Genomic DNA, 72089 nt, shown 5'->3' with positions numbered 1-72089 from the left:
AAATTGATGATTTTGCAGCAAAACTTTCTGGAATTGCCACAAAATCAGCTGCACTTGGAACCGTCATTGAGGAAACCACGTTGTTGAGAAAAATATTAACTGCCATACCAGAAAAATTCTTAAATATGGCAGCCACTATCGAACAACTGGTTGATCTCAAAACGGTGAAATTTCAGGAAGTTGTGGGTAGGCTAAAAGCTTACGAAGAACGAACCAGTCTAAAGACTACAAATAACAGCCATGACCAACTTCTGTTGTCCTATGAAGGATGGGACTCAAGAAAGAAAAGGGAAAACAGCTTTGGTCGAGGTCGAGGGAATGGCCAAGACACCCGGGGTAGGGGCCGAGGTCGTGGACAGTTTGGTGGTCGAGGAAGGGGTTCAGGCCGCGGACAAAACTTTTTTGCTGGTAGACAAACAACTGAAAACTTAACTAAAGATCGATCCAAGCTGCAGTGTTTTCGATGTGATGCATTTGGACACTTCTCATCGGATTGTCCAACACGAAAGAAAAGAGAACAAGCAAATTTGACTCAAGCTAGATCAACCGAACTACCAGTGGCTAATGATGACAGACCTGCACTATTGATGTCCGTAGCCAATCAAAGAAGCGAGAAGGAAGTAATTCATCTAAGTGAAAAGAAGGTTTTTCCAGCAAAGTATGAGTCACATGATGGTGGAGAAAACATGTGGTACTTAGATACTGGAGCAACAAACCACATGACAGGAAACAAAGGACTGTTTTCAAAACTTGATACGGATATTGGTGGTACAGTGAGGTTTGGGGACAACTCGTATGTAGATATAGAAGGAAGAGGATCTATTCTTTTAACATATGGATCGCTGCTAATGAAGGTTCAAAGGTCTCCTAATCGGCTGTATAAAATTAATCTCGAGGTTGAGACACCAATTTGTTTACATGCCAAGATTGATGATCCAGCATGGTTGTGGCATGCCCGTCTCGGTCATGTGAATTTTGATACAATAAAGCGACTAGGGACCAACAAGCTAGTGGATGGAGTGCCGGTTATTGACCACCCTACACAGATGTGTGAAGCATGTTTAGCAGAGAAACATTCACGACAAAGTTTTTCTGTCCAGACGACTTTTAGAGCCCAAAATCCACTGGAACAGGTTTATGCAGATCTGTGCGGACCTATTCCCCCTGCCACCCAAGCTGAAAACAGGTACGTTCTGCTGATTGTTGATGATCACAGCAGGTTTATGTGGTCCTTCATGTTAAAAACCAAAGGAGAGGCATTTGAGCAATTCAAGAAATTCAAGGCGATTGCTGAAAATCAATATGGAAGGAAAATAAAGGTCCTTAGAACTGATCGGGGAGGAGAATTTACATCTAACGAATTCAATCAGTATTGTGATTATGCTGGAATCACAAGACAATTGACTGCACCTTACACACCACAACAGAATGGTATCGTTGAAAGGCGAAATCGAACAGTGATGAGCACAACAATGAGTATTCTTAAAGCAATGGATATGCTACAAAGTTTCTGGGCTGAAGCAGCACGTCACTCGGTTTATGTTCTAAACAGGTTGCCCACAAAGATTCTGAAAAATCAAACACAATATGAGGTTTTAAAAGGAAGAAGACCAAATCTTGATCATTTACGTGTGTTTGGATGTGTTGGATATGTGAAAGTACCTTCAGATCAAGTAAAAAAACTTGATGACAGAAGTATTCCTATGGTTTATTTAGGAACTGAACCAGGAATTAAGGCACATCGTATGTATGATCCCGAGAAGATGAAAATCGTAATCAGTCAAGATGTGGAATTTGATGAAGCACGCAAATGGGATTGGCATTCCGGAGTAGAATACAATCAAGAACCTAATCAAAAAGGAGAATTCGTGATACATATAAACCCCGGTAAAGTTGTCTCAGCTGATCAAAATTCCGAAAATGGGCCTACTGAACCAGGCAGCCCAAGTAGCTCATATAGCCCACAAAGCAGCAACTCCTCAAGTCAAGGAAGATCGACCAATGAGGAAAGCATAACCCATTCTGATGTTAGCAGTCGTGAAACAACAGTAAAACAGCGAGGACCTATGATGTCTCGTCTCCCGACAGATACAGTCAATGAGTCAGATCCATCTATGGCAGAAGAGGAGACATATGATGATACACCACCACGAGGTTGGAAAAATCAAAGTGATATATATGATCTTCTTCTTACCGAAGGAGAACCAACAAATTTCAAGGAAGCTACAAGACATAAAGAATGGAAGCAAGCTATGGAAGGTGAAATAGCTTCCATTGAAAGGAATAATACTTGGGAGTTAATGGATCTACCCCAAGGACACCGACCTATTGGACTAAAATGGGTATACAAAATTAAAAGGGATGCAAAAGGAAATGTCACACGACATAAAGCACGGCTAGTTGCCAAAGGCTACATCCAGACACATGGTGTAGACTTTGACGAGGTATTCGCACCTGTAGCTAGACTTGAGACTGTTAGACTTATTCTAGCTTTGGCAGCCCAAAGAGGGTGGGATGTTCATCACCTAGATGTTAAAACAACATTTCTACACGGTGACCTCAAGGAAGAAGTCTTTGTATCTCAACCAGAAGGTTTTGTGATAAAGGGGAAGGAACAAAAGGTGTACAGACTGTCAAAGGCTCTCTATGGCTTGAAGCAAGCTCCACGTGCTTGGAATACAAAATTAGATGGAGTTCTAAAGGAATATGGATTTCAAAGGTGTAAGCTTGAACAAGCTGTATACACAAAAAGAACACAAGAAGGATCACTTTTGGTAGGAATTTATGTTGATGATTTGATTGTAACGGGTAATAACCTGGAGAAAATCAAACAATTCAAAAGGCAAATGGAAGATAAATTCGAGATGAGTGATCTGGGCTTACTTTCTTATTATCTCGGACTCGAAGTAATACAAGGCATAGATGGAATAAAAATTCATCAATCAAGATATGCTAAAAGAATCCTAGAGGAAGCAGGAATGTGGGAGTGCAATTCCACCAAATATCCAATGGGACCAGGTCTGAAGTTGATGAAAGATGATGGCAGCAAATGTGTTGATGCAACTGAATACCGGAAAACAATTGGATGCCTTCGGTATTTAACTCATACACGGCCGGATCTTGCATACTCGGTGGGATATGCAAGTAGGTATATGCAAGTAGGTATATGCAAACTCCTAAAATTACTCATCTTCAAGCTGTTAAGCAAATTCTCAGGTACTTGAAAGGTACAGTAGACCTGGGTATTCACTATCGAAGGAATGGTAGCAATAACCTACTTGGATTTAGTGACAGCAGCTTCTCGGTGGACCCAGATGATGGAAAGGGTACTACTGGATTAGTGTTCTACTTTGATGATGGACCTATTGCTTGGAATTCACAAAAACAACAAACAGTGGCCTTATCATCCTGCGAAACAGAATTTATGGCTGCTACTGCAGCAGCTTGTCAAGCAATATGGTTAAGGGGACTCTTAGCTGAAATAACTGGAAGAAAAGAAGAACAAGTCGTGATCAAAGTTGATAATAAGTCAGCAATATCATTGATGAAAAATCCGGTATTTCATGGAAGAAGTAAGCATATCGACACACGGTATCATTTCATACGAGAATGTGTTGAAATGGAGAAGATTAAAGTTGAACACATCAGTGGGGATCAGCAACGGGCTGATATTCTTACAAAAGCATTGCCGAAGTTAAAGTTTGCTGAAATGAGAGAGATTCTTGGGGTTCAAAGGATTGAAGACTCAAAGAAATAAATGATTACTCAAGGTCAAGATTGGGGGGGTGATTGTTGGACCAATCTTGACATAAAGTAATAGTTATTTTGTGAAATTATATCTCAAATGGATTTGAGGAGGTGGAACATGTGAACGGATAACAAGTGGGCTAGTCGTCATTATTTTCAATTTTGCTTCTTCCTTGACTTTTCTAATTTATTCTAAACTTGACTATTCTAGATTATTCTAAACTTGATTATCCTAGATTATTCTAGACTTGCTTAATGGACAAGTTTAATCAACTATAAATAGGGATAGTTGCTTTATGTAATAACATGATTGTAATAAGAGTTTTTCTATAATTGGAGAAGGATTTCCAATAAGTTCTTGTTCTTAAATTTTACTATTCTGTCTTATAATCTGGTACCAAATTTCTTCACCAGGGTGCTTTTTCTCTTGTGCAAAATGTTGGCCTTTTTTTCTTTCAAGAAAACCGTTGACTTATGGTTGAATTATCTAAGACCCAATATAAAGCATGGAGGATTTTCTGAAGAAGATAACATCATTTGCAGCCTATATATTAGCATTGGCAGCAAGTATATGACTTTTCGCCTACAGATTGAAATCATTTTTCATCATCTGAACTGTTTGTTTTCCTTCAACCTGAAGGTAGACATCTATTTTTTCTGCTGCATATATGCGTGGATATTGTGTTTGTGGTTTTAGGTTTACACTGCCCTATGCAAAACTACCAGATCCTAACAATATGATCCTTTGATCCTTGCGGTTATAGGGTTGACTCAAAGATGACGATGATGATGATGATGATGCACGGGCCACGTGGTATCGCATGTCCGGAATCATTTTCAAGATCAGGTAACGAAAGCATAGGTATACAGGGTGCTCACGAACGATAGGATATTTTCGGTACTTGGTAACCAGCCTACAAAAACCAGTTCTCCTTTTAGAAACCAGCTTAAAGATTTCGTTTTCGATTGGGTATTTGAAAAAGTACCCAAAACACCATTTTGAAAAAAGCATAATCATCTGAAGAAATTAGCACCTCCTATCACATCTTGCAGCAAACACAAGTGAACAACTGCATGCCACAATAAGCAAAAGATATCACCATATGTTACCAGGTATACACAGCAACAACTGTCAACTGCTATATAATAATAATTTAGTACCTAAACTCATTGATGTACGAAGTTGTAACATGTATGCATGTATGTACACTTTAGGCAGTTATCGAATCGTTCGTCCCATCTAACGCATTAGCGCGTTTAGACACATGTTTTTAATTGGCACTATGAGGGTGTTATTCATAACTCAAATTGACACTTTCATAAGTTATTGGGTGAAAATTGCAACCTCTTCAGGTTCTCTTTGTAAACATATATCCGCCATTTTCTCATGATTATGTATAAATTTTGTTCTTATATTTTACTATGTATTTATTGCACTAATATTATTGTATTGTTGCTAATTGTTCTGTTTTTCTTCATTGATTTTGCTTGAAACAACTTTAAGTATCGTATAATGTTCATTTCTAAGCTACTTCTCTCTCTCTCTCTCTCTCTATATATATATATATATATATATATATATATATATATATATATATATATATATATATATATATATATATATATATATATATATATATATATATATATAGGGGCATGATCAATGGGGAAGTAACCAATCGGGGAGAAGCGGGGGGAAGCAAAATTTTTTATTTTTTTCTTTTTTTGGAATTTTTTTTTCCAGGCATCAAGATCACACGAAAATATGAACATTTAAAAAAGACACTTCGTGATGAATGTTATTATTTATGCGGGAAAACGATCGACAAAAATAACATTCAAGATAATATTGATCGTGAAGAATGTTAACGTTTTTTTTTATTTCATGTTTTGTGAAGTAAAATTTAGCCCGATTTAGAGTTTAGGGTTTAGGGTTTAGGGTTTGGTGTTTTGGGTTTAGTCCCTAAACTCAAAACCCTAAGCCCTAAACTCTAAACCGTTCGTTTTAAAAACTCAATCTAAATTCTAAATCTAAACCATAAATCTAAACCCTAAACCCTAAATTTCTAAACCCTAATATCTAAACCCTATAAACCATAATATCTAAACCCTGATATCTAAACCCTAATATCTAAAACCTCAACATACGCTCGGAAAATACGATAATTGTTATATATTACTTCTTCGAGCGTTTTTCCGCCAAAATAAAAACATTTTATCACAAAGTGTCTTTATTACATGTTCATATTTTCATCCGATCTATAATGTTCGTGAACAAAGTTTTTTCAAAAAACAAAAAAAAAATTTGCTTCCCCCGCTTCCCCCCGATTGGTTACTTCACCTTGATTCTACCACTATACATATGTGTGTGTGTGTGTGTGTGTGTGTGTGTGTATATATATACACATCTTATGAGAGAATATGTTTTATGTTGGATAACAGGGTTTGAATGCCCGGATAAACCTTTGAATCGTGTAGTCACTTTCGTGATAAAGTATTTCGACCCTATACATGATTGTCTTATGGTTACACGAAATCTTTATTCGAGATAAGACAAAGGCACAACTCTAATATAGACAATTAAAATTGGAAGTCAGAACATAGATAATTTGTATATTGTGAATGATCAATCTTTTATCATCTTGAAATGTGAGACAAATACTCTTATTTATAGAGTATGAAAGGTCACAATGAAAAGTTGCATCTTTTGGTGTAAAACTTTCCATGAAATGTCACACCTCTTGGTTTAAAGGTACCATGGTTACACCATTTCATGAAGTTACACCATTTCATTAAAAGTGTCACCAATTCATGAAGAGTTATGTCTTTTGGCCAAAAAGACACCAACTAACAAACACAACCTTTCAATTAGATGACTTACTTAGCTTAAATAAGCGTGTACTCCACACTCTCCTAACTTGTTATAAAGCTTAACTAGAAATCCATTTGTCTCAAGTAAATCACCCTATCACACAAAATGACTGAAGACACTAAAATCACCAACAATCCCCCCCATTTTAGTGTAATCCTTAGATTTACTTAATAACTTGAACAAACACACAAACCAATGCATAAATGAAAATGTTCGTGAAGAATTGAATTTCCACTTAGTATATTATTTACGAGAATTCGAAAATCAGGGTGTTCGTGAAGAATTGAACCCTTCAATTCATTTGAAAATTATAAAATAATATACACATCAGTTTCTTACATTTCTCTAATGTTCGTCTTGACGATTTTATAAGTCATGCGTCCATATCCTTTCATGAGTATATAGGAAGCCAAGTCCAAGCTTCTTTGAAGCGGCAAAACTTCATACTCACATAGGTAACTCTTTTCCATCTTGCACCCGCATATGCAATTTTTCAAAAGAGGCATTAAGAAGTTTAACTTCAACCTACTCCACTTACGGGTCTAAACACATACTTTGGGATCAGTATATTTATGTGTTTCAATCTTCAGAAAGTAAAGCTTACCTCATTGAATTCAGCTTCTAGCGTTGTACTAGAAGGGAATTGGGCGTCTCACTTTGGAAGATTTAATGGACTTCAATCCCACATCATTAGCCAACTTGCGCGCTTCTGGCTAATGCTTTTGTCAAGTGATTTTATTAAATTATGTTGTGACCCAACAAAATTCACATATATCACTACATTCGTGATCAACCCACGAAATACAATTTGTCTAAGGCATAAGTGTCTAGACTTTTCTTTTTACATTAACAACATGCCTTAGTCAAAGAACGTCCCATAAATAGGGATCACCATAAACTTTAAACTCATTCATTATGACTTCAATCAATTTCCCTTTACAATCCTTTTATCCAAGGATTTATCAAATTCTTATTTTCAAAGTTAATTGATTGATCAGTCATTTACATGTCCACTTCTACAATCAAGAAATAATGACAATAAATTTATAGTATCAATAATCTCAACATTCATCTTTTGATCCAAGACACCTCATACATACCAAGTGTAAAATCCAACAACTTGTAGATGTATAACCATCTTGATCAATAGTAAACTCAACATATTTTAATATATTTTAAGGATTCACATTGTGAATTAAACCATAATCCATGGTTGAATTTTACAAGTACTTGAGCCCTATCACAATGTGTACTCTAGAATTATACTAGACATGCATAATCTCTTCGGCACATATGTTATATTAGTGATTTAATAGTCAAAACATAAATCATACTTCCAATTTCATAACATATTTTCGGTTCAATGTCATACTGATATTAGTAGATAATTAAGTAACATGGAGGCCTATCCACATATTAAAGCTTGTAGTTGTTTCACTTGCATTAAATACCAAGAATCTTTCACTAGTTGCTATCATGGAATGCTCAACACAATTTGGATCACTACCAAAATTGTTGAACATGAGTGCAAAAACAGGGGGTGTAGTTAATATAAAAGAACATATTAAACACCTTCTTTTTTTTTTTTTTTGATACAACCCATACTAGCCAATCAGACATGGATGCACCATGTAAAAGATGGCCTCTCTAAATTCTCCCTGGGTTGTGCCAATATCCTTCACATCCCAATGCATTAAGCACAACTAGAAAACAACTACTCCGTATATGACAAAATTTCAGCGAGGAATTTGTATCCCACGGATCAGGGGATTCCGTGGCCTATTAATTAGTAAATACATATCATGGTAGTATTTTAAAACCTTTTAGGATACCATAATTAATTAAAGACACCGAAGCATATGTGCTATGTGTCTTCATTAACCGCAATAACCGTTTTAACTGCCATAAACCGTTTTCTTATCTTTTGAAAACAGAAATATCAATCCCTTTTCTTTTGAAAACACGATTAATTGACATGAAGATTTAAAGAACGTAATGAAACATAAGTAAAATATTTTCACGATCATCAAATACCCATTTGGTATCCTTTTATCCTTTTCTTTTAGTTTAAAACCATAAGTTATATGTTGGACCAAAGTTATAGTGCATGAGTGGATAATTTCACCTATGTCAATTAAATTAAGTAATTCATCAGTTCTATATAATCATTATCCACTCAAATCCATCCATTACCTTGATTTAATAAAAAGGTTGTTGTACTTGCACATGGATGATAGAAACTTTCAAACAATAAAATTTTGTTATTTGATTTCTTCCTTTATTGTGAATACGAAAAGGAATTTAGCGTCAATTTAATATAGTTATTTAATGTTATTAATCCTAACATCCAATATCGTGCGCACAACCAATTCTTTTAAAAAAAGACTTGTGGTACGAATCAACAATAGAATTTAATGAAGTTGGTCACGAAAATGGACTAACCAGAATAACCGCCGACTTTATGGATGATAATGTAAATAATAAAAAAATAACTTACAGACTTGAGTCCAGTTGATCCCTTTCGATGACAAGACTACGGGATATATTTTTGTGTGTCCCACTGATTATGCCAAATATTCAAACCAATGATATTAACACCAGATACCATGCCATGAACGTCTTCCATAACTTTAGTTTGGGATGATCGAACTGTTGCATGTGCTTGATCCACCGTTATTATATTCATTCATCAACTTAACAACAATTCTCCATTAAATGCTTATATCCCTTACCGATTACATCAAAGGTTTATCACTCCAAAAATTACTTTATCGCTTTGTTGGATAACAGGGTTTGAATGGTCGGATAAACCTTTGAATCGTGTAGTCACTTTCGCGATAAAGTATTTCGACCCTATACATGATTGCCTTATGGTTACACGAAATCTTTATTCGGGATAAGACAAATGCACAACTCCAATATAGGCAATTAAAATTGGAAGTCAGAACATAGATAATTTGTATATTGTGAATGATCAATCTTTCATCATCTTGAAATGTGAGACAAATACTCTTATTTATAGAGTATGAAAGGTCACCATGAAAAGTTGCATCTTTTGGTGTAAAACTTTCCATGAAATGTCACACCTCTTGGTTTAAAGGTACCATGGTTACACCATTTCATGAAGTTACACCATTTCATTAAAAGTGTCACCAATTCATGAAGAGTTATGTCTTTTGGCCAAAAAGACACCAGCTAACAAACACAACCTTTCAATTAGATGACTTACTTAGCTTAAACAAGCGTGTACTCCACACTCTCCTAATTTGTTATAAAACTTAACTAGAAATCCATTTGTCTCAAGTAAATCACCTTATCACACAAAATGACTGATGACACTAAAATCACCAACAATCCCCCCCATTTTAGTGTAATCCTTAGATTTACTTAATAACTTGAGCAAACACACAAACCAATGCATAAATGGAAATGTTCGTGAAGAATTGAATTTCCACTTTGTATATTATTTACTAGAATTCGAAAATCAGGGTGTTCATGAAAAATTGAACCCTTCAATTCATTTGAAAACTATAAAATAATATACACATCAGTTTCTTACATTTCTCTAATGTTCGTCTTGACGATTTTATAAGTCATGCGTCCATATCCTTTCAAGAGTATATAGGAAGCCAAGTCCAAGCTTCTTTGAAGCGGCAAAACTTCATACTCACATAGGTAACTCTTTTCCATCTTGCACCCGCATATGCAATTTTTCAAAAGAGGCATTAAGAAGTTTAACTTCAACCTACTCCACTTACGGGTCTAAACACATACTTTGGGATCAGTATATTTATGTGTTTCAATCTTCAGAAAGTAAAGCTTACCTCATTGAATTCAGCTTCTAGCGTTGTACTAGAAGGGAATTGGGCGTCTCACTTTGGAAGATTTAATGGACTTTAATCCCACATCATTAGCCAACTTGCGCGCTTCTGGCTAATGCTTTTGTCAAGTGATTTTATTAAATTATGTTGTGACCCAACAAAATTCACATATATCACTACATTCGTGATCAACCCACGAAATACAATTTGTCTAAGGCATAAGTGTCTAGACTTTTCTTTTTACATTAACAACATGCCTTAGTCAAAGAACGTCCCATAAATAGGGATCACCATAAACTTTAAACTCATTCATTATGACTTCAATCAATTTCCCTTTACAATCCTTTTATCCAAGGATTTATCAAATTCTTATTTTCAAAGTTAATTGATTGATCAGTCATTTACATGTCCACTTCTAGAATCAAGAAATAATGACAATAAATTTATAGTATCAATAATCTCAACATTCATCTTTTGATCCAAGACACCTCATACATACCAAGTGTAAAATCCAACAACTTGTAGATGTATAACCATCTTGATCAATAGTAAACTCAACATATTTTAATATATTTTAAGGATTCACATTGTGAATTAAACCATAATCCATGGTTGACTTTTACAAGTACTTGAGCCCTATCACAATGTGTACTCTAGAATTATACTAGACATGCATAATCTCTTCGGCACATATGTTATATTAGTGATTTAATAGTCAAAACATAAATCATACTTCCAATTTCATAACATATTTTCGGTTCAATGTCATACTGATATTAGTAGACAATTAAGTAACATGGAGGCCTATCCACATATTAAAGCTTGTAGTTGTTTCACTTGCATTAAATACCAAGAATCTTTCACTAGTTGCTATCATGGAATGCTCAACACAATTTGGATCACTACCAAAATTGTTGAACATGAGTGCAAAAACAGGGGGTGTAGTTAATATAAAAGAACATATTAAACACCTTTTTTTTTTTTTTTTTTTTTTTTTGATACAACCCATTCTAGCCAATCAGACATGGATGCACCATGTAAAAGATGGCCTCTCTAAATTCTCCATGGGTTGTGCCAATATCCTTCACATCCCAATGCATTAAGCACAACTAGAAAACAACTACTCTGTATATGACAAAATTTCAGCGAGGAATTTGTATCCCACGGATCAGGGGATTCCGTGGCCTATTAATTAGTAAATACATATCATGGTAGTATTTTAAAACCTTTTAGGATACCATAATTAATTAAAGACACTGACGCATATGTGCTATGTGTCTTCATTAACCGCAATAACCGTTTTAACTGCCATAAACCGTTTTCTTATCTTTTGAAAACAGAAATATCAATCCCTTTTCTTTTGAAAACACGATTAATTGACATGAAGATTTAAAGAACGTAATGAAACATAAGTAAAATATTTTCACGATCATCAAATACCCATTTGGTATCCTTTTATCCTTTTCTTTTAGTTTAAAACCATAAGTTATATGTTGGACCAAAGTTATAGTGCATGAGTGGATAATTTCACCGATGTTAATTAAATTAAGTAATTCATCAGTTCTATATAATCATTATCCACTCAAATCCATCCATTACCTTGATTTAATAAAAAGGTTGTTGTACTTGCACATGGATGATAGAAACTTTCAAACAATAAAATTTTGTTATTTGATTTCTTCCTTTATTGTGAATACGAAAAGGAATTTAGCGTCAATTTAATATAGTTATTTAATGTTATTAATCCTAACATCCAATATCGTGCGCACAACCAATTCTTTTAAAAAAAGACTTGTGGTACGAATCAACAATAGAATTTAATGAAGTTGGTCACGAAAATGGACTAACCAGAATAACCGCCTACTTTATGGATGATAATGTAAATAAAATAAAAAAAAAACTTACAGACTTGAGTCCAGTTGATCCCTTTCGATGACAAGACTACGGGATATATTTTTGTGTCCCACTGATTATGCCTAATATTCAAACCAATGATATTAACACCAGATACCATGCCATGAACGTCTTCCATAACTTTGGTTTGGGATGATTGAACTGTTGCATGTGCTTGATCCACCGTTATTATATTCATTCATCAACTTAACAACAATTCTCCATTAAATGCTTATATCCCTTACCGATTACATCAAAGGTTTATCACTCCAAAAATTACTTCTTTGCTTTGTTGGATAACAGGGTTTGAATGGCCGGATAAACCTTTAAATCGTGTAGTCACTTTCGCAATAAAGTATTTCGACCCTATACATGATTGCCTTATGGTTACACGAAATCTTTATTCGGGATAAGACAAAGGCACAACTCCAATATAGGCAATTAAAATTGGAAGTCAGAACATAGATAATTTGTATATTGTGAATGATCAATCTTTCATCATCTTGAAATGTGAGACAAATACTTTCATTTATAGAGTATGAAAGGTCACCATGAGAAGTTGCATCTTTTGGTGTAAAACTTTCCATGAAATGTCACACCTCTTGGTTTAAAGGTACCATGGTTACACCATTTCATGAAGTTACACCATTTCATTAAAAGTGTCACCAATTCATGAAGAGTTATGCCTTTTGGCCAAAAAGACACCAGCTAACAAACACAACCTTTCAATTAGATGACTTACTTAGCTTAAATAAGCGTGTACTTCACACTCTCCTAACTTGTTATAAAGCTTAACTAAAAATCCATTTGTCTCAAGTAAATCACCTTATCATACAAAATAACTGATGACACTAAAATCACCAACATTTTACAGAGAATGTTTTTGTAGATTTAACAGGTTCTGCAATTGGTATTGTTGGTGTTGCTCAATGATCTTCCGATTATGTGACCCCAAACCCCATGAACATCAATCGAATATCAGTCACCACCTTATGTTCCAAAAATCTATACACCAACTGGCGGCACTATGGAATTGCAGCTATGAAAATTTCACGAATGCGACCTCTTTAAATAATATCACCATGTTCCCGTCATCAACAACCTTCAGCTATTTTAGTTGATTTTGTTTCTAAAAAATTCGTGAATCGTCCAGTCGGTCTTAAAGGTTTTTCACGACCGTCACTTCAATTGGTCTTTTTTTCTTTCTTTTATCGTGAACTTTCACTTTATGTTGTGTGTTTAGGTGTGATGTTTACACTGTTGGTGATTTTAGTGTTATCAACAATCATTTTAGTTAATTGGGATTTACTAGAAAGCAAAGGCTTATCGAATTAAGCTTAATGACGAGTTTGGAGAGTGCGGAGTGCACGCTCGTTCGAGTTAATTCAATAAGGTCTTGGAAATTACATCTTTTGATGAAAGGTAACCATGAATGGTTACATCATTTCATGAAGAGTGATGTCATTTCCTAAATGATGTGAACGAAAGGTTGCGTCATTTCGTTGAAGGGTTACATCATTTGGTTGAAAAGTTGCGTACTTTCACTCGCACCTTTTCGCTTCCTATAAATATAGGAATATGTTTTTGCTTTCATTTTAACAAACATAAAACACACACATATTCTCTAACAATTTGATCAGTGATTTCATTGCCAAAAACACTGATTGCATTCTTGTCTTATCCCTGTAAAAATTTCGTGCAACCGAGGCAATCGTAGGGTCGAAATACTTTATAGAGAAAGTGAATACACGATTCAAGAACGAATCCGGCAGTCAATTTACAACCCTATTTTCTAACAAATCTATAAAGTATTTTCGGATGGATAAATCTTTGATGAATGTTGGTAAGACATGGGCAACAACGGTGGAAATCATATATCATGGAACTTTTTGTGGAAGATCTTGGATGATAGTCGAAGACAAGGGGGGTGATCCTCACCATGTTGATTAAGTGGGACGAAATGGTTCATTTATACTGTATGCATGAGAAAGATAAAATAAATGAATGCATCGAAATTAAGGCAAACAGCGGATTCTTAATTAATTGATGCAAGCGGTCATGTGCAGTAACATGGATAACGGTCATGTGTAATAACATGATGAATATATATTATATTATACTACCTCCGTCTCATTCTAATAGGCTAGTATTCCATTTTGGGTTGTCCCATTCTGATAGTCCACTTCCATAAATAGAAAGGAAAGATGATATTTCATTGGTGGATTTGGAGAGAGAAGATATTTCATTGGTGGAGAAATGAAGTTAGTGGGATTTCCTAAAACTGCGTGTTTTTTGTCTGTGGACTATTGGAATGAGACGGAGGTAGTATATGTTATATATTCAAGAGTTTCATCAATTAATTCAGAAAATGAGATTGCTTGCGAACGATTTAATTTCTGTATTTCGGTTACCACACGGGATATTCTTGTTTCGCTCCTTTAATACTTCCCGAAAAGCAGTTGTAAATATAACATCTTTAAACCATGAATAGAAACAAAGTCAAAGAAAGAGACATGGGTGGATCGTTGTGGTTGAAAAGATGTCAGGCGGTGGTAAGGGATTAGAATTTTAAGAATCATAATTTCAAGGACTTTACAACCATTTGCTTTTGAAAGGCGTTCAAGATTCATGGGTACTTGTAAGTCTTCTTTCGATTCATCTTATATACATGAATTAAATATTTAATCCATGATCATAGATATATTAATGTGATCGTTCAACAAGTTAATTATGATTGGGACGATGAATCGTTGATATATTGGTCATATTACCACTTCGTATGATAACTACCATATAATATGCCTTGTACAATTAACTTTGTATGAATTATAATATTTTGTTTTGGTGCTTGTGGGTCATAAATTTTAATATTGATCCAACAATTAACGTTGGTCACACACAGTGTTGTAACATCTTTTGATCCAAAATTTGACTTTGGTTTACCAAAAGGATACCGACATTAATCCAGTTTTTCAAATTAAAATCCATTATTTTAATGGATTAGTTTCATTTCATGGGATGGTTCCATTAAATGGAAGTAATTATTTTGAATGATGATTTTATAATCCAAAGATCTATTCATTAATCGAGAGGTTTCACCATGATTGTTACAACTGGTTACTGTGGGAATTAAATTTAAAGACAAGCATTCACAAGATGGTTGCTATTATATGGGTAGTGTTTGTTGTTGATGGTTAATGGTGGTTATGGATAGAATTGTGATGTCAATTAAAGAAGGTGTTAAAGATATTATTTGGTGATTGACATGGACACCCCTATATGTTACTAAAATTGTGATTGTTAAGTAAGATAATTTATTTTATTGGTAACAATTGTTAGCTTATTTAACGAGTGGTAATAATTCATTGAAAAAAGTCACAAAATTATTTACATTATCGTAAAGTGACTGTTTTGTTACTAAATAAAATCATGAAGTCTTTATTCATTGGTGAGTTATGTCCACAAATTATTTGATGATTTATCAATATGGTACAAGTTAGTGAAACTAATATGTTTTAATATGGAATAAGGATTAGATGTTGCTTATTTGTTTCAAAACACCAGTTTGCTTTGGAATTGGTGGTGTGATGTATGTGATTACATCAAGTGCTCAATATAACATGGTGTTGAAAAGATTAAGCAAGGTCAAAGATAATTTATTGTGATGTGATTTAAGTATTTTAATACTTATAAAAGCCAACCATGGACTATGGTTTGGTTCACAATGTGAAATCCTTAAGGCATATTAATTTATATTGAGTTTACTATTGATCAAGAGGTGTAACGACCCGGATTTTTCCAATCATTTTATACTTATGAGATTAATATTTACATAAATTAAACCTTACCAACATGATAAGCAATCTAAATTGTTGAGACTTATGTTTTTGAAAAGAGTTTTACACAACGTTTGACCGTCCAATTTGACCGATGATATCACGAACTATATAACATACGATAATTATACGTTTATGTATATATATGTATTTATATATATTTAACATGATCTAAGGATGGTTTAACATCTCATTGTGTACTAATAACAATGAGTTATAAATATACTTTGAAACTACTAACTTAAGTTTTCAAAACGATAACTATACGTAATGTTCTTTAACATAAATACTTAAAACTTATAATGCTTATACATGTATCGTATAGATATGTATTTAATCACTTTTAAAGGGCTTTTATACATAAAACAATATAAGTATATTTACAAAAGATAGCTATATTTGAATCCTCGTTCCATTTTCTCAAGATTTCTATACGTATATCAAGGGTATATGTACCCGTATCATACCCAGCTTCTATACGTATTTACTATTAGTATATACACATCAAATCAACATTCTAATCAACCATGTTACTGCCCTAAAGGAAAGGTAACTACTTTTGTAATATAGTATGACAATTTCACAAGATTACAAGTTAGGAAATTTGTCCATGTCTCCTCCATTTTCACGTTTTTAAGGGGTCTTCCCCATTCCATTTTTGATTCAATTTCTATCTTCATTTCTTAGCTAAACACACACACTTTCATAACCCTTAAACACCTACTTCAATTCAGCAAGTTACCATGAAGATCTAGCCATAAAAACAAGCCTTAATCTTCATAAGAAAAACCTTCCAAGAACACTTCAATAATCCTTCCAAGTAAACAAGTTTACTTCCAACCTTTTGATCTAACTCCACCACTCTTTGATTCCAAGATTTTTTCTTATCTCTTACAGTAACTTTGTACAAGTAACTTGAGGTAGTAACCTTGCTCATAATCTTGTTCGATTCATAATTATATAGCTATCTTATTTTATGTTGTAAAATTTTAACAACAAGAACATAGTTTGAATGATTTCAAACTTGTTTGCAAACTAAATAGATCCTTCTAACTTAACTTTTAAAACACTTCAACACCTGTAATATATCATAATAATATGCTAACTTAACAAGATATAACTTGGTTTTACAAAGAACACCTTAAAAACTGAATCTACGTCGTCGGAGTGCAACCGGGGGCTGTTTAGGGTTGGATAATTAAAAACCATCTTGAACTTTGAATTGGAAGTTCATTTTATGAAAAAATGATATTTCTTATTAATATGTTAACACATAAAAATTTCATGGTTTAACTCAAAGTGTAAGTATTTTTAGAAAAATGATCATTAAATGTTGTTTTTATGATGGAAAATGATCACTTTCATAAGTTTCACCAAAGTTTGACCTATAACCTGTGATTTCGAATACAAACTAAGGTATTTTCAGTTCATATTCTTAAAATTTTACTCGATCCAAGGAAGTGGCAAGTTGAACCAACAAAAACGAAGTTGTAATGAAGAAACTACGACTAAAACAAGATTGGGTATCCGAAGCTAGTTTAGCTACGAAAATATTTGGAGAAAAAGTAAATTAATCATATCTTTGCTAATTAATATGATATTTTATATATATTTACTTATGATTTGATTTTATATATTTCAGGACCACCCGTAAACAACACGATAAGATTAATCATAAGACCTCATGATTGTACGCAACACGTCATTTGACAACACGGTACTTTATGTACGCAACACGTCATTTGACAACATGGTACCATGGGTCGAGATTAATTCTGATCAATACGATTATGATGGGGTCTTTATTTATTTTATTGAGCAACTAATTGTGGACCACTAACATCGGACTGCTAACTACGGACTAAGAAAATATTAAAAGTATTATAAGTATATATATATATATATATATATATATATATATATATATATATATGTAACGATTACTTGAAAAGAAAATATGTTGATATATTATATATATGGTTAGATTCGTGATATCTATCGGAGACCAAGTCGAGTTAAATACCTTCAAAGCAAAAGTGAGTATATAGTCCCACTTTTAAACTCTAAATATTTCGGGATGAGAATACATACATTTTATGATTTACGTTATGGACACAACTGATTAAAAATATATATTCTACGTTGAGTTGTACCACTGGCATACTTCCCTGTAACTTGATAACTACTATTTACATGAGGTATTGTAAACGCGAATCCTGTTGATAGATCTATCGGGCCTGACAACCCCAACCGGACTGGACGACCAGTATTCAACGGTTGCACAGTACTTCGTTTCGGTGACTACACTTGGTACGGTGTAGTAAGATTTCATAATAAAGGGAATATGCGACGTTGATTAAATGTTAAGTATGGTTATCAAGTGCTCAACAACTTAGAATATTTTTATTAAAACGTTTATATATGAGATCTTGTGGTCTATATTTATAACGCTGCCGGCATTAAACCTATATCTCACCAACTTTATGTTGACGTTTTAAGCATGTTTATTCTCAGGTGATAACTAAAAGCTTCCGCTGCAACATGTTGAATTTAAGCAAGATCTTGAGTATGCATATTTGTGTCAAAAATAAAACTGCATATCGGAGGATTTGTAATGTAAAATATGTTGGAAGTCGTATTGTTATTATCACATGTAAAGTTTGTAAGTCTAAGATTATCGCTAAACGATAATCATTATTAAGTTGTTTAAACCTTGTATTTGTAAAAAAGCTATGGTTTGTATTGTAAAAACGAATGCAGTTTTTGAAAAATGTCGCATATAGAGGTCAATGCCTCGCGATGAAATCATATGTTATTATATTTGTCCTTATGGTTTAGGACGGGTTTTGACATGTGGTATCCGAGCCAGGTTTTAGAGAACCAGAAAATTTGCATTATTGTGTATTATCGAGTTTGTTAGGATGCATTAGTGAGTCTGGACTTTGACCGTGTTTGATTTCGAAAACTATTGCTTATCCTTGTTGGTTAAAAATTAATATGTAAATATTATGTGGTACTAATTTGCTAGTTGTTATGTGATAGATGTCTGGCTTAGAACTTGTTATCACATTCAGCGACTCCGAACCAGAATCTTCAGATGGTGTTCCAGTCATTAACCTATCCGATGATGAAAACGACACCTTTGGGGAAGACTCACAATTTTCGGATGAATCAATTGAAGAGGATCCGGAAAGTGATCCTGAGGAGGAAGAAATACAGGAAATTACGAAAGACAAGTTTGAAAGAGGAAAGAAACGAAAGGCTACTGAATTGGAAAATCCAAATCCCAAGTTTAGTGAGGATGTTGTGGCACCAACTCCACCAGACACTTCCACCCCTATTCCCGCTATTCCTATTAGTTCTATCCCGGCATCCAGTTCTTCAGCCCCTCAGCCAAAACGCAGGGAGACAGTCAAGATAACCTTTAAGCGATTTCTTTGAACACAAACGTTTCGGGTTAAATGATGCGCTGTTATTTTAAACCATGGGATCATATAATGTTTTGTATAATATTACTAGTGTGGTTTGCTTAATGTTTGATGTAAGATAAGCATATGTAAAATAGTGAAGTGTGAAATGCAATAATTTTCCATGGTTGAGTATTATTTGGATGGTAGTAATTAATTTCTGTACTAAGCTATTAAGTATGAACTTTAACGGGTAGATACTACCCTAGATATAATTATAAAACGCTAATAAGAAGAAAAGGATTTTATAATAATAACTGGTTCATATTATTAATAAGCTACGATGTACTATAAATACATACTACATCTATAATATTCCATGTGAATAATTATTTTTCTCATTCTTATTGAAGATTATGGCGCGATTGAACCGAATGACGGAACAAGAAATCGAGGAACTTATCAATCAGCGAGTGGATGACAGAATGTTATGGGTCGAGGCTGCGAGAGGTGCTGCAGTTAACCCAAATCCTCGTGTGGGATGTACTTACAAAACTTTTCAAGGTTGCAAGCCCTCATCATTCAGTGGAACAGAAGGACCGGTCGGTTTAACCTGGTGGATCGAAAAGATTGAGTCTGTGTTTAAAATCAGTGGTTGTATTGAGAAGGACATGACCAAGTATGCATCGTGCACCTTACAAGATAGTGCACTCACGTGGTGAAAAAACTATGTGAAGGCCGTAGGAGGAGATGTAGCTTATGATACTCCCTGGGAAGAATTCAAAACAATGCTAATCAACGAGTATTGTCCAAGGAACGAGGTTAGGAAGTTGGAAGCTGAATTACGAAGCCTGAAAGTTGTTGGTGCTGAACTCACCAACTACAATCAGCGATTCATGGAATTAGCTTTGCTATGTCCCGAATTGGTACCAACCGAAGAATGGAAGATAGAACTGTACAAAGATGGTTTGCCTAAAAATGTCAAAGCAAATGTTACAGCATCGAAACCCAAGACTATTCATGAAGCCATCACCATGGAAAACGAGTTGAAGGACCAGATTATTCTGGATAAGAACACCGATGTCAAGACATCAGAAAACAAAAGAAAGTGGGAAGGTAATCAACCATTCAACAAGAAACAAGAAACCACGCAAGGTGCGGGTAGTGGTTCAAGCTCTGGTTACAAAGGAAGAAATCCTTTATGTAACAGATGCCACAAACATCACTCTGGTTATTGTAATGTGGTGTGCAAAAATTGTAATCGAAGGGGTCATCTTGCTGAAGATTGTCGGATTCCTGTTACAAATACAAATGGCACCAAGACTCCTGCCACCAATGCAAATAGAACTGCCTTGGCCACTGTTACATGTTATGGGTGTGGGAAACAGGGTCATTATAAGAGTCAGTGCCTGAATCCAGAGAAGAATAACGGATCTGCACGTGGAAGATCATTTATTATTAATGCTAGAGAGGCGTATGAAGACCAGGAGCTGGTTACGGGTACGTTTATCATTAATAACTTATCAGCATCTATTATATTTGATACTGGTGCCGATAGAAGTTACGTGTATAGAGACTTTTACGCTAAATTGAATTGTTCATCATTACCTCTAGATGCTAAGTACATGATTGAGTTAGCTAATGGTAAACTAATTAAAGCCGATAAAATTTGCCGTGATTGTAAAATAAATTTAGCCGGAGAAACATTTAAGATTGATTTGATACCCATAGAATTAGAAAGTTTTGACGTAATTATCGGCATGGACTGGATGTCCAAAGTAGGAGTCGAAGTGGTGTGTGCTGAAAAGGCAATTCGTATTCCTCGAAAGGATAAATCAATGATAATGATTTACGGAGGTAAAGGTAACCCAAACCTAAATCTCATTAGCTGTTTGAAAGCTCGAAAGTGTTTAGAAAAGGGATGTTATGCCATCCTAGCACATGTAAAGAAAGTTGAAGAAAAAGAGAAGAATATTAGTGATGTAAATGTAGTAAGAGACTTTCCCGATATATTTCCGGAAGAATTACCGGGACTACCTCCTTTCAGGTCTGTAGAATTTCAAATAGATCTTGTACCAGGAGCTGCACCGGTTGCTCGTGCTCCATATAGACTTGCACCGTCCGAGTTAAAAGAACTTCAGAGTCAGTTAAAAGAATTACTGGACCGAGGATTCATACGACCAAGTACTTCACCGTGGGGAGCTCCAATTTTATTTGTTAAAAAGAAAGATGGATCTTTTAGGATGTGTATAGATTATCGTGAATTAAATAAGTTAACTATCAAGAATCGGTATCCACTACCGAGAATTGACGACTTATTTGATCAACTGCAAGGATCATGTGTTTACTCGAAAATCGACCTAAGATCGGGCTATCATCAACTACGTGTCAAAGAAGAAGATATTCCGAAAACTGCTTTCCGGACACGCTACGATCATTACGAATTTTTAGTCATGCCGTTTGGATTGACGAATGCGCCAGTTGTATTCATGGACCTCATGAATCGAGTTTGTAGTCCGTATCTAGATAAGTTTGTTATCGTTTTCATTGACGATATTCTTATCTATTCCAAAAATGAGCAAGAGCATGAACAGCATTTAAGGTTGGTATTAGAATTGTTAAGAAAAGAACAGTTATACGCCAAATTTTCTAAGTGTGTGTTTTGGTTGAAAGAAGTGCAATTTCTTGGCCATGTTGTTAGTAGCAAAGGAATTCAGGTTGACCCAGCTAAAATTGAGGCCATTGAAAAATGGGAGACTCCTAAGACACCAACGCAGATACGCTAATTTTTGAGTTTAGCCGGTTATTATAGAAGGTTTATTCAAGATTTTTCCCGAATAGCTAAACCATTAACAGCGTTAACACAAAAAGGGAAGAAGTACGAATGGACTTCTGAGCAGGAGAGTGCATTTCAATTACTGAAGAAGAAGTTGACTACAACGCCTATTTTATCGTTACCTGAAGGGAACGATGATTTTGAGATATATTGTGACGCTTCACGACAAGGTTTTGGTTGCGTTCTTATGCAACGAAAGAAATTTATTACGTACGCATCCCGACAATTGAAGATTCACGAGTGAAATTATACGACGCATGATCTAGAATTGGGAGCAGTCGTGTTTACATTGAAGATATGGAGACACTACTTATATGGGGTTAAATGCACTGTGTTTACCGATCATAAAAGCCTTCAACATATCTTCGATCAGAAACAGCTGAACATGAGGCAACGTAGGTGGGTCGAGCTGATAAACGACTATGATTGTGATATTCGCTATCATCCCGGGAAAGCGAATGTAGTGGCCGACGCTCTAAGCAGAAAGGAACGGGAACCAATTCGAGTACGAGCAATGAACATAAAAATTCGCATGAATCTCAACTCACAAATCAAAGAGGCTCGACGAGAAGCTCTTACTAAAGAAAACATAGGAAATGAAATAATGAAGATGTATGGGAAACAACTCGTTATACGGGAAGACGGAATTCGATATTTTGCAAACCGTATTTGGGTACCAAAGTTGGGTGGATTAAGGAAGTTGATATTGAACGAGGCACATAAGACAAGTTACTCGATACATCCTGGAGTTGGAAAGACGTATCAAGATCTTAAGATGCTTTATTGGTGGCCTAATTTAAAGACAGGCGTTGCAACATATGTTGGGGAATGTTTAACTTGTTCCAAAGTCAAAGCAGAACATCAGAAGCCATCAGGGTTACTTCAACAACCAGAAATCCCAGAATGGAAATGGGATGGTATTACCATGGATTTCATCACAAAGTTACCTAAGACTGCCTGGGGTTATGACACCATTTGGGTAATAGTTGATCGTCTCACTAAATCTGCACATTTCTTGCCTATAAAATAAACGGATAGAATAGAGAAACTATTACGATTATACATAAAATAAATTGTTTCAAGGCATGGAATACCTATTTCCATTATATCCGATCGTGATAGTAGATTTACATCAAAGTTTTGGCAATCCCTACAGGAGGCCCTGGGAACTCGTTTGGATATGAGCACCGCATATCATCCGCAAACCGACGGGCAGAGTGAAAGAACGATTCAGACTCTTGAAGACATGCTCAGGGCATGTGTGATCGATTTTGGAAACGGATGGGATAAATATCTACCATTAGCAGAATTCTCGTATAATAATAGTTATCATGCGAGCATTAAAGCTGCACCATTCTATGCACTGTATGGAAGGAAGTGTAGATCCCCTATCTGTTGGAATGAAGTAGGAGATCGACAATTAACTGGTCCCGAGATCATACATGAAACTACTGAGAAGATAGTACAAATCAAGGAGAGATTGAAAACAGCCCGTAGTCACCAAAAGAGCTACGCCGATGTCCGAAGGAAACCATTAGAGTTTCAGATCGGTGACATGGTTATGCTAAAGGTGTCACCTTGGAAAGGTGTAATACGTTTTGGAAAAAGAGGTAAACTGAACCCAAGGTATGTAGGCCCGTTTAAGATCATCGAACGCATCGGACCGGTAGCTTATCGACTCAAGTTACCACAACAACTCGCCGGAGTACATAATTCATTTCACGTCTCAAACCTCAAGAAATGTCTTGCAAAGGAAGATCTAATCATTCCTCTTGAAGAAGTCCAAGTCGACGCGAAACTACAATTCATAGAAGAACCAGTCGAAATCATGGACCGTGAAGTTAAACAACTCAAGCAGAGCAACATACCAATCGTTAAGGTTCATTGGAATGCTCGAAGGGGTCTCGAGTTTACTTGGGAACGAGAGGATCAAATGAAACAAAAGTACCCACATTTGTTTCCCGAAAACGCAAAATAGGTACAACTTTAAAATTTCGGGACGAAATTAATTTAACGGGTAGGTACTGTAACGACCCGGATTTTTCCAATCATTTTATACTTATGAGATTAATATTTACATAAATTAAACCTTACCAACATGATAAGCAATCTAAATTGTTGAGACTTATGTTTTTGAAAAGAGTTTTACACAACGTTTGACTGTCCAATTTGACCGATGATATCACGAACTATATAACATACGATAATTATACGTTTGTGTATATATATGTATTTATATATATTTAACATGATCTAAGGATGGTTTAACATCTCATTGTGTACTAATAACAATGAGTTATAAATATACTTTGAAACTACTAACTTAAATTTTCAAAACGATAACTATACGTAACGTTCTTTAACATAAATACTTAAAACTTATAATGCTTATACATGTATCGTATAGATATGTATTTAATCACTTTTAAAGGGCTTTTATACATAAAACAATATAAGTATATTTACAAAAGATAGCTATATTTGAATCCTCGTTCCGTTTTCTCAAGATTTCTATACGTATATCAAGGGTATATGTACCCGTATCATACCCAGCTTCTATACGTATTTACAATTAGTATATAAACATCAAATCAACATTCTAATCAACCATGTTACTGCCCTAAAGGAGAGGTAACTACTTTTGTAAGATAGTATGACAATTTCACAAGATTACAAGTTAGGAAATTTGTCCATGTCTCATCCATTTTCACATTTTTAAGGGGTCTTCCCCATTCCATTTTTGATTCAATTTCTATCTTCATTTCTTAGCTAAACACACACACTTTCATAACCCTTAAACACCTACTTCAATTCAGCAAGTTACCATGAAGATCTAGCCATAAAAACAAGCCTTAATCTTCATAAGAAAAACCTTCCAAGAACACTTCAATAATCCTTCCAAGTAAACAAGTTTACTTCCAACCTTTTGATCTAACTCCACCACTCTTTGATTCCAAGATTTTTTCTTATCTCTTACAGTAACTTTGTCCAAGTAACTTGAGGTAGTAACCTTGTTCATAATCTTGTTCGATTCATAATTATATAGCTATCTTATTTTATGTTGTAAAATTTTAACAACAAGAACATAGTTTGAATGATTTCAAACTTGTTTGCAAACTAAATAGATCCTTCTAACTTAACTTTTAAAACACTTCAAGACCTGTAATATATCATAATAATATGCTAACTTAACAAGATATAACTTGGTTTTACAAAGAACACCTTAAAACTGAATCTACGTCGTCGGAGTGCAACCGGGGGCTGTTTAGGTTTGGATAATTAAAAACCATCTTGAACTTTGAATTGGAAGTTCATGTTCTGGAAAAATGATATTTCTTATTAATATGTTTACACATAAAAATTTCATGGTTTAACTCAAAGTGTAAGTATTTTTAGAAAAATGATCATTAAATGTTGTTTTTATGATGGAAAATGATCACTTTCATAAGTTTCTCCAAAGTTTGACCTATAACCTATGATTTCGAATACAAACTAAGGTATTTTCAGTTCATATTCTTAAAATTTTACTCGATCCAAGGAAGTGGCAAGTTGAACCAACAAAAACGGAGTTGTAATGAAGAAACTACGACTAAAACAAGATTGGGTATCCGAAGCTAGTTTAGCTACGAAAATATTTGGAGAAAAAGTAAATTAATCATATCTTTGCTAATTAATATGATATTTTATATATATTTACTTATGATTTGATTTTATATATTTCAGGACCACCCGTAAACAACACGAGAAGATTAATCATAAGACCTCATGATTGTACGCAACACGTCATTTGACAATACGGTACTTTATGTACGCAACACGTCATTTGACAACATGGTACCATGGGTTGAGATTAATTCTGATCAATACGAATACGATGGGGTCTTTATTTATTTTATTGAGCAACTAATTGTGGACCACTAACATCGGACTGCTAACTACGGACTAAGAAAATATTAAAAGTATTATAAGTATATATATATATATATATATATATAACGATTACTTGAAAAGAAAATATGTTGATATATTATATATATGGTTAGGTTCGTGATATCTATCGGAGACCAAGTCGAGTTAAATACCTTCAAAGCAAAAGTGAGTATATAGTCCCACTTTTAAACTCTAAATATTTCGGGATGAGAATACATGCATTTTATGATTTACGTTATGGACACAAGTGATTAAAAATATATATTCTACGTTGAGTTGTACCACTGGCATACTTCCCTGTAACTTGGTAACTACTATTTACATGAGGTATTGTAAACGCGAATCCTGTTGATAGATCTATCGGGCCTGACAACCCCAACCGGACTGGACGACCAGTATTCAACGGTTGCACAGTACTTCATTTCGGTGACTACACTTGGTACGGTGTAGTAAGATTTCATAATAAAGGGAATATGCGACGTTGATTAAATGTTAAGTATGGTTATCAAGTGCTCAACAACTTAGAATATTTTTATTAAAACGTTTATATATGAGATCTTGTGGTCTATATTTATAACGCTGCCGGCATTAAACCTATATCTCACCAACTTTATGTTGACGTTTTAAGCATGTTTATTCTCAGGTGATAACTAAAAGCTTCCGCTGCAACATGTTGAATTTAAGCAAGATCTTGAGTATGCATATTTGTGTCAAAAATAAAACTGCATATCGGAGGATTTGTAATGTAAAATATGTTGGAAGTCGTATTGTTATTATCACATGTAAAGTTTGTAAGTCTAAGATTATCGCTAAACGATAATCATTATTAAGTTGTTTAAACCTTGTATTTGTAAAAAAGCTATGGTTTGTATTGTAAAAACGAATGCAGTTTTTGAAAAATGTCGCATATAGAGGTCAATGCCTCGCGATGAAATCATATGTTATTATATTTGTCCTTATGGTTTAGGACGGGTTTTGACAAGAGGATTATACATCTACTACAAGCTGTTGGTTTTTACACTTGGCATAGATGATGTATCTTGGATCAAAAAGTTGATGTTGAGACTATTGACATTATAGACTAATTGTCATTGTTTCTTGGTTATAGAAGTTGATTGACTAAGGTATGTTTATAATAATAATCTCACTATCCAATGTAATGATAATAATTATGTACAAAAGGATAATGGGGATACATTATTGAGGGTGTATAAATTATAGATTTACATTGATTACTTGTGAAAGGTGGACATATGCAAGGACTAATCAATCAATCGATTTCAGTACTCACGAGTTTCTTATGATATAATAAGAATTTGGTAAGTCCTTGGATCAAAGGATTACTAAAGAAAATTGATTGAAGTCGAAGTGAATGATAGTAAAGTCCAATTAGATCCCTAGGTATGGGATATCCTATGACTAAGGCATATAGTTAAATGTATAAGGAAAAGTCTAGACACTTATGCCTTAGACAGATTATGTTTCGTGGGTATATCACGGATGAAGTGATATATGTGAATTTGTTGGGTCACAACAAAGTTTGACTAAATCACTTGACAAAAGCATTAGCCGGAAGCGCACAAAAGTCGGCTAATGATGTGGGATTGAAGTCCATTAAATCTTCAAAAGTGAGACGCCCAATTCCCTTCTAGTACAACGCTAGGAGCTGAATTCAATGAGGTAAGCTTACTTTCTGAAGATTGAAACACATAAATATACTGATCCCAAAGTATGTGTTTATACCCGTAAGTGGAGTTAGGTTGAAGTTTAACTTCTTAATAGTTCTTTTGAAAAATTGCATATGCGGGTGTAAGACTAAAAGAGCTACCTATGTGAACATGAAGTTTTGCCGCTTCAATGGAGCTTTGGACTTAGCTGCCAATATGTTCACGGAAGGATTGGGACACATGGCTTATAATAGTGTCAAGATTGTCTTAGGGATATGTAAGAAACTGATGTGTATAATATTTTATAGTCTTCATATGAGTGGAAGGGTTCAATTTCTGAAACACCCTGATACTCGAATTCTCGTAAATATTATACTAAGTGAAAATTCAATTTCTGAAACATTTTCATTTATGTATTAGTTTGTTCTGTTTGTTTACTTATTTTAGTAAATCAAGGATTATGTAACAACCCAACCCGTACTCCGTATGATAATTTTTTTTTTTAATATAATACACATTTACGCGCTAATTAAATATGTAACCCATTCCACACGATTCGTCAAAACACACTACGAGTTTAATGTCTACAAAAAGGCACAAAGGCCATTAACGAATGTGATACTAGTTTGACCAACAACAAATGATAGTTTATAATCCAAACGACACTCGAGCATGGTTTGGGGCTAAACTACCCAAAACGTTCGGCCACTTCCAAAAGCTATCCCCAAAAGCATCCCCTGTCAACACTAACAGGAGACAACTAATCCAACCGTATGCCCTTACCCTTGTCCAAGCCGGAACATATAAAATGGTAAACAAAGAGAGGGTAAGCAATGCTTAGTGAGTGCAACAATTATACATACATATATATAACCTATCCATTCGCAATCACCATACCAAATACCTTATACGAACTTGTAACTCAAATAGCATGTCAACATACCCGTAACTCTAACAAGTCGTACATCATCACACCACATCATTAGCATATACTCAACTCAAATATATATTATATGCTAAACAAATCAACAATCTCAATATGGTTAACCAATAACGCTATGGTGCTACCGGCTCGTGGTTCACACCATACGCATTTGAGTCATACTCGTTTATAGTGCCACCGGCTCGTGGTTCACACTCGATGCTACTGGCTCGTGGTCCACATCTTAGTTTATAGTGCTACCGGCTCGTGGTTCACACTTGATGCTACCGGCTCGTGGTTCTCATCTTAGTTTATAGTGCTACCGGCTCGTGGTTCACACTTGATGCTACCGGCTCGTGGTTCACATCCCGTCCCACACATGTTATGGCACTACCGGCACGTGGTTCATACCATAACATTCACAAATAAACACGCCATATACATGAACGCATAATTATTCCACTCACCTTGTCACAAGGATGATTTAGCACTTCCGAGCTTCAACGCAATGTACCTAAATCATTAAGTGCACATTCAATTTCACCACTAGTGGGATTAACCACAATACACCCACTTGAGCATTTAATGACCCAATTTGCATTAAAGGACTCAACTACACACAACCGCCCATAAATGGCCAAGACTCGACTTTAATCACTAAGACTAGTGAATTAAAGTCTATTAACTTCAATTAACGCATAACTTAGGGTAATCCATACCCATTTCATCTAATTAGGCCAACTAGTACATTTTGACCCATTTTATTTTACTTAAACTCACAATCAAGTCAAACATACCCATTAACACTTCTTTCATAAATTTTAAAGTGCATTAGTGACCAACAACACCCATTGACACTTAAAATTCTCATTTTGCAAGACCAAACCCTAGATTACATCTATTTAGGGTTTCCTTTCATCACATAACCCAAGTCCACCCATTTCAACCCCAAATGGGTCATACAAGTCTCTAGTAACCCAAAACCCTAGCCATAAACCAATTAAAACCCAAAACATAAGGTTAAGACTTACCAAGACCACCAAAATGTAGCTAGAGACACAAGGAACAACTTTACAACTCAGGTTCGGGCAAGATTCAACCTTCCTCTTCACTAAAACAAGCTTTCTCACTCTTAAAGTATCACTCTCTCTCTCTCTAACTTTGTTTTTATTTAATTGGAAATGAATTAAATGAGAAAGAGATAAGGTTGGATCAGCATTTACTCCCCCAAAACTGGCCCTATGTGAAAAGACATCAATACCCTTAAAAGATTCCATTTAAAATGGACAAAAAGTAAAACAGCGACCTCAGTTTCGCGACACCTTGTCGCGTTTCGCGACACTCAAATGTGATAAACAAGTTTCAAACGCGATAACCTTGACAGAACGGGGGTTCTGGAGCTGTCGTGTTCCAGCCAACTCTGTCGCGTTTCGCGACGAACCAGGACGCGATGAAACCTACTCAAATGCGACAGATGACCTGGTCAAACCATTTTTCTAATATTTGCACACCTTAAACTAAAATAAACGATCATAGATGCAATAACAAACGTACACGAGGTTAATTACGCACCTTAAGTCATTTTCGAGGAAAACGGGATGTTACAACTCTCCCCCACTTGAATCGGAGCGCGTCCTCGCGATCTAAGCCGCATGACAAGAAGGAAGATAAACCAACACAAACTCTTCGGGCTCCCAAGTAAACTCGGAACCCTTACTTCGACGCCATTGAACTTTAAAAGTCCAAACCTCTTTATGTCTCAACCTTTTGACCTTCTCATCAAGTATGGCAATCGGTTCCTCGATATACTCTAACCTATTATTTAGCTCAATCTCGTCTAATGGCACCCAAGATTAATCATCCGCAAGGTACTTCCGGAGATGGGAAACATGAAATGTATTATGGATCCCCGCAAGCTCTTTGGGTAATTCCAAACGATACGCAACTTCACCAACACGAGCTAAAACTTTAAATGGTCCAATAAACCGAGGAGCTAACTTTCCCCGTTTTCGAAATCGAATAGTACCTTTCCATGGCGAAACCTCAAGCATCACCATGTCACCTTCTTGAAATTCGATCGTTCGTCTACGTTTGTCGGCATACGACTTTTGCCTATCTTGAGCCTTCTTCAAATGCTCTCGAATCACATCAATCTTGCTATTCGTCTCTAACACCAAATCGGTACTCCCGATTTCCTTTTGTCCCACTTCACCCCAACAAATCGGGGTTCGACATGTACGCCCATAAAGCATCTCATAAGGTGGCATCCCGATACTAGTATGATAACTATTATTGTACGAAAATTCCACCAAAGGTAAGTGCTCGTCCCAACTACCACCAAAATCGATAATACACGCTCGTAACATATCTTCCAAAGTTTGATTCGTACGTTCGGTTTGACTGTCCGTTTGAGGATGATACGCCGTGCTTAATTTTAATTGCGTACCCATATCTTCGTGAAACTTTTCCCAAAACCGAGATGTAAAACGAGTATCTCGATCCGAAACAATAGATATAGGAACACCGTGTCGAGAGATGACTTCCTTGATAAACAACTTAGCCAAGGTCTCCGACGATATCGCTTCCTTAATGGGAAGAAACAAAGCACTCTTCGTCAGTCGATCAACTATAACCCAAATCGAATCAAACTGGGTTCTCGCCGTTTTAGGTAACTTTGTGATGAAATCCATGGTAATGTGCTCCCATTTCCATTTCGGGATTTCTAACGGTTGTAACTTACCATACGGCTTTTGGTGCTCGGCTTTAACTTGTAAGCACGTAACGCATTGCTCAACATACTTCACAAAATCACGTTTCATGCCCGGCCACCAATAATCTTTCCTTAAATCAAGATACATTTTCATTGCGCCCGGGTGAATGGAATACTTTGACTTATGTGCTTTATCAAGTAGCACTTGTTGATAATCACCCATCTTAGGCACCCACACTCTTCCTTGAAAAGACAACAAACCCGCGAGCCCATAGTGATGAACTCCGATTGCCCCACGATTCGCTCCGCATGCTTGTTGTGAACGTAAGCCTCTATTTGAATCACTCTGAGTTTTTCAAGAAAATCGTTAGTAATGATCATACGTAACAATCCCAATCGTAACGCCGGGTGATGACTCTTTCGACTTAACGCATCCGCGACCACATTCGCCTTGCCCGGATGATAAAGTATCTCACAATCATAGTCTTTTACCACATCCATCCACCTACGTTGACGATGATTCAAATCTCGTTGATTAAAGAGATGTTTCAAACTCTTATGATCCGAATAAATCGTACACTTGACACCATACAAGTAATGGCGCCAAATTTTCAACGCATGCACAATCGCCACCAACTCAAGATCATGAGTCGGATATCTCATCTCGTGTTCCTTTAATTGTCGAGAGGCATAAGCTATAACTTTACCTCCTTGCATTAGAACACACCCGAGTCCATTTAACGAAGCATCACAATAAACAGTCATGTCTTCCACCCCTTCCGGCAAAACTAACACCGGAGCTTGACACAACTTCTCCTTTAACACTTGAAAAGCAATTTCTTGCTCGTTCTCCCAAACAAACCTCACGTTCTTCCTCGTCAATTTCGTCAATGAAGAAGCGATCTTAGAAAAGTCTTGGATAAACCGACGATAATAACCGGCCAATCCGAGAAAACTTCGGACCTCCGTAGGCGTAGTCGGTTGTCTCCAACTCTTCACCGTCTCTATCTTCCCCGGATCCACTTGAATACCGTCTTTGTTCACAATGTGGCCAAGGAATTGAACCTCCCTTAGCCAAAATTCACATTTGGAGAACTTAGCATACAACTTCTCCTTTCGTAACGTCTTCAATACTTCACGCAAATGAAGTTCATGCTCGTTCATACTTTTCGAGTAGACAAGTATGTCGTCGATGAACACAATTACCGACTTGTCCAACATAGGTTGGCACACTCGGTTCATAAGATCCATGAATGCCGCCGGTGCATTCGTAAGACCAAAAGGCATAACTACGAACTCAAAATGCCCATAACGCGTTCGAAAAGCCGTTTTCTCAATATCTTCCTCATGTACCCGCATTTGGTGATAGCCGGACCGTAGGTCGATCTTAGAGAAATACGTCGCACCTTGGAGTTGGTCGAACAAATCGTCAATCCGAGGCAATGGATAACGATTCTTGATTGTCACTTTATTCAACTCCCGGTAATCGATGCACATCCGCATACTACCATCTTTCTTCTTCACAAATAACACTGGAGCGCCCCATGGCGAAGCACTCGGTCGAATAAAACCCTTTTCGATCAACTCTTGGATTTGATTCAACAACTCTTGCATTTCCGTTGGCGCTAAACGATAAGGAGTTTTAGCAATGGGGGTAGCCCCCGGAACCAACTCAATGCGAAATTCAACTTGTCTTTCCGCCGGAACACCCGATAACTCATCCGGAAAAACGTCTTCAAATTCATTAACCACCGGAATTTCACGAATGGATGGTGGCTCATTACGAGTATCAACAACATGAGCAAGAAAAGCCAAGCCACCACTAACAAGAAAACGACGTGCCCGTGCAAAAGAACATATCGGCACAAGTCTTCTTCGTCTATCGCCATGAATAATCAACTCTTCCCCACTCGGGGTCTTCACACGTATAAACTTTTCATGGCATGCAATATCGGCTCTATTTCGATCGAGCCAATCCATACCAACAACGATATCAAAATCGCCCAAACTCATAGGGATGAGATCAATTTTAAAGTTTTCGGCACCAAAAACAACATCACAATTATTACACACATCAACCACTAACACCGTCTTGCCGTCCGCTATTTCAACTTCTACCGGGCGACTCAACTTAGCTAATGGTTTATTAAGTTTAGGCACAAATTTTGGTGACACGAACGACAAATTAGCACCGCTATCAAATAAAATCCTTGCCGGATTAGAGTTAACCATAAAAGTACCTGAGACTACTTCGTTTGATTGTTTGGCTTCGTCATTGGTCATCAAATAGTTGCGACCCCTAGCCGTGCCTGCCACTTTCTCTAACCGCTTAACGTTATCATTATTCAAGTAGGGGCATTCCGACCTCTTGTGCCCCTCTTTACCACAATTAAAGCAAGTGACTTTGGTCGACGCCTTGGTGCAATCACGGGCCATGTGTCCTCTTTGATTACAATTATAACACGTGGGCCCGAAACCCCCAGAAGCACCCTTCTTCACACTATTAACGCTTTCGAAGCCTTTCTTGTTCTTTTTATTGGAAAAGTTCGAATGACTCGAACCTTCAAACTTTCTTTTAGAAAAAGTGAAATAGCTTTTCCTTGGAACCTCCGGCTCAAAACCCCGAGCCAACTCGTATAGCTCTTCAAAAGTCTTAGCCATCCCCCGAATAATCTTACCCTTGAACTCGTCGTTCAAAGTACGGTAGAAATCTTTCATTAGCTTGTGATCGTCACCAACGTATTCCGGGCAAAAACGAGTCTTTGCCAAAAAGGTAGACTTGAGAGTAACCAAGTCCATCGAACCTTGTTGCAAATGATGTAACTCGTCCTGGATTCTATCAAGGTCGGAAGAAGTTCGGTATTCTTGGAAGAATTCCTTCTTAAACTCCTCCCGTGTCAAGCTCATGCATTGATCTTCACCATATAAATTGATTTTATCGTCCCACCACAACTTGCCTTCTTCACGTAACATGCTAGACCCATATCTCGTCTTCTTCTCGGGAGGACATTCCGCGGTACGGAAAGCTCCCTCGATATCGGAAATCCAACAAGTGCTTTTCAATGGATCCCTCACCCCATTAAACATCGGAGGTTGAGTATCCTTGAAATTCTTGTAGTGGAAGTCCCGCCTTCCACCCCCACCATTACCTTTACCCCCTTCGCCTCGAGGTTAAATGTTTCTAGCCTCTAAAGCCTCCTCTATTGCTGCTTTCATTCGATCGTTGATTATTTCGGTCACTTGTCCATCGACCGACTCTTAGAAGACCTTCCGGACATCGTTAAGAAAATCCTTCTTTAACTTTTTAAAGATGGCCTCAACCTTGGCCGTGAGTTCAACATCCTCACTCGTACCACCGTTATCATTATCGTGTCCGTTTCTCATCTTCATTCTATAAAACAGAAAGGATTAAACAAAGAACGAAAAGACTTAACATGTAAGTATATACATGTACACCACACTACTCCATCTCGCTCGACAATCGTCGTACATTACTTGTTTGACACGATTTGCACCCGTAACAACGGTAGCAAATCGTTGTTACGCGAGCACGTCGCATTAACTCGCTAGTACAACGTCCTTCTTGCTTGATGATTGCTAAACACAATACAAAACAATTAGCACAAGGTTAGCTCACATAAACCAAAGCACTAAAAATTCCCGATTAGACCCAAAGTCCTACAAGTCCCGCATAAAGCGCTCACACAATAAATTCCAAGTCTAGGCACCTATCTCAAGTCGCCTAATTCCCTTAGACCATGCTCTGATACCACTTGTAACAACCCAACCCGTACTCCGTACGATAAATTTTTTTTTTTTTAAATATAATACACATTTACGCGCCAATTAAATATGTAACCCATTCCACACGATTCGTCAAAACACACTACGAGTTTAATGTCTACAAAAAGGCACAAAGGCCATTAACGAATGTGATACTAGTTTGACCAACAACAAATGATAGTTTATAATCCAAACGACACTCGAGCATGGTTTGGGGCTAAACTACCCAAAATGTTCGGCCACTTCCAAAAGCTATCCCCAAAAGCATCCCCTGTCAACACTAACGGGAGACAACTAATCCAACCGTATGCCCTTACCCTTGTCCAAGCCGGAACCTATAAAATGGTAAACAACGAGAGGGTAAGCAATGCTTAGTGAGTGCAACAATTATACATACATATATATAACCTATCCATTCGCAATCACCATACCAAATACTTTATACGAACTTGTAACTCAAATAGCATGTCAACATACCCGTAACTCTAACAAGTCGTACATCATCACACCACATCATTAGCATATACTCAACTCAAATATATATTATATGCTAAACAAATCAACAATCTCGATATGGTTAACCAATAACGCTATGGTGCTACCGGCTCGTGGTTCACACCATACGCATTTGAGTCATACTCGTTTATAGTGCCACAGGCTCGTGGTTCACACTAGATGCTACCGGCTCGTGGTCCACATCTTAGTTTATAGTGCTACCGGCTCGTGGTTCACACTTGATGCTACCGGCTCGTGGTTCACATCTTAGTTTATAGTGCTACCGGCTCGTGGTTCACACTTGATGTTACCGGCTCGTGGTTCACATCCCGTCCCACACATGTTATGGCACTACTGGCACGTGGTTCATACCATAACATTCACAAATAAACACGCCATATACATGAACGCATAATTATTCCACTCACCTTGTCACAAGGATGATTTAGCACTTCCGAGCTTCAACGCAATGTACCTAAATCATTAAGTGCACATTCAATTTCACCACTAGTGGGATTAACCACAATACACCCACTGGAGCATTTAATGACCCAATTTGCATTAAATGACTCAACTATACACAACTGCCCATAAATGGCCAAGACTCGACTTTAATCACTAAGACTAGTGAATTAAAGTCTATTAACTTCAATTAATGCATAACTTAGGGTAATCCATACCCATTTCATCTAATTAGGTCAACTAGTACATTTTGACCCATTTTATTTTACTTAAACTCACAATCAAGTCAAACCTACCCATTAACACTTCTTTCATAAATTTTAAAGTGCATTAGTGACCAACAACACCCATTGACACTTAAAATTCTCATTTTGCAAGACCAAACCCTAGATTACATCTATTTAGGGTTTCCTTTCATCACATAACCCAAGTCCACCCATTTCAACCCCAAATGGGTCATACAAGTCTCTAGTAACCCAAAACCCTAGCCATAAACCAATTAAAACCCAAAACATAAGGTTAAGACTTACCAAGACCACCAAAATGTAGCTAGAGACACAAGGAACAACTTTACAACTCGGGTTCGGGCAAGATTCAACCTTCCTCTTCACTAAAACAAGCTTTCTCACTCTTAAAGTATCACTCTCTCTCTAACTTTGTTTTTATTTAATTGGAAATGAATTAAATGAGAAAGAGATAAGGTTGGATCAGCATTTACTCCCCCAAAACTGGCCCTATGTGAAAAGACATCAATACCCTCAAAAGATTCCATTTAAAATGGACAAAAAGTAAAACAGCGACCTCAGTCGCGTTTCGCGACATCTTGTCGCGTTTCGCGACATCTTGTCGCGTTTCGCGACACCTTGTCGCGTTTCGCGACACTCAAATGCGATAAACAAGTTTCAAACGCGATAACCTTGACAGAACGGGGGTTCTGGAGCTGTCGCGTTCCAGCCAACTCTGTCGCGTTTCGCGACGAACCAGGACGCGATGAAACCTACTCAAATGCGACAGATGACCTGGTCAAACCATTTTTCCAATATTTGCACACCTTAAACTAAAATAAACGATCATAGATGCAATAACAAACGTACATGAGGTTAATTACGCACCTTAAGTCATTTTCGAGGAAAACGGGATGTTACAGATTACACTAAAATGGGGGGGATTTGTTGGTGATTTTAGTGTTATCAACAATCATTTTAGTTAATTGGGATTTACTAGAAAGCAAAGGCTTATCGAATTAAGCTTAATGATGAGTTTGGATAGTGCGGAGTGCACGCTCGTTCGAGTTAATTCAATAAGGTCTTGGAAATTACATCTTTTGATGAAAGGTAACCATGAATGGTTACATCATTTCATGAAGAGTGATGTCATTTCCTAAATGATGTGAACGAAAGGTGGTGTCATTTCGTTGAAGGTTTACATCATTTGGTTGAAAAGTTGCGTACTTTCACTCGCACCTTTTCGCTTCCTATAAATATAGGAATATGTTTTTGCATTCATTTTAACAAACAGAAAACACACACATATTCTCTAACAATTTGATCAGTGATTTCATTGCCATAAACACTGATTGCGTTCTTGTCTTATCCCTGTAAAGGTTTCGTGCAACCGAGGCAATCGTAGGGTCGAAATACTTTATAGAGAAAGTGAATACACGATTCAAGAACGAATCCGGCAGTCAATTTATAACCCAACTATCAATGAAAATAAATGGCAAATTGTTGTGTTAGATCTTTTATTTTGTAAATGTTTTTATAATCTGCACTTAAAAACTTTTATACCATAATATAATTTATTTATCTACTTTGGATACAAACAACTTTAGACTATTATATATATAGAAAAGTATATGAAAATGCATTGAACTTTCACTAAATTTTTATTGTATGCATCCAACTTTCAGATCTTCTATTGTATGCATTTAACTTTTAAATCTCTTCTATTGTACGCAATTAACATGTTATAACAGGTAATTTATAGGTCACCACAATTTCAAATTACATCATTGGTCCCTCATGTTTGACAAATATTACATCAATTGTTTTTTCTATACAAAAATACATCGTTGGTCTTTCTTCATTTGCTAGACTAAATCAAAAACTCAAACCCTAATCAAAATCAAAAATTAAATCCAAAAATCTAACTAATTTGTCTAAACCTCCAACCGTGTATCACAAACCCTAATCAAAATCAAAAATTAAATCCAAAAATTTAACAAATTTGTCTAAACTTCCAACCGTGTATCACCTTCATTTTCCCCACCTCTTTCCCTTCATCTTCAACAACCTTTAAACCTTAATTTTATTTATATCAAAAACTTAAACCTTAATCAAAATAAAATCTAAAAAATCTATCAAAACATAGATACATAAATTAAGGAGTATATATTTATACAGATACATACAGTCAAAATTAAATCTAAAAACTTAAATCTTCAATCGATTCATCATCATTCATTATTGTCAACTTAACCCTCCAATTACAACAGGTCATTGGTTCTTCATCATCAATTCATTGTGTATGTGGTGTTCATCAGCACCTACTTTTCATTGAGTTTTTAAAACCACATCGATTCCTTAATAAAACCGCATGATCCAACAATCGACCAACCATTAGTAAAATCACATCAATTTGCTGAGTGTCTAAACACTATTTACAATCCACAAATAAAATATGTAGACTTTCAGGCTATAGATATAGAACCGATTGTGAAAGCAACGACGACGGAGGTGGAAGCAACGACGGCGGCGGAAGCAGCAGAGAAGGGGGAGATATGACGACGGTCGAGATCCGGTGACGATGGTTGCGGTAGAAGGTGTATAAATGGGTTTTGAAATTGAAGATGATAACATGCTTTTGAAATTGAATAAATGGTTTTATTTGCATTTGTTGTGTTCTTTACTTTTCACGAAAGTAAAAGTGGATCGAATGGGTTTTATTTGGTTTTCGATTTTGATTTAGTTTGAATATAGTTTGATTTGATTTTGTTAACATGAATAAATTTTTGGTGGGATTTGTAAAAACGAGAAATGAAGTTGAAGAAGAGTGATGAAGAGGATATAGCTTCGTTATAATTTCGTTAGATATATTGATGTTTATTTTAATTTCGTTATGTTGAGGGACTGAATACGTCAAAAAATTAACTTTGGTAACCTGTTACCTGATGAATAAGTCATGAATTGTGTACAATAATACATATTTAAAAGTTAAATGCATAAAATAGAAGTTTCGAAAGTTGGATACATACAATAGGAATTTTGTGAAAGTGTAATGCATTTTCATATACTTTTCCCTTATATATAATATATGTAATGTATAACAAAAAACTAACTAAAAATACACTAAGAAGTTAGGTAAACTGTAACGACTCGGCTTTTTCGACTTGCTTTTGTGCTTTGTGCTTTCGTGAAACTGCGTATTTGTGCGTACTGTGCTATTTTATACTCTGGAATCTTACTACACGTGGATTACTTTCATATATATGTTAAAACATGCCTTTAAGTATGTAGGATACTTAACTTGATCACCGGAAGCCTTTATGACCGTTAGTGTCACTTGACGTTACGAACAAACTGCGTACTGCGTACACGTTTAACTTTTGCCGTAATCAGAATATTATGACTACGAAATCTTAATTATTATTTCATAATAATAATTACTTGGGTTTTTTGATGCTTAATTACGCGTAGTAATTTACTTATGCTTACTAGTTAGTCGGTCTTGTTGGACTTTCTACCTTGTTGGGCCTTAGCCCACCCTACACTAGTTAGTGGACTATTTAATTAGCCCAATTATTAATAGCTAGTGACCCATTAATAAGTAAGACAAATGCCCATTTATTAGAGGGAACATACTAGCATTTATGTCAAGTATTATCCTTAATGTTGCATGGGATCCTAACATAAGCACCAACTTTAGACAACCATTAACCAAAAAGCAAAAGTTTGTCCCCCTTGTCCCCTCATGAAAATCACGGCCACATACCCCCTCCCCTCACCTCATTCACCTATAAATACAAGCCTCATTCCATCCATTTTACACTTGCTCTCATTTACATTTCACACACGCTTACTCTCTTATTTCTTCTCTAGTCTTTCTCACTCTAAAACTTGTAAGTTTTTTAATTTCTTCTTCTTCTTCTCTTATCATTTTCGAATTCATCATCATCATCTAAGGGTCAAGCTTTTTAGCTTTGATATTGATTACATCTTGTAGATTCAAACATGGATTTGAATCCTTCAAGAACATGGAAGATTCAAGCTTTCTAGCTTTGAATCTTCACCTACTTTGTAGATCTAAATCTTTTAACTTTAATCTTGTTATTTTGTTATAAAGATTCAAACTTGTGTTTGTAATCTTCATGTAACTTAAAGATCCAAGCTTTATGCTTCAAGAACAACCAAGATGCAAGCTTTCTAGCTTGAATCTTCATATCTTTTGTTGGATCTAAGTTTTCTAACTTATGATCTCATTACTTTGTTATAAAGATTAAAACTTGTGTTTATGATCTTCATGTAACTTAAAGATCTAAGCTTTATGCTTCAAGGTCTTCAAGAACACTAAAGGTTCAAGCTTTCTAGCTTTGTAATCTTATAACTTGTGTGAAAAGGATCCAAGCTCTCTAGCTTAGGGTTCCATCACCTTATTTGATTTAGATTATGTTCATACTTGTTTGATTGAAGTAAAGTTTGTAGCTTTAGTTGTAAATGGAACTTGTAATTGTGTTAAGACTAAGGATATGATGTAACCTTGGTTCATCATCCATCTAAGACTCTTAAATGAGTTGTGTTCTTACTTGGTCTTAACATATTGTGTTTTGATGGTAGAATATTGGTCAAGGTGATGCTAACCCATCAACGAGTTGTACACTTGAAGCTACAAGCATCAAGGATGAGAACCGTGATGAGCATCAAGCACCAAGAACCCCACCGGAGCACTTGTTACTGTTTTTGGGATCTGATCAGATTCCTGGACTTCTGGAAAATTGATTTTCAGTTATTTCGTTTCGAGTAGATGACTTTTCGTTTAGGCCTCGACTTAATCTGACATACGGTTTAGGATTTATAGCCCTCCGAAAGTCACTACGTCGTTGTAACGTTGTGCTGAAATTTCTGACCTACTCGCACTTAAACCATCGCCACGGTCAAACGAAGATGAGTTTGGTTCTGGAAATTGGTCAGCAACTAGAGGACTCCCATACGGAGCCATAGCCACTGATTTCGAGTCTTTTTGATTTACGTAGAGGCCGTAGCAGCTGATCAAAGTCAGCCTATTGTTTCGACCTCTATACTTGTTAAACTTACTTAGCTTTTACGATGATGAATGATGATGATGATGACACTTAAACTTATTTTATGCACTATTAGAACTTATGAGGATAACATACTGACCTAGTAACCTTTGACTTAGGTTGACGACCTTTCGGACCGACTTACTACTTGCACACTTTCGTGACGACTTTTACTGCTTATTCACTGTGAGTTATAGCATCCCTTTTTACTTTAACTATTTTGGGACTGAGAATACATGTGCTTTTTACGTTTTACTTACTAGGCACGAGTACTTAAACTTTATATATGTGTAGGTTATACAACGGCATAAACTTTCCCCTTAGCTCGGTAACATTTAGTTATTGGTTTTTGAACCGGTGAACGTGAATCTTAGATATGGATCAATAGGGTTTGACATCCCCACTCGGACTAGTCGCGCTAGCATTTAACGGGTGTTTAATACTTCGTAAACTTACGCACTCGCCAAGTGTACTTTTAGGGGGTAATATTACGTTAAGTTAGTTACCGGGTGCCCACAGATAAGCATATTCTTTATCATACTGATTTGAAATACTGATTTAAACTGCTGGTTGAAGCACTGAAATCTCGTGGCCTACATTACATTACTGAATACAAACAAACTATAGCACACCAACATTCGTGTTGACTTTTTAAGCATGTATTTCTCAGGTGCTTAGACGTTGTTGCTTCTGCTGTTAGACTTGATGTCTTGGTGTTATAAACTTGCTGTTATAGACCTGCTGTGTTAGACTTCCGCTGCATTACATAGAGATGTCTCAATCATGGAACTTTTATTTTGCATTCGCAACTTATATTATTTTCAATAATGGCTTTGTAACGACCTTTGTGTCACGTTATCTTTTGTAAAACAATTGAAGTTATCTTTTCATGAATGTAAAACTCGTTTTCAAACAGCATATAGTGTTTGACCTTGTAATGATCCTGTTGTTGATGATTCGTACACATCGATTTTGTACGGGGCGTCACATTTGGTATCAGAGCATTGGTTGTACGGAATTAGGTTGCATTAGTGAGTCTTGACCGAGTCGAGTAGGATTCGCTAATAGGACTAATCTATAACTTGATCGTTTACTTGTTTCTGCGGAACTGTTGCATGCTACTGCTTACTTTTACTGCTATGCTGTATGCTTTTGCTTATTCTCGCTACTGCATGCTACCATATGCTTTTGATTGCATGTTACTTCTGCTTAATACCATTATTACTGTCATGCTATGTACTGCTGTAGACGATCTATGCTGCTGTAGTTACTATGCCTAATTACGTGCTTGCTACCCGTCTGCTTTTCGCTGTACCGACTTGGAAAACTTATCTTTTCTAGTTCAGATGTTTTTCTGAACCCTCTTCCCACCCGTCTAACCCTGAGGACTAGTATTTTAATCCACCTGTTATCAACGTTCCACCATTCCAGAGATCGAAACATTACTTCACGCAATCTAGGAGGAGTACCCCTCGGATTACACGCCCACTAAAGTTGATCCTCGGAGGAGGAGATATGCGAGGACTTGTCGGAGTAACCGCACCCCGAGCTCACTCTAATTAGCCACGTACAACGTATGAACATTAGAAGGATGTTCAGTTTCCGCAAGTTGACTCGTATCCCGTACGCTTTCATGACCGTCACTTATCTCTTTCATTCTACACCACTACTCGACGATCTAACGACACTTCTAGACTTAGGTCCCCAAATCTCTTAGGAATTGGAGAAGTCGGGAGGACATCTCCTTTCACAAGGTCAGAATGCCTTCTACTGATTCTCAGCCATACCCGAAGACTTGGGAGTCGCCTCAAGACATATCGTATTACTACTTGCTACACATACAACTCAAAACGAGACCCAGATTGAATTTCTAGAAAGAAACCTAACGACGTTACCTGAACCCGAACATTTTGAAGAAATTTTGGGACATTTAGGCATTGGTGCATGACCTACGGAACCTACGCACCCACACCGAGAAACCGTGAGATTAATTATGTAGAATTTTTTTGAGACAGCATAGCTAAAGCACCATTAGATGAAATTGAGTAGAACTGGAAGTGATCACATTACGTTGACCATATGGAGTGATATTGGAATGAACGTACGATTTAGTACAATATAATGACACCAGGCTAGCGTGATTATATTGAAGTGAATCATGCAGAAGTCCCAATGTTATTATATAAGGAATATGAAGTGATTCAAAGAAAATTTTGGTAGAAACCACTTGAGTATACGCATTATGGTCTGTTAGAGGTAGGAATAACTACTAAGCCTAGATACTGTACAAGAAGGGCCTTGATTGATAACCCGAAAATCTGTTATAGATATAGACATCCAGGACACTTAAGGAAAAAGTTCTCAAATAGGAAAAAAAAAATTGGACTTGCTTGTGGTAGAGCAATCATTATCTCAGCTATGGAGAATCGCATGGATACTGATTTTAGTTAGGGTACGTTTCGTCAGAACGTTTTATTGTCTCGAAGATGTTTAATACTAGAGCGATAGAAACCTTATATCTAAGGACCTTAGTGTTATGACTAATAAGCTATTAACAACCATGAGAGTTAAGTATTCTATAGGACAAGCTAATGGTAAGCTGACAGAGATAGAGGAATAATTTAAGGTAGTACCTTAAAATTAACAGGTGGGTCATTGGAGATGACCTCATGCCAACAAAACTTGGAAGTTTTAAAGTAGTAGTTGGAAAGGATTAGTTACCTACACACAAGCAGATGTTATTTGAGAAGGTTGATAGAATTTTTCGTGATAGTATAATAAGATTTAGTTGAAATGGACTTTAAGATTAACCTAATACTCATCAAATCAGGAAGTTTGATATAAAAGTTGGAATGGACTTTAGGATTAACCTAATACTCATCAAGTTAGGAATCTTTGATGAAATAGTTGGAACAGATTGGCTTTCAAGGATGAAAGCGTAAGTTATTTATAGTAAGAAGATTATTCGTATACCTCGCGATAATGGTGAGCCAGAAGCCATCTGGGTTACTTCAACAACCCGAGATCCCACAATAGAAATGGGAAGGGATGACAATGGATTTCATCCCGAAGCTACCGAAAACAATAGGCAGTTATGACACTATCTGGGTTACCGTTGACCGCCTCACCAAACCTGCTCACTTTCTAGCCATGAAAGAAACCGATACAATGGACAAACTTACACGATGATACATAAAGGAAATTGTATCTCGTCACTTCGTGTAACAACCCTCACTTTTCGACTTCTAAATTTACTAAATTAACCCTAGGGTTATCTGTCTGACTATATGTATTAAGGGTTGTTATATACAATTAAATATTGACCGAATAGTAATTTTTAGTCAACAATGTACGCTTAAATAAATAATATATTATTAATTTATATAATTTGACATAATTTAACTAAGTATATAAACTTTGTATCACTTTTATTATTTAGTTAATGTATTATATATTTAATTATATAATAAATCCAATTATATATAAATGTAATAATATTTACAAACTTACTAAAACTATAGTTTAATAATTATGATAATTATTATTAAAAATACAAAATACCGAATTATTTATTATTTCTATGCAAAATTTGTATTTATTAAAAAAATATTATTGACAAATACTATTGGAAAAAGCACTAAATCAATTTGTTTATTTATATATAAAAAAAAAGAAATCCTTAAAATAAATGAATTAAAAAAATAAATAAATAAATTACTTTTTAATTAAAAATTATAATGGAAAAACTACTTTTATTATTTTATTTTGTGCATTATCCCATGACCTAACATTTAATACTTTTTAATTTTAAAATCCCATTAAGAATTAAAATATTTCTTTTTCTTTTAATTATTTTATTCTTTTTGCCTAATTTTTTCGAGTATAAATACCCCTCATTTCTCATTCAAACTCACACCAAAATTTCTCTCATTCTCTCTTTGAAGAATTACTACTAGTAAGTATTCTTTTCTTACTTTTTATTTTTACTTTTTACTTTTACTTTTTACTTTTTACTTCGGTTATTATTTTTACCGAAACATGTAAATAATGTTATAAATTATATGCAATTAAAAATAAAATAAATAACATGTATACACTATTACTATTACTAGCACCTATAACCTACTACTTATATTGTAACATAAAAACATTTTGGGATATGTATTAGAGATGTATAGATCTTCGAACTTTCTTGACGAATGGTTTCTACGAGATTCTCGGCAGAGGGTTTGGATTTCCGATTTAAAGGGTCCTATAGCTCAAGCCCCTAGATCTGAATTGGCCATTCGAAGGGAAAGGGGTGATTGGAAGCTTATCTAATACGACAAGTATCCTAAAATGGAAAACACTCTTTAAGTAGAAACTCTCTAGTCATAGAAACTTACTAGAATAAGGAACCTACTAAAATAAGAAACTTTTTAAAAATGGAAACTTTCTAAAAGTAGAAACTTATTAGGAATAGAAACTTAGTAAAACAAACTATACTTAAACACATACTTAAACTTAAACATGGGCAAAACACTTAACTACTCTTAAATGTCAATAGGTTGACTTTCCTGCTCACTCGTTCAACTCTCTATTCTGAGGAATAACCCTCTCTCTACTTACTAAGGTGAATTCATAGCCCCTCTTTATTGCTAGCAAACTTACTTACTTTACTTGGGGTGAGACACATGCTGTTTTTACTTTTTACAATTTAGACACAAGTACCAAACTGTTAAACTATGCTATACCCGGCTATGTCCGACTAAGTCCCTACAGTGATATTTTTAATTGCTGCTGCATGCTTAATTATTGGGGGTAGGCCTATCGGGAGTAACGTCCCCGATACATTTGACTAAGTCTTTGTATTACTTAATAATGAAATTAAACCGACAAGGACAGACACAACTTGTCATGGGGCAAACTTAAACGTTTAGTCTAAATATCACGCATTGGCATAACTTTTTGATCCTGCGGGAGATCAACTTTACAAACTAAATCTTGTGGTCTAAAACAACGACAAACTTTTTGTTAAACCTATGAACTTCACTCAACCTTTTTGGTTGACACTTTAACATGTTTTGTCTCAGGTGCTGTTTGATTCAAGCTCTTATACTTACTGCTTATGTGATACTACTTGGACATAGGATCAAGAGATATCGTATTTATTACTTCTGCATATGAACATTTACGTTATTGTTATTCCTGTCATTGTAACGATATTTCATTTTCCGCTGCGTACTCATTAAAGTTAAATTCATCATTTAGTATTGTTCTCGTTTATTATAATATGTTGGTTTGTTTTGATATTAGTGACGTTCCTTCCAGACTCTATTGGGAGGACGTTACAGATTGGTATCAGAGCATAACCAGGCTGTTATAGAGAACCATGCTTGCATTTTTATGTGTGTCTTACTTGTTAGCTAGGGTGCCTTAGCAATCTAGGAAACTATAACCTTTCCTGCCTTAGAATTAAAGCACTTAGGATTGCCCCATAATCTTAACGATTATGCTTTAATAAACTTGACTTAATGATTCTAATCAAAATATCCTTCCTAATGTTAGGATGTCTAATTATCATCAAACGACCAAAATGAATCTTTTCAAGCCAACCGAAAAAGACACTGAAAGGTCTTCCACAGAAAGACCAGTTCAAAGTCCACCTTATGGCTTTGGTGGTCCTTCCTCACCAAATTATAGCCCAAATACTACTCTAAAGTTACATGGGTCTCCTGAATACTATCCAACCCCGAGGAATAAAGACAAGAGGAAATGTCTTGAAGAAACTGGGCCGTCAAAGAAAAGATCCCGATCTCCTTCCTACGATGAAGTTGATGCCAAGTACGAGCTCGTGAATCTGCGAAAAACTACCGATGACCTAATTCGCCATATTGGAAGGATCGATGTTCAAATGAAGGAAAAAGACCTAGCAATTAAGAAGCTCATGGAGGAAAATACTGAACTAAAGAAAGAGATAAAGTTGGTGAAGTATGAAGGTGATAGAAATACCCGATGGGGGAAGCAATCTCTCTCCTACCTAAGAGAAGATGTTGACCTTAGATTGAAGATGGAGGAAAACCGCGTGAATAATCAACTTTCTATAAGGGACCACAAGTACCATGTAATCAACAATGAAGTTTCTAATCTTTATGATAATCTCGAGTTCCTGCATGAGAAACAAAAGGCGAAGAATGAGAAAGTTGAGAAGTTTATGAAGAAGGTTGAGGACGAGAAGAAGGAATATGAAGACAACTTCAATCTTAATATTCTTTAGTTATCTTTCTATTTTCCATCTATGTAAAGGCTATGCCTTAAAACTATTTCTATTTCCGAATCGTATATTAAAAGGCTTATTTAATGCCTAGTTCCTTAATAAAATAAAGTGTTTTATTTATATCATGTGATATTAATACTTTATCTTATTCCTACTTGTAATTGCTCAAATTTGTTAACTTATCCGACTTATGTTCACTTTTATGTAGTGACATCATGGTTCGTTCAGCTGCACCTACCGTTAACAATGTGTTAACTACTGAGCAATTCCAACAATTACTCGCTGCCGCCCAAGGCAACGCCCAAGCTAATCATGCTAATCCACAACCAAAACCTTGTTCCTACAAGGATTTTTCAAACTGTCATCCTCCTGCATTTAAGGGGACTGAAGAAGCTGTCGAACTAGTCCGTTGTTCGAGAAGATGGAATCTATTTTCCATATTTGCAACTGTGGTGATAACGATCGAGTAAAGTATGCCACTAGCTCATTGGGTGGCAATGCTTTAACTTGGTGGACTGCTCATGCCAAGTCCGTAGGAATTGATAATGCTAATGCAATTCCATGGGATGAACTCAAAAGCATGATGGTCAACAAATTCTGTCCTCGAAGTCAAGTTCAGAAACTTGAAGCTGAGTTCTGGGAACTCAAGGTCAAGGGTACTGACATTGAGAACTACACCAATCGTTATCTGGAGCTTTCTACTCTATGTCCTGAAATGTTTCCTACTGAAGCTAGAAGAATTGAGCGGTATATTGAAGGTCTTTCCGAGGATGTTCAAGGGAATGTTATAGCTGCCGAGAAGGTTACTCTGGATGCTGTGATTGTTATGGCACAAAATCTAATGTTGGCCAAGAGAAGAAGAGCGTCGACCAGTAAGCAGGTTGAAACCAAGGGTAATGATGGTAAGAGGAAGTTTGAGCCATCTCAAAGTTCATCTCAAAATGATAATAAGAAGCCTGCGGATAATACAAGATAGAATTATAAGGGTACTTATCCTTTCTGTATTCGTTGTGAGAGGCATCACTCGGGGAAGTGTACTGCGGTTTGTGCGTTGTGTAAGAAAGTAGGACACGTTTCTAAGACGTGTAAGACTCTTCTGAAGGATAAGGCTATTGTTCCGGACAAAGCTCCTCCTACATGCTATACTTGTGGAGAGAAGGGACACATTTGTCCGAATTGTCCTAAGAAGAAGGATAATCCCGCTAGTGGAGCTAATGCTACTGCTGCGAAGGGTCGTACGTTTGTTATTACTGCTGCTGAAGCCCGAGATGAAGATGAAGTTATCACGGGTGCGTATCTTGTCAATAATTTCTATGCAACTATTTTATTCGATATTGGTGCCGATAGAAGTTACGTTTCTAGTGATTTTTGTACCCTATTTACTGAAAAGCCTCAACCCTTAGAAACTAAACGATTAGTAGAAGTGGCTAATGGAAAAGTCATGAAAGTCGATAGAATCTATAAAAACTGCAATCTAATCTTAGCCGATAAGGAATTTAAGATAGACCTTTTGCCGATAGAACTCGGAAGTTTTGACGTCGTAGTTGGTATGGATTGGTTACGTCCATTACATGCTGCTATCATGTATTACGATAAAACTGTTAATGTTCCATTGGGGAATGGAGATACTCTCATCATCCAAGGTGAAAAGAGTGGTTCCAATCTCAATATCATCTCCTATATCAAAACCCGCAAATACCTTATGAAAGGTTATCCAGCCATTCTAGCCCACGTTAAGCTGATCGAATCGGAAGAGAAGCGTATTGAAGATGTACCAGTGGTTAGAGACTATCCCGATGTGTTTCCCGAAGATCTTCCTGGTGTTCCACCTCCTCGACAAGTTGAATTTCAAATTGATTTAGCACCTGGTGCTGCTCCTATTGCTAAAGCACCATACCGTTTAGCACCTTCCGAAATGAAGGAACTTTCCAACCAGCTCCAAGAACTATTGGATAAAGGTTTCATTCGTCCAAGATCGTCCCCATGGGGAGCTCCTATTCTATTTGTTAAAAAGAAGGATGGTACGTTAAGGATGTGCATTGATTACCGCGAACTTAACAAGCTTACTATCAAGAACCGTTATCCGTTGCCACGTATTGATGATCTATTCGACCAACTTCAAGGGTCAATTGTTTATTCAAAGATTGATTTGAGGTACGGATATCACCAACTTAGAGTCAAGGAATCTGATATTCCTAAGACTGCTTTTCGCACTCGTTATGGGCACTATGAATTCTGTGTCATGCCTTTTGGTTTGACCAATGCTCCTGCCGTTTTCATGGATCTCATGAACTGTGTCTGCAAACCTTATCTCGATAAATTCGTCATTGTTTGAGAAGGAACATGAGCAACATCTGCGCGTGATTCTTGAACTCTTACGAAAGGAACAACTCTACGCTAAGTTTTCTAAGTGCGAGTTTTGGCTCAAAATCGTACAATTCCTCGGACACGTTGTTGATAGTAATGTGATAATGCTAAAAACGAACATATATTTCATAGCATTATTCCTCAAGAAAGACAAGCTTTTAGTTGCAATTGTTCTATTTACAAGTGATATTCGTTTAAATAATAAAAGGTGAAGACAAAAGACAGATTCGACGAATTGAAGACGCAAACGACCAAAAAGCTCAAAAGTACAAAAGACAATCAAAGAGGTTCCAATTATTGATAAGAAACGTCTCGAAATTACAAGAGTACAAGATTCAAAACGCAAAGTACAAGATATTAAATTGTACGCAAGGACGTTCGAAAATCCGGAACCGGAACATGAGTCAACTCTCAACGCTCGACGCAACGGACTAAAAATTACAAGTCAACTATGCACATAAATATAATATAATATTTAAATAATTCTTATAATTATTTATATATTATATAAATAAATAAAAACCGTCGGCAAACAAAGAGCCAAAAGCTGGTGAGCTGTATTTACAAACTTCGCGACTCGCGGAGTTTGAAGGCAAAAAATGCCGCGAGTCGCGGAGCCCCAAAGTTTGAAACTCCCTATAAAGCCAACCGAATTCTGATCATTTTTACATCCATCATATATCCATCTCTCTATCTATATACGTAAAATATATATATATATAATTTATATTTTAATTTTAATTTTAATCCTAATAATAAGGGTATGTTAGCGAATGTTGTAAGGGTGTAAGTCGAAATTCTGTCCGTGTAACGCTACGCTATTTTTAATCATTGTAAGTTATGTTCAACCTTTTTAATTTAATGTCTCGTAGCTAAGTTATTATTATGCTTATTTAATCCGAAGTAATCATGATGTTGGGCTAATTACTAAAATTGGGTAATTGGGCTTTGTACCATAATTGGGGTTTGGACAAAAGAACGACACTTGTGGAAATTAGACTATGGGCTATTAATGGGCTTTATATTTGTTTAACTAAATGATAGTTTGTTAATGTTAATATAAAGATTTACAATTGGGCGTCCCTATAAATTACCATATACACTCGATCGGACACGATGGGCGGGGTATTTATATGTACGAATAATCGTTCATTTAACCGGACACGGGAATGGATTAATAGCCACTAGAATAATTAAAATAGGGGTGAAATTATGTACAAGGATACTTCGTATAATTGATAACAAAATATTAAAACCTTGGATTACACTCAGTCGACATCCTGGTGTAATTATTAAACAAAGTATTAAAATCTTGTTACAGTTTAAGTCCCCAATTAGTTGGAATATTTAACTTCGGGTATAAGGATAATTTGACGAGGATACTCGCACTTTATATTTATGACTGATGGACTGTTATGGACAAAAACCAGACGGACATATTAAATAATCCAGGACAAAGGACAATTAACCCATGGGCATAAAACTAAAATCAACACGTCAAACATCATGATTACGGAAGTTTAAATAAGCATAATTCTTTTATTTCATATTTAATTTCCTTTATTTTATATTTAATTGCACTTCTAATTATCGCATTTTTATTGTTATTTTATTTAATTGCACTTTTAATTATCGTACTTTTTAATTATCGCAAGTTTATTTTATCACACTTTTATTATTCGCAATTTCATTATCGTTATTTACTTTAGGCTTTAAATTAAGTCTTGTATTTATTTATTATTTTACATTTGGTTTTAAATGCGACTAAAGTTTTAAAATCGACAAACCGGTCATTAAACAGTAAAAAACCCCCTTTATAATAATAATATTACTTATATATATATTTGTATTTTTATAAAAGTAAACTAATATAGCGTTAAGCTTTGTTTAAAAAGATTCCCTGTGGAACGAACCGGACTTACTAAAAACTACACTACTGTACGATTAGGTACACTGCCTATAAGTGTTGTAGCAAGGTTTAAGTATATCCATTCTCTAAATAAATAAATATCTTGTGTAAAATTGTATCGTATTTAATAGTATTTCCTGTAAAAATATAAGCTATTTTATATACTACTCTGCTAAAACATCAAGTATTTTTGGCGCCGCTGCCGGGGAATCGCTTAAAAGCCGGAAGCGCAACGCTAATATATAGATAAAAAAAAAAGATTTTTAGTTAACTTTTATTAAAATTCGTTTTTATAAAAATACGTTTTAAATATTCAAAAATATTAAAAGAAAAACAAAAATATAAATATTTTTAGGAGTTTGATAAATATTTAAGTTTTATAAAGTTTCTTTAGTTTGTAAAAATATAAGTTTTATTTAATTTATTTTATAAATATATTTTATAAATAAGAAAACCGAAAAAAAATAATAAAATAAAAAAATATATATATAAATCTATTTTTAAGATATTTATAAAATTATAAAGTAGTTCTATTTTTATTTTACTTTTTAAATATAAGTTTTTATTATACAAATATTTAGATTTTAAAACAGAAAAATATAAAATAAAAAAATAAAAACGTCAAATTTTGAACTGCACCAGAGTTGAATTTTGGAACCCCGCGACTCGCGGAGTTTGATGCTTTGAATACCGCAAGTCGCGGAGCCGTCTGACACGGGCCACACAGAACCCTAATCCGCATTAATTACGGAGTATTATTAATTATTATTAATTAATTTGTATTAGGGTTAAATATTTAATTAATTTTGTATTTAATTTAAGTTTTAATTAATTTATGTATTTAGTTTAATTAGTTTTATTAAATTGTAAAATTAATAGTTTTAATAAATAAATAATATAAAAATAATATTTTTATAAAAATTGTACTATTTATAACTTTTTGTATATTTTTATATTTTATCCCTTTTTAATTGTTTTAGCGTAATATTTGTATTTTTCGCTCATATTTAGTTTTAAACTTAGTTTTTGCCATAGTTATTTTTACGTCTAGATTTTTAGGCTTTGCCGTAGAATTCCTTAAGTGCTTTTTCTTTAGACTAAGATTTAGGTGCTTTAGAATTTTGCGACGCCTTTTTAAGTTTTAGTTTCTTTTTAAGTTATTTCCATTTGGGATTTAGTTTTTCCTGTAAGCTTTAATATTTTTAGACGCCTTTTACCTATGTATCAATTATCATTCCAATTAGTAATCTCAATTTGCGATTATAATTTTAAGTTAGTTGTAGTAATAAGGTTAGGTTAGTCAAGTATTTTTAAGTTTTATAAGTTTCTTTTATTTTTCCGTCACCTTTTATTTTTCAACCAATTTTCTTTTTCGACCTTTTTCGACGAACTCTTTTTCTTTCTTATTTCTCGCTATTCTAGTTTTAGGACATAGATTTTTATTCTACTTCTTATCTAAATTTCTTAAAATTACGAAAATTTATTTTAAGTGGTTAAATTGATAGACATCAAAATTTTCTGGTTCGTAGTAATAGTTGGATTTGTACGTGGACCGGATTATTGGAGCCAAACAGTCCTCAATTATATTGAGACCAAACGAATCTTGCCCCTCTGCTGCATCTTTTAGCTATTCGAAACGTGGGCAAAATCAGAAAAGTCTATTGATTGGATAACTTATTATAATTTTTCTTTCCTTTTAAAAACTAATAGGATATTCAGTGAATGCACCGAGCAAGACGTTCACCACCTTTTGTACGTTCACCACCTGTAACTAGATCAAGACATTTAGCAAATATTACTGCCGTTGATTTTTCTTTAGAATCGTCATCCAGTCGACCAAGTACTCCAGTTCAAATTTCCGATAATCCATTTTTTGAACCCGACCTCACAATTGAGAATCCGGAGAATATTCAGGAACGATTCGTAGATCCTGAACCACTAAACTTTCCTCCGGAACCACCAATCATTCAAACAGAGATTGTTGAGGAACGAACCATTAAATCAGAATCCTCTAGTGATTCCGATTCAACAAATTCAATTATGGAGAATCTGGAACCTTTAAGTATGGAAGACCGAATGAGAGCTAAACGCACTGGCCAAGGTCACGCAATTACTCATCCAGACATTAATGCGCCAGATTATGAAATCAAAGGACAAATTCTACACATGGTAACTAATCAATGCCAATTTAGTGGTGCGCCGAAGGAAGATCCAAATGAACATCTACGTACCTTTAATAGGATCTGCACACTATTTAAAATAAGAGAAGTGGAGGATGAACAGATATATCTCATGTTATTTCCCTGGACTTTAAAGGGAGAAGCCAAAGATTGGTTGGAATCGTTACCTGAAGGGGCGATTGAGACATGGGATGTTTTAGTTGAAAAATTTCTTAAACAATTCTTTCCTGCATCTAAAGCCGTAAGACTTCAAGCAGAAATTGTTACGTTCACACAGAAACCAAATGAAACTCTATATGAGGCGTGGACTAGATTTGGAAAGTTGTTAAGAGGATGTCCGCAACATGGTTTAGACACCTGTCAAATAGTACAAATATTCTACCAAGGATGCGACATCACTACAAGGAAAGACATAGATATAGCAGCTGGTGGTTCTATTATGAAGAAAACCGAAACTGATGCTTACAAAATTATTGATAACACTGCTTCCCACTCACGTGAGTGGCACCAAGAAAAAGATATCGTTAGATCATCTAAAGCAGCTAGAGCCGATTCTAGCCATGACTTAGATTCCATTTCTGCAAAGATAGATGCTGTCGAGAGACGAATGGAAAAGATGACTAAGGATATTCACTCAATACGAATTAGTTGTGAGCAGTGTGGAGGACCACATTTGACAAAAGATTGTCTCAGTATTGAATTAACAATGGAACAAAGAGAGAATATTTCATACATAAACCAAAGGCCTGGAAATAATTATCAGAATAATTATCAACCGCCAAGACCGATTTACAATCAAAACCAGAACTATAACAGAAATATTTCATACAACAACCAACAAGGTCCTAGCAATCAACAAGTATCCAATAATACTTACAAGTTTTTATTATACAAATATTTAGATTTTAAAACAGAAAAATATAAAAAAAAAATAATAAAAACGTCAAATTTTGAACTGCACCAGAGTTGAATTTTGGAACCCCGCGACTCGCGGAGTTTGATGCTTTGAATACCGCAAGTCGCGGAGCCGTCTGACACGGGCCACACAGAACCCTAATCCGCATTAATTACGGAGTATTATTAATTATTATTAATTAATTTGTATTAGGGTTAAATATTTAATTAATTTTGTATTTAATTTAAGTTTTAATTAATTTATGTATTTAGTTTAATTAGTTTTATTAAATTGTAAAATTAATACTTTTAAAAAATAAATAATATAAAAATAATATTTTTATAAAAATTGTACTTTTTATAACTTTTTGTATATTTTTATATTTTATCCCTTTTTAATTGTTTTAGCGTAATATTTGTATTTTTCGCTCATATTTAGTTTTAAACTTAGTTTTTGCCATAGTTATTTTTACGTCTAGATTTTTAGGCTTTGCCGTAGAATTCCTTAAGTGCTTTTTCTTTAGACTAAGATTTAGGTGCTTTAGAATTTTGCGACGCCTTTTTAAGTTTTAGTTTCTTTTTAAGTTATTTCCATTTGGGATTTAGTTTTTCCTGTAAGCTTTAATATTTTTAGACGCCTTTTACCTATGTATCAATTATCATTCCAATTAGTAATCTCAATTTGCGATTATAATTTTAAGTTAGTTGTAGTAATAAGGTTAGGTTAGTCAAGTATTTTTAAGTTTTATAAGTTTCTTTTATTTTTCCGTCACCTTTTATTTTTCAACCAATTTTCTTTTTCGACCTTTTTCGACGAACTCTTTTTCTTTCTTATTTCTCGCTATTCTAGTTTTAGGACATAGATTTTTATTCTACTTCTTATCTAAATTTCTTAAAATTACGAAAATTTATTTTAAGTGGTTAAATTGATAGACATCAAAATTTTCTGGTTCGTAGTAATAGTTGGATTTGTACGTGGACCGGATTATTGGAGCCAAACAGTCCTCAATTATATTGAGACCAAACGAATCTTGCCCCTCTGCTGCATCTTTTAGCTATTCGAAACGTGGGCAAAATCAGAAAAGTCTATTGATTGGATAACTTATTATAATTTTTCTTTCCTTTTAAAAACTAATAGGATATTCAGTGAATGCACCGAGCAAGACGTTCACCACCTTTTGTACGTTCACCACCTGTAACTAGATCAAGACATTTAGCAAATATTACTGCCGTTGATTTTTCTTTAGAATCGTCATCCAGTCGACCAAGTACTCCAGTTCAAATTTCCGATAATCCATTTTTTGAACCCGACCTCACAATTGAGAATCCGGAGAATATTCAGGAACGATTCGTAGATCCTGAACCACTAAACTTTCCTCCGGAACCACCAATCATTCAAACAGAGATTGTTGAGGAACGAACCATTAAATCAGAATCCTCTAGTGATTCCGATTCAACAAATTCAATTATGGAGAATCTGGAACCTTTAAGTATGGAAGACCGAATGAGAGCTAAACGCACTGGCCAAGGTCACGCAATTACTCATCCAGACATTAATGCGCCAGATTATGAAATCAAAGGACAAATTCTACACATGGTAACTAATCAATGCCAATTTAGTGGTGCGCCGAAGGAAGATCCAAATGAACATCTACGTACCTTTAATAGGATCTGCACACTATTTAAAATAAGAGAAGTGGAGGATGAACAGATATATCTCATGTTATTTCCCTGGACTTTAAAGGGAGAAGCCAAAGATTGGTTGGAATCGTTACCTGAAGGGGCGATTGAGACATGGGATGTTTTAGTTGAAAAATTTCTTAAACAATTCTTTCCTGCATCTAAAGCCGTAAGACTTCAAGCAGAAATTGTTACGTTCACACAGAAACCAAATGAAACTCTATATGAGGCGTGGACTAGATTTGGAAAGTTGTTAAGAGGATGTCCGCAACATGGTTTAGACACCTGTCAAATAGTACAAATATTCTACCAAGGATGCGACATCACTACAAGGAAAGACATAGATATAGCAGCTGGTGGTTCTATTATGAAGAAAACCGAAACTGATGCTTACAAAATTATTGATAACACTGCTTCCCACTCACGTGAGTGGCACCAAGAAAAAGATATCGTTAGATCATCTAAAGCAGCTAGAGCCGATTCTAGCCATGACTTAGATTCCATTTCTGCAAAGATAGATGCTGTCGAGAGACGAATGGAAAAGATGACTAAGGATATTCACTCAATACGAATTAGTTGTGAGCAGTGTGGAGGACCACATTTGACAAAAGATTGTCTCAGTATTGAATTAACAATGGAACAAAGAGAGAATATTTCATACATAAACCAAAGGCCTGGAAATAATTATCAGAATAATTATCAACCGCCAAGACCGATTTACAATCAAAACCAGAACTATAACAGAAATATTTCATACAACAACCAACAAGGTCCTAGCAATCAACAAGTATCCAATAATACTTACAAGTTTTTATTATACAAATATTTAGATTTTAAAACAGAAAAATATAAAAAAAAAATAATAAAAACGTCAAATTTTGAACTGCACCAGAGTTGAATTTTGGAATAATGCTAAAAACGAACATATATTTCATAGCATTATTCCTCAAGAAAGACAAGCTTTTAGTTGCAATTGTTCTATTTACAAGTGATATTCATTTAAATAATAAAAGGTGAAGACAAAAGACAGATTCGACGAATTGAAGACGCAAACGACCAAAAAGCTCAAAAGTACAAAAGACAATCAAAGAGGTTCCAATTATTGATAAGAAACGTCTCGAAATTACAAGAGTACAAGATTCAAAACGCAAAGTACAAGATATTAAATTGTACGCAAGGACGTTCAAAAATCCGAAACCGGAACATGAGTCAACTCTCAACGCTCGACGCAACGGACTAAAAATTACAAGTCAACTATGCACATAAATATAATATAATATTTAAATAATTCTTATAATTATTTATATATTATATAAATAAATAAAAACCGTCGGCAAACAAAGAGCCAAAAGCTGGTGAGCTGTATTTACAAACTTCGCAACTCGCGGAGTTTGAAGGCAAAAAATGCCGCGAGTCGCGGAGCCCCAAAGTTTGAAACTCCTTATAAAGCCAACCGAATTCTGATCATTTTTACATCCATCATATATCCATCTCTCTATCTATATACGTAAAATATATATATATAATTTATATTTTAATTTTAATTTTAATTTTAATTTTAATTTTAATCCTAATAATAAGGGTATGTTAGCGAATGTTGTAAGGGTGTAAGTCGAAATTATGTCCGTGTAACGCTACGCTATTTTTAATCATTGTAAGTTATGTTCAACCTTTTTAATTTAATGTCTCGTAGCTAAGTTATTATTATGCTTATTTAATCCGAAGTAATCATGATGTTGGGCTAATTACTAAAATTGGGTAATTGGGCTTTGTACCATAATTGGGGTTTGGACAAAAGAACGACACTTGTGGAAATTAGACTATGGGCTATTAATGGGCTTTATATTTGTTTAACTAAATGATAGTTTGTTAATGTTAATATAAAGATTTACAATTGGGCGTCCCTATAAATTACCATATACACTCGATCGGACACGATGGGCGGGGTATTTATATGTACGAATGATCGTTCATTTAACCGGACACGGGAATGGATTAATAGCCACTAGAATAATTAAAACAGGGGTGAAATTATGTACAAGGACACTTCGTATAATTGATAACAAAATATTAAAACCTTGGATTATACTCAGTCGACATCCTGGTATAATTATTAAACAAAGTATTAAAATCTTGTTACAGTTTAAGTCCCCAATTAGTTGGAATATTTAACTTCGGGTATAAGGATAATTTGACGAGGATACTCGCACTTTATATTTATGACTGATGGACTGTTATGGACAAAAACCAGACGGACATATTAAATAATCCAGGACAAAGGACAATTAACCCATGGGCATAAAACTAAAATCAACACGTCAAACATCATGATTACGGAAGTTTAAATAAGCATAATTCTTTTATTTCATATTTAATTTCCTTTATTTTATATTTAATTGCACTTCTAATTATCGCATTTTTATTGTTATTTTATTTAATTGCACTTTTAATTATCGTACTTTTTAATTATCGCAAGTTTATTTTATCGCACTTTTATTATTCGCAATTTCATTATCGTTATTTACTTTACGCTTTAAATTAAGTCTTGTATCTATTTATTATTTTACATTTGGTTTTAACGGCGACTAAAGTTTTAAAATCGACAAACCGGTCATTAAACGGTAAAAACCCCCCTTTATAATAATAATATTACTTATATATATATTTGTATTTTTATAAAAGTAAACTAATATAGCGTTAAGCTTTGTTTAAAAAGATTCCCTGTGGAACGAACCGGACTTACTAAAAACTACACTACTGTACGATTAGGTACACTGCCTATAAGTGTTGTAGCAAGGTTTAAGTATATCCATTCTCTAAATAAATAAATATCTTGTGTAAAATTGTATCGTATTTAATAGTATTTCCTGTAAAAATATAAGCTATTTTATATACTACTCTGCTAAAACATCATAATGGAATACATGTCGATCCAGCTAAGATTACCGCTATCCAGAACTGGGAAATACCAAAGACTACGAAGCATATTCGTCAATTTTTGGGACTTGCCGGTTATTATCGGAGATTCATAAAGGATTTTTCCCTTCTTGCCAAACCTCTTACGAAACTAACTCAAAAAGGGAAGAAGTTTGAGTGGTCCGAAGAACAGGAATCTGCTTTCAAGATTCTGAAAGAGAAGTTGACCACAGCCCCGATTCTATCTTTACCTGAAGGTACTAATGATTTTGTTGTTTACTGCGATGCCTCAAAGCAAGGCTTTGGTTGTGTTTTAATGCAACGTGAAAAGGTTATTGCCTACGCATCTAGATAGTTGAAGAAACACGAGGAGAACTATACCACACACGACCTTGAGTTAGGTGCCGTGGTATTTACATTAAAGATATGGAGACATTATCTATATGGTACCCAGTTTACGGTGTACACTGACCATAAAAGTCTTCGACACATCTTTGATCAAAAACAGCTGAATATGAGGCAAAGTCGATGGCTCGAGTTATTGAACGATTATGACTGTAAGATGGAATATCATCCTAGCAAGGCAAACGTAGTTGCCAATGCCCTTAGTCGAAAAGACGATGTTAAACGTGTTCATGCCTTAAACCTGAAAATTAAATCAAATCTTATATCACGAATCTGCGAAGCTCAACTGGAAGCTATTAAACCAACACTTATCGAAGGTGAAGGACCTATCAGTTTCGAGAGCCAACTCCAAGTGAAAGCTAATGGTACACGGTACTTTGGCAACAGAATTTGGGTTCCTCGCTTCGGTAATCTCCGTGAACTAGTCTTGGATGAAGCGCATAAGACTAGGTATTCTATTCATTCGGGTTCCAGTAAGATGTACCACGATGTGAAGAAATTCTACTGGTGGCCTAATATGAAAGCCGACATTGCTACTTATGTTAGTAAGTGTGTCACTTGTTTGAAAGTCAAGGCTGAACATCAAAAGCCTTCTGGTCTGTTGACACAACCCGATATTCCGAAGTGGAAGTGGGAATGTATCGCTATGGACTTTATTACTAAATTGCCCAAGACTTCTAGTGGCAATGATACTATATGGGTCATAGTAGATCGTCTTACTAAATCTGCTCATTTCTTACCGATCAAGGAGACCGACAAGATGGAGAGATTGTCACAACTGTATATCAAAGAAATTGTCTCTCGTCATGGTGTTCCTATATCAATCATATCCGATCGCGACAGTAGATTCACTTCCAGATTCTGGAAATCCTTACAAACTGCTCTTGGAACTCAACTCGACATGAGTACTGTTTATCATCCGCAAACCGATGGTCAAAGTGAACGAACCATTCAAACATTGGAAGATATGCTTCGCGCTTATGTTATCGACTTCGGCAAAGGCTGGGATAGACATTTGCCTTTGGTTGAATTCTCTTACAATAATAGTTACCACTCAAGTATTAAGGCTGCACCTTTTGAGGCCTTATACGGACGAAAATGTAGATCCCCACTGTGCTGGGATGAATTAGAGGACAGACAGTTAACTGGTCCTAAAATCATACACGAGACAACCGAAAAGATAGTTCAGATTAAGAAACGAATAGAAACTGCCCGCAGCCGACAGAAGAGCCATGCTAATAAAGGTCGGAAAGATTTGGAATTCCAAGTTGGTGACAAAGTCATGTTGAAAGTACTGAATTTACTGAATTAACCCTAGGGTTATCTGTCTGACTATATGTATTAAGGGTTGTTATATACAATTAAATATTGACTGAATAGTAATTTTTAGTCAACAATGTACGCTTAAATAAATAATATATTATTAATTTATATAATTTGACATAATTTAACTAAGTATATAAACTTTGTATCACTTTTATTATTTAGTTAATGTATTATGTATTTAACTATATAATAAATCCAATTATATATAAATGTAATAATATTTACAAACTTACTAAAACTATAGTTTAATAATTATGATAATTATTATTAAAAATACAAAATACCGAATTATTTATTATTTTTATGCAAAATTTGTATTTATTAAAAAAAATATATTATTGACAAATACTCTTGGAAAAAGCACTAAATCAATTTGTTTATTTATATATAAAAAAAAGAAATCCTTAAAATAAATGAATTAAAAAATAAAAAAATAAATTACTTTTTAATTAAAAATTATAATGGAAAAACTACTTTTATTATTTTATTTTGTGCATTATCCAATGACCTAACATTTAATGCTTTTTAATTTTAAAATCCCATTAAGAATTAAAATATTTCTTTTTCTTTTAATTATTTTATTCTTTTTACCTAATTTTTTCAAGTATAAATACCCCTCATTTCTCATTCAAACTCACACCAAAATTTCTCTCATTCTCTCTTTGAAAAATTACTACTAGTAAGTATTCTTTTCTTACTTTTTATTTTTACTTTTTACTTTTATTTTTTTACTTTTTACTTTTTACTTCGGTTATTATTTTTACCGAAACATGTAAATAATGTTATAAATTATATGCAATTAAAAATAAAATAAATAACATGTATACACTATTACTATTACTAGCACCTATAACCTACTACTTATATTGTAACATAAAAACATTTTGGGATATGTATTAGAGATGTATAGATCTTCGAACTTTCTTGACGAATGGTTTCTACGAGATTCTAGGCAGAGGGTTTGGATTTCCGATTTAAAGGGTCCTATAACTCAAGCCCCTAGATCTGAATTGGCCATTCGAAGGGAAAGGGATGATTGGAAGCTTATCTAATACGACAAGTATCCTAAAATGGAAAACACTCTTTAAGTAGAAACTCTCTAGTCATAGAAACTTACTAGAATAAGGTACCTACTAAAATAAGAAACTTTCTAAAAATGGAAACTTTCTAAAAGTAGAAACTTATTAGGAATAGAAACTTAGTAAAACAAACTATATTTAAACACATACTTAAACTTAAACATGGGCAAAACACTTAACTACTCTTAAATGTCAATAGGTTGACTTTCCTGCTCACTCGTTCAACTCTCTATTCCGAAGAATAACCCTCTCTCTACTTACTAAGGTGAATTCATAGCCCCTCTTTATTGCTAGCAAACTTACTTACTTTACTTGGGGTGAGACACATGCTGTTTTTACTTTTTACAATTTAGACACAAGTACCAAACTGTTAAACTATGCTATACCCGGCTATGTCCGACTAAGTCCCTACAGTGATATTTTTAATTACTGCTGCATGCTTAATTATTGGGGGTAGGCCTATCGGGAGTAACGTCCCCGATACATTTGACTAAGTCTTTGTATTACTTAATAATGAAATTAAACAGACAAGGACAGACACAACTTGTCATGGGGCAAACTTAAACGTTTAGTCTAAATATCACGCATTGGCATAACTTTTTGATCCTGCGGGAGATCAACTTTACAAACTAAATCTTGTGGTCTAAAACAACGACAAACTTTTTGTTAAACCTATGAACTTCACTCAACCTTTTTGGTTGACACTTTAACATGTTTTGTCTCAGGTGCTGTTTGATTCAAGCTCTTATACTTACTGCTTGTGTGATGCTACTTGGACATAGGATCAAGAGATATCGCATTTATTACTTCTGCATGTGAACATTTACGTTATTGTTATTCCTGTCATTGTAACGACATTTCATTTTCCGCTGCGTACTCATTAAAGTTAAATTCATCATTTAGTATTGTTCTCGTTTATTATAATATGTTGGTATGTTTTAATATTAGTGACGTTCCTTCCAGACCCTATTGGGAGGACGTTACACTTCGGCGATTCAAATTCTATCTTAAGGACTACCCAAGAATCTTATTTGATACTCATTCTTACGCGACTCTGAATCCTAACTTATTTCGAGAGATTTTTTAATTGATGATAAACACACCATCATCCTTCTTACTTCGATATTAGTCATACTTGTTCGAAATTTACTAAATCAATGGATAGTTAATTATCATCCTCATACTCTCCCTTTCGTATCTCACTTTTAAGCAACAACTTTACACTTAAGCATTTTTGGTCGAAGGACTTATGCTCTACTAATAGTCATCAACCACATTTAAATTCAATAGTTTTCATTACCTCGTAACATTTTTGCTCAAATATCACCCGAAAGTTTCAAAAGTCTTTTACTCAATACTCGTCAATCTTTTTCCAACTTGTAACCTCCGAAATATGAAAATTTTGTTTACCAAAAAAATTTTCACACACTATTTTACTGTACGATCCTCTCAAAGTTGTATAAAAGTAAATTTATTTTATTTGCCATTCGTGCAAATTTTTGAAATCGTATATGTTATATAAAATAAAGTAAATGATTACTTATTTTGACAAATACATATGAAATTTTACTTTCGCATTTACAAATCAAATCTTTTGTTCAAAAGATATTTCACTTTGAATGGTACATGTTGTACATAACCCTAGTTTACTAAGAACTTCGTTTCTTTTCTTACACTGTCACCTAAAACGGTTTCTATAAAACTTTCATTGCTTATTATATAAAATTTTTCTTTGCTTATTCGTATCCAAGTCATCATGAAGACTTTACAACTGTCGAAATTGAGAGATTCATGTGTGTGTGTATGTGATGAAGGCACTTACTACCACGTCCTGCAGAGCCTTCGGGCATCAACTAACACTTAAACCATTCAAAATTATTGCGTTACCCTAAGGATCTTATTTGCCACGTTTGTTGGAACGATGCTCTTTCTTACATAACTCGAAGTCCTGACTTATTCCAAGAGATTCTCATCTAGCGATATTAACATCATCAGTATTCCGACTTTAATGTTAGTCATAACCTGTTTGGCATCTTGCAAAGTCAAAAAGCGATTAACTTCTCATCCTCGTACTCTATCCTTCATACCTCACTTTTTAGCAACGACTTCGCACGCGAACATTTTTGGGCCAAAGACTTAAGTCCCTGATAATCATCAAAACTACATTTAATCCATTAGTTTTGATTACCTAGTAACATGACAACCGATGATTCAAAGATTTTTCACTCGACCTTTTTCAACTCGTAACCTCTGAAATACAAAAAACTATGTTTATCAAAAATTTTACACGTTTATTTGTGCGGTCCTCGCGAGATCTATGGACAAATGAAAGTAATAAAATTTTTCTGTCACTTATGCGATTTATAAAATCATATATGTATGTATATAATTAAGTTAATAAATTTACCTTTACTTATTTTAGGTTAGTACATACTAAGTCATACCTTCAAAGTATTTAAAAATTGCTCCTTTATTAAGTTGTTTAACTTAAGTCGAATAGTTTTGTGCAAAATGGTACACGTTGTACGTACTTCTAACTTTACTAAAAACTTTGTTCCGTTTATGTTGTCACATCAAACGTTTAAAGGTTTTTCAAAACTTCCTTGGTTGATTTTATTAAAGGTTTTCGTATTAGACTACACCATGTATGGATCACACTTCTTCTTGCACTCCGTTAGGGATGGAGCTTACTATTAAGATCTTTGTTAAAAATTCTTGAGCCACTTTGGATGGCAGTTTTTATAAAATTCGTTAGGAAGTATTTGCGCTCATAAAATGTTCCTTTTAAGGTTAGACACGACAAAAATGCGGGCCGATAAATCAGTTTTCTGAGGTACACTCAGTGGTCACCCCATTGTAGGAAGGGCACTAGGTGGGTTTCTATTCTCAATATTTCACGGCTAATCGCAACATCCTCGTAAACATCATCTCTATGAATCAGTAGGTTGAGGTACAAGGAATCGTTTTTGAGATTCATTTCACTTAGAGTAAACCGTTCTTTATGACCAAGGATCCACGTATCTTCTCGTCCGCGCATCCCCTTAAGTATAAGGATAAATTCAGAACAAACCGCTCAAGGAGTTCACCCTGGTTCAAAGATCACACCTTTTGTGTGATTCTCTTTCAAAAATGTAAAGTAACATACTTTAGGAATCTATGAATCTTTTTATCCTCTTGGAAGGGACTGCTTAAAACGTCTGTAACACGGATATGGTTACTCTACACATTCCTTCCTTCGTTAGTTGCAACTATATGTTGTTCTAGTTAATGTTAACCCTAACTTCAACATGTAACTGAATGGATAAAGTTACATTATGGAACTGTGCTTTCATTCCATCTAAGGATAAGTTCACCTGCAGCATGGTAAACTGGGTGATATCCTTCATTGTTCGTTCAGACCGTCCTGAAGGCACTATAAATAATTATGGCTTGCATTGCATATAAGTCCGATTAGTCACTTTCAGCAAAAGTTTCAATTCATATAGTCAAATAAATTGTTCTTAAATATCGAGTTCTTTATGCCTATGGTCTCCTTCCGAAATTAAGGGATTAGTAAAATCCGTTGCTAACACTATCCATGCATCAAATCGCATGGTTATGATCACCATGTTTTCCATCCTACCTGTCAGCTTTGTATTGCGACATAAGCGCTTAATGTTTTAGATGAGTTTGGTAACGTTCATGATGCATTTCATGCATCCAGCTTACTAAAGATGCCTGTAAGGCTAAAAACATCATCTTTCCTTTTGTGGGTATATATTCAGATGGCATACACATGTTAACCAGAAACGAAATCAATTTGTTGATCTCTTAGGACAAGAGACTTAATTAATGGCATATACATTTTCTTACTGTTATACGCCGAAGTACCTTTCAAGGCAATTAACTCACTTCTGAGCCCTCGAGTCTCTCAGAACTTCGATACGCTCCTTCTTATTCAAAAACGGTACCATTGTTGGTCACTCCTCAAAATTTCGGGACGAAATTTTTTTTAACAGGTGGGTAATGTAACGACCTGGCTTTTTCGACTTGCTTTTGTGCTTTGTGCTTTGGCGAAACTGCGTATTTGTGCGTACTGTGCTATTTTATACTCTGGAATCTTACTACACGTGGATTACTTTCATTTATATGTTAAAACATGCCTTTAAGTACGTAGGATACTTAACTTGATCACCGGAAGCCTTTATGACCGTTAGTGTCACTTGACGTTACGAACAAACTGCGTACTGCGTACGCGTTTAACTTTTGCCATAATCAGAATATTATGACTACGAAATCTTAATTATTATTTCATAATAATAATTACTTGGGTTTTTGGATGCTTAATTACGCGTAGTAATTTACTTATGCTTACTAGTTAGTCTTGTTGGACTTTCTACCTTGTTGGGCCTTAGCCCACCCTACACTAGTTAGTGGACTATTTAATTAGCCCAATTATTAATAGCTAGTGACCCATTAATAAGTAAGATAAATGCCCATTTATTAGAGGGAACATACTAGCATTTATGTCAAGTATTATCCTTAATGTTGCATGGGATCCTAACATAAGCACCAACTTTAGACAACCATTAACCAAAAAATAAAAGTTTGTCCCCCTTGTCCCCCCATGAAAATCACGGCCACATACCTCCTCCCCTCACCTCATTCACCTATAAATACAAGCCTCATTCCATCCATTTTACACTTGCTCTCATTTACATTTCACACACACTTACTCTCTTATTTCCTCTCTAGTCTTTCTCACTCTAAAACTTGTAAGTTTTTGAATTTCTTCTTCTTCTCTTATCATTTTCAAATTCATCTTCATCATCTAAGGGTCTAGCTTTTTAGCTTTGATCTTGATTACATCTTGTAGATTCAAACATGGATTTGAATCCTTCAAGAACATGAAAGATTCAAGCTTTCTAGCTTTGAATTTTCACCTACTTTGTAGATCTAAATCTTTTAACTTTAATCTTGTTATTTTGTTATAAAGATTCAAACTTGTGTTTGTAATCTTCATGTAACTTAAAGATCCAAGCTTTATGCTTCAAGATCTTCAAGAACAACCAAGATGCAAGCTTTCTAGCTTGAATCTTCATATCTTTTGTTGGATCTAAGTTTTCTAACTTATGATCTCATTACTTTGTTATAAAGATCAAAACTTGTGTTTATGGTCTTCATGTAACTTAAAGATCTAAGCTTTATACTTCAAGGTCTTCAAGAACACCAAAGGTTCAAGCTTTCTAGCTTTGTAATCTTATAACTTGTGTGAAAAGGATCCAAGCTCTCTAGCTTAGGGTTCCATCACCTTATTTGATTTAGATTATGTTCATACTTGTTTGATTGAAGTAAAGTTTGTAGCTTTAGTTGTAAATGGAACTTGTAATTGTGTTAAGACTAAGGATATGATGTAACCTTGGTTCAGCATCCATCTAAGACTCTTAAATGAGTTGTGTTCTTACTTGGTCTTAACATATTGTGTGTTGATGGTAGAATCTTGGTCAAGGTGATGCTAACCCATCAACGAGTTGTACACTTGAAGCTACAAGCATCAAGGATGAGAACCGTGATGAGCATCAAGCACCAAGAACCCCACCGGAGCACTTGTTACTGTTTTTCGGAATCTGATCAGATTCCTGGACTTCTGGAAAATTGATTTTCAGTTAGTTCGTTTCGAGTAGATGACTTTTCGTTTAGGCCTCGACTGAATCCGACATACGGTTTAGGATTTATAGCCCTCCGAAAGTCACTACGCCGTTGTAACGTTGTGCTGAAATTTCTGACCTACTCGCACTTAAACCGTCGCCACGGTCAAACGAGGACTAGTTTGGTTCTGGAAATTGGTCAGCAACTAGAGGACTCCCATACGGAGCCATAGCCACTGATTTTGCGTCTTTTCGATTTACGTAGAGGCCGTAGCAGCTGATCAAAATCAGCCTATTGTTTCGACCTCTATACTTGTTAAACTTACTTAGCTTTTACGATGATGAATGATGCTGATGATGACACTTAAACTTATTTTATGCACTATTAGAACTTATGAGGATAACATACTGACCTAGTAACCTTTGACTTAGGTTGACGACCTTTCGGACCGACTTACTACTTGCACACTTTCGTGACGACTTTTACTGCTTATTCACTGTGAGTTATAGCATCCCTTTTTACTTTAACTATTTTGGAACTGAAAATACATGCGCTTTTTACGTTTTACTTACTAGGCACAAGTACTTAAACTTTATATATGTGTGGGTTATACAACGGCATAAACTTTCCCCTTAGCTCGGTAACGTTTAGTCATTGGTTTTTGAACCGGTGAACGCGAATCTTAGATATGGATCCATAGGGTTTGACATCCCCACTCGGGCTAGTCGCGCTAGTATTTAACGGGTGTTTAATACTTCGTAAACTTACGCACTCACCAAATGTACTTTTAGGGGGTAATATTACGTTAAGTTAGTTACCGGGTGCCCACGGATAAGCATATACTTTATCATACTGATTTGAAATACTAATTTAAACTGCTGGTTGAAGCACTGAAATCTCGTGGCCTACATTACATTACTGAATACAAACAAACTATAGCTCACCAACATTCGTGTTGACTTTTTAAGCATTTATTTCTCAGGTGCTTAGACGTTGTTGCTTCCGCTGTTAGACTTGCTGTCTTGGTGTTATAAACTTGCTGTTACAGACTTGCTGTGTTAGACTTCCGCTGCATTACTTAGAGATGCCTCAATCATGGAACTTTTATTTTGCATTCGCAACTTATATTATTTTCAATAATGGCTTTGTAACGACCTTTGTGTCACGTTATCTTTTGTAAAACAATTGAAGTTATCTTTTCATGAATGCAAAACTCGTTTTCAAACAGCATATAGTGTTTGACCTTGTATTGATCCTGTTGTTGATGATTCGTACACGTCGATTTTGTACGGGGCGTCACATAAACAGTAAACATTCTTAAATTCATATTCACCATCGAGCACATTATATAAAAGCTTTGCTACTTTTTTTTCAGCGAAAAAGATTCATTATATTAAAAACCTTCATCAAATTGATGAAGTGAACGATTACAAAATAAAATAAAGCTTTCGGCTAAGATACAAAGAAAATAATGCTATAGACTTAAGCCGAAATATATAAAATACCGTGATTGCAATCTCAAACATAAAATTGGTGACTATAACATAACTTATAATAAGTCGCCCACGAGAACACTTTAAGCTTGATTTGATAAACAATAGCTTTCCAACACGTTTAATTGTCGTTAAAGATGAATTCGTTTCTTGCTAACCATATGGCCTATAACGTTGCCGGAACAATCAACCTCCAAAACTTTTTGTCGCCAATACCCATTTCATAGAACGAATCGCCCGAACACTCTAGGATAGTCTTAGGGGTTACCCATCGAACGTTCCACCAATTAAAGAGGGCGGACCAAATACTATATGACCAAGAACAATGAATTAGCAAATAATCAACGGTTTCGGGCTCTGAGTTGCACCAAACACAAAGTGAAGAAATATTAGCCGGTAAGATATGTCTTCTAATGAGAGTAGCTTTTACCGGAATGTTATGATTACACGCCAACCAATGAAAAATGAAGATTTTGGAGGGAAACCGATTATTCAAAACTAGATTTTTCCAATCCGGTAAATGGGAATTATCCAAAATAACTAGCAATCTCATAGCCTCGGCTACGTTAAAAATCCTCGAAACCGAGGGAATCCATATGATCTCGTCCTCACCGGTAAAGGATCGTCCAAAAGAAGCAAATCAACGCTAATCAAACATGATTTTTGTTAGAATTTAACTTAGCCCACCACTTTTCTAGGAGAACAAGATTTTTTGACCAAAGAGGCGTCACAACTAAACCGCCCGCCTCTATTGGAAGGCAAACCGTTTCCCACTTTACTAAAGACGTTTTCTTTTTCAAACAATCCCCATCCCAAAGGAAATTTCTATTAAAGGATTCTAAACATTTAATAACCGAAACAAATTGAATATGAAAATGATTAACCATATCCCCCGCCATTTGACCTTTATTTATATTACCTTGGCCTTGGATGTTCCATGAGGCTAGCCTCATGCTTTTGACAATCTTTTTGGCAACTCCACGGCCGCCAACTTATCCATAACACTTCCAAACTTTAATAACTCTTCTTTGAATGAACCGTTACCAATTTTCTTTTTTTCTGATTTAACCCCATGGAAAACTTGATCCAAATAAGTTTCGGCCCCCTTATTTTTCCTACTACGTATTTCACTTATGGTTTCGAAGAGAAGGGATTTAATGTTTGAGTTGGGGCTTTTTGCAACTTGATTTGTAGCTTCTAAAGTGTCACCAGGCCCTTGGGAACTAATATCTTTCGACAACTTAGTATTAGCACCTCTTTTTCGAATCTCGTCACAAACATTATTACAAGATAAATCACTACATGCCCTTAATTTTTGATCACTAACAGGAAGATTATTAATTGAAGTTTGATCATAATGGGTTATGGGATTAGTTGCTTTTGTGTTGGGTACTTGTGCACGTGTAACGGAGGATAGAGGTGGAAAATTTGAAATGCCTAAGTCAACACTATTATTTTGGGATAAATGCTCAAGGTCAAAGTGAGTACTATAATCAACAAATGTCAACATTACCCAAATCAGGAAAAGGAGATAAGATATTTTTGAACTTACTGCCCATGCTTTCTTGTTGTGCCATAACATTGTCCCCCTTTTCTAGTGTAAGGTGCCCTTCTTCATTTTTTTTATTACCCTCTTTGGAAGAGAGAGGGGTGTTGAATAATTCCTTTGTACCCATTGCACCCGTATTAGACAACTCAGTCCTTGACTCTATCATCGAAAGTGTAGCTTCGCCGGAGCCACCGTCAGCCGAAAACATGACTTTTTTTCCGGTGAAGAACAATCACCGTTATTTTCCTCATCCTCGTTAGCACTCTTTTCATTTAACGTCGGGTCAACCCTCGTGAACCCTTGAATCACCATGTTATGCTGCTTGATTTCTTCATCTAAGATCTCTTCCAAATTGATTTTCACTTTCACTTCATGAACCCAGACTTTACAAGAACTATTCGAAGATACTTTGACTTGAACGTACTGTTTAATGGGAGCAGGATCACTGAGTTCGGCCATTACAAATAGTGATTTAGCGTTCTTCAATTGGGAGGATTTGGAATCAACATGGATCACTTAACCTCCTACCTCACCAACAATGAGATTCAAAGAATGTATAGAAGAGCATTCGACCGGACACCCACGAATTTCAAGACGAGCGAATCTAGAGAATTTGAGAGCACGTTGTACCATAGGTTGGACTTTAAGAAATTCTAAGTTGCTTAATGTCGACCTGAGTTGATTCTTTTGAAGTTTTCTGAATCTCTGCACTCAACAATAAATCCATAAC

Source organism: Rutidosis leptorrhynchoides, chromosome 1 (genome assembly GCF_046630445.1).
Source record: "Rutidosis leptorrhynchoides isolate AG116_Rl617_1_P2 chromosome 1, CSIRO_AGI_Rlap_v1, whole genome shotgun sequence".
Classification (NCBI taxonomy): Eukaryota; Viridiplantae; Streptophyta; class Magnoliopsida; order Asterales; family Asteraceae; genus Rutidosis; species Rutidosis leptorrhynchoides.
This window is presented reverse-complemented; position numbering follows the sequence as displayed.